Consider the following 72,089-nt stretch of genomic DNA (forward strand, 5'->3'; position numbering starts at 1 on the left):
CTCTTGAAACCATAGTAGATAGGTTAGCTGTTAGCACCAAAAAGTTTCAAAAAAATACTAAAGCACATTTCCAAGAACTAGATCAAAAACTAAGTAAGCTTACGTTTATGGTTAGTCATTTGGAGACCTAAGGGAGATTTTCGTTTCAAACTGAATCGAATCCTCGACATAAAGTAAGTGCTATGACACTGAAAAGTGGAACAGTTTTGAAGTCAGCTCCTGACATGAGTAATGATCATGTCACTGAATGGAAAGAGCAGAAACCCGAACTAGTAGCTCCCACAAATTTGGCACCACAAAAACCATTCATTGTACCATCCTCACTCCTTAGAAAGCTCTTCCAAATTAAAAAGGAGCGGGAAGAGAGAGAAATCATTGAGACATTTCGAAAGGTAGAAACCAAAATTTCTTTACTTGATGCAATTAAACAAGTTCCACGCTATGTAAAATTCTCGAAAGAGTTGTACACTAGCAAAAAGAAACTCCAATGAAGCAAATAGGTGAATGTGGGAGAAAATGTTTCTGTAGTGTTATAATGGAAAATCCCACCTAAGTGCAAGGACTAAGATATGTTTTCTATATCTTACAAAATAGGTAATATTGGCATAAAGAAAACCATGTGTAATTTAGGAGCATCTACTAAAGAAATACCTTTATTTATTTTAAAATTGCTAGACACAGGTCCTTTGAAAGAAACAAGGGTGATTATTCAATTGGCAAACAGATCATGCATATATCCAAAATGGGTGTTGGAAGATGTCATCGTTAAGGTAAATGAACTAATTTTTCCTATAGACTTTTACATCATTGATATGAAGGATGACAACTCAAGAAATGCTTTTGATATTCTACTCGGAAGACCATTCTTAAGACTGCACATACAAAAATTGATGTTCGAAGTGGAACCCTCACTATGAAATTTGACGGTGAGGTGGTAAATTTTAATGTTTATGATATGATGGGCCAACCCAACACAATGTTGAATATTTCTAGTGTTGATATTATTAAACCACTAATGAAATTTCATTTAGAATATCATGAAGAGGATGAGTTACAACCTGTACTTTGTAAGAGTTTAGACCTCAATATGATGGATAAATTGGAGGAGATAATGAAGTTTAGAGAACCGATTCGTGAAACTGTTATTCTATTAAAGACTCCTCAAGTTCTTAGAATTCAAGGAAAATATTTTGAACTGTCGCATTCTAAAACAAACTCTTGACTTCTATTTTGCAGGCTCCGGAACTAGAACTCAAATCGTTATCATTATATTTAAAGATTCTGATAGAGAAAAAGGAAAATCCAAATGGAAAAGCTCAAAAATGTCTCAATCCACCAATAATGGAGGAATCTAGGAAATACTTCATGGACAATGAGAAAATGTTGAGATCTTTCTACGAGCTAACGACGTTAAATAAAAGCACTTTATGGGAGGCAACCTATATTTATCTTTATTTATTTAATTTAATTTGAGAATTAAATAAAATATTGTTTAATCCATTTTCTCGCATTATTTTTCAGGTACATAATAGAAGTGGTCATTTTTCATAAATCGAAATTCATTAGTGGCGTGGGCACAGTCACGATCAGTCTACCCATCTTTCTCAAATAAATAAACCCATGTCCTAACCCAGGAATTCAAATAACCCAAAAAGATCCCAAAAGAAAAAAACCCAAGCAGCCCATGCCCAAAGGAAAAAAAAAGAAGAAGAAAAAATAGCCTAAATGGAAGAACGACTTCATCACATTGAGGCTCACCTAGAAAGAATGGAAGCCAACATCTCAAGTATCCTCACCATCTTGCAAATTAGTCACTCCCACCGTCTTTCGGCCCATTAAATATACACAATGAGTATACTTTTCTCTACTCTTGTCACTCTTTTTGCACATTAGGGGCAATGTAGGCTAAGTAGGGGGATCATGCCATACTTTCTTCTTTGCATGTGTTTTGCTAAGAATAATTTCTTAATTTGTTTTGGAAATAAACCTCTAATTTTTATGTTTAGTTTATTTAAATAAGTGGGTGAATCATGAATAACTATTGCTTACTTAATCAATGAATATTTTGTAGAATTCAAAATGTTATGCCTTAGTCAATATTTCATGAAAATTTGTTGGCTCTTTTAAACTTGCCCAGTGAAAGTACTCATTTAAATAAATAAATAAATTTGTTAATAGTTCGGTTAAGAGTGAAGATTCAGAAATGTGACCAAATTAAGTAACTGTGATGAGGTGATTGGGTTGTCATCTCATCTCACATCAAAAGATTTGGTGATGAACCAAAACTTGTAACAATCCGCAAACCAAGTTGCATTGAAAAAGGAGAAATAAATCGATTAAGGACATGTGAAATTGAGTAACCGAGATGAGGTGCTTGCATTGACATCTTGTTTCGAGTCAAAAGGTTTGATTATGTCTTGAATTCGTTAAAAAATAAATAAATAAAGAAAACGTGCCAAGTTGAGTAACTGAGGTAAGGTGTTTGGGTAGTCATCTGACTTCACGTCAAAAGACCTGACTACGTTTGAAAAAATATACAAATAATAAAAAATATAAATAACAGTATATATTAGGTATGATCATTTCGCATGTGATTAAGCCTAAATTTAGTGAAATAGTTGAATTTGGCATGTTGTTCGAGATTTTATAAAATGTTTATTGATTAAATTTAGCAATTGTTTATTTTTTTATTCACCTAATTGTTTGTAGTATGTTTGGCTAGGAAAGGGATTTTGATTTTGAAAAGGATTGACGAGTTATTTTTAGTGGATATCATGCTTAAGGACAAGCATCAGCTAAGTAAAGGGAATTTGATAGTAAGATAAATTCGTATTTTTAATATATTTATTTTTAGCTAATTATCGAATAAAATGCTATTAAAATTGAGTTTTTCTTATAAGGAATGAAGTTGGTGCGCTGAATTCAAACTCTTACAAAAAGGGGCTAAATTGAAACAAAAAGCAAAGAGGATGGCTTGATTGAAAGATTGAACATTTAAAGATGGCTAGATAAATATTAAAGAGTTGAAGATTTTTTTTAAAAAGTGGTTGGATTATATACATATATGTATATAAAAATAAAGCAAAAAAAGAAAAAAAAAGTGATCTCATTAAATCAATACCCAACCTCACCATAAACGTGTCTAAGGTACTAAATTGTCATGATCTTAGAAACTTTAAATTTTTTGTCTCTCGGGTACCAAGTACTGTCTCCTACTTTCCTTTTCATTAATTTTCACAATTAATATTATTCATCATTTATATTTTTTAAACAAAAGTGTGACCCAAAATTATACAACGTATGATGCGAATTTAACATAAATGAAATTATCCCATTAAATCAATACTTAACCCCACCATAAAGTTGTCTAAGTACTAAATTATCATGTTATAAATTTATCCATATTTTTTTTGTGCTTATGGGGTACCATTTATTGTCTCCTACTTTCCTTTCCCTCGAACCTTATCTCGTTTGTTTTTTATATTTCTTGCATCTTACTTGGATCTTTGTAACTATATCAATTAATTTTCATTATTAATTATTAATTATTGTTTATATTTATAAATAAAATTATGTGACCCAAAATTATACGACTCAAATTATGCAAATTGATATAAATGAAATCAACTCATTAAATCAACTCATTAAACTTGAGAATCAAAATAAATAAATAAATAAAGATGAATGGGAAACCAAGATGAAGAAATAGAGTCGTGATTATTTCTTCTATTAAAAAAAACTTTACCAAATACTTTGCTTTCTTGATTTGACTCAATCGACTCTTATCTACCAATAACAACAACCTATAATAACCGACCATTCAATTACAAAAAGGATAGCCAAACTCAAATATTCAATTGATATAGAAACACACGTGAAGAATAAGAAAACCCCAATGTAAAACCATGAACTTATAAACTCAAGTAAATGAACCATGCATGCATAAGTCATCTATTAAATAATACAAAGGTACTAGAAGATTTGAATCTATTAGTTGTGGAGCTAGAGACGGAGTCCCCTTATGCTTCTAAGAATTGAACCCGAAAATGAGTTCTAAGAAAGACTAAGGTACTAGATATTTCATGGGATATCTCTTAAGATTTGGCCAGATAAATGATTTTGAGCTAAATTTAAAGTGGCCAACTCAGTGAGATTACTTATCTTGGATGGTAGTATCCGAAAGAGTGAGTTGTATTGCAAGACAATTGTAACAGGCCAATTTAAGGCCTAGTTGGAACAGTGGTCTCGGGACCACAAATTCAAAGTTGAGAAAATTAATTTTATTATTATGAGAATATAGTGTGATTATATTAGTGCATGAAAAATTTGGGGAGTTAATTTTAATGTTTGTGAGCCCAATTGCGAAAAAGGACTAAATCGTATAAAAGGAAAAAGTTGCATTTTGGTACCCAAATGTGTTAAATAGCTAGAGAACTAAAATCGGGGGCCTTTAAGGAGCAATTAGACCCCTAGAAGCAAGGTGGCCGGCCATAGGAGACAAGGTAAATTTGTGATAAAATAATGCCTAAAAGCCTAGCTATTATTTTCTTCTTCTCCATCTCTTCTCTCCACCGAAAATATCAACAAATATGGAGGTTTGAAAGCTGAAAATTTGCAGCAACTTATTCCTCTAATAATGTAAGTGATCTTGATGACTTTCTTGATGATTTTTACATTTTTGGCATGCTTGTATCATGGGCTTTCAAAAGAGATGACTATTTTGAAAATTGGTGATAAGTCTAGGGATTTACCATGAGAGAGTTAATGTTGTTTCCTAAAATTTCATGGAAGAAAATGAATGTTAGCAGAGTTCTAAACAACTTTTGTGAAAAGTGTTAGCATGAAAACACCTAAAGGGGCTGTTTTGCATCAGTTACAAAATAGGTGGTAAGTGTGTGTAATAGTGAGAATTTGGGGTTGCTATAAGAGTAAAAAGGTGTCAGTGACGCCTAAAATAAGAGGAAATTCGATAAAAAACAAATTTCGAGCATAAGGGTAAAATGGTCAAATTGCCAAAGTCTAGGGGCAAAATTGTCATTTTACCAAAAATATGAATTTATGATTGCCTAATTGTAATTATTGATTAAATGAGTGCATTTTGTTATTATAGATCAAGATTTTCCAAATTCGAACCTAGACCGGGGGAAAGCCGAGCAAATCGACTAAAGCGACTAGTCGAGTACATTTTGTTATCCGAGGTAAGTTGTAAATAAAACAACTACATTGCTACTATATATGTTCAAATTTTTATTGAATAGATATAGTATGAATTGCTTGATTTTGAGATAGTAGAATCTCAATTGATACCTTAGGAAGTAAACTGGATATTCATGCCGTAACATTTGGGTTGTGAGCTAGTGTAAGACATGTTTGAGACATGCATCGGCCATATTATGAGAGCCAGTGTAAGACCATGTCTGGGAAATTGCATCGACATTGAGATGAGTGCTAGCGTAAGACATGTTTGGGACATGCATCAGCCTCGAGATGTAAGCCAGTGGAAGACATGTTTGGGACATGCATCAGCTACGAGATGTGTCAGTGTAAAACCATGTCTGGGATATGGCATCAGCACGAATATATGAGATCTAGTGTAAGAACATGTCAAGGACATGGCATCGGCATCTTACCCATGTTGGATACTTAATGAATATCCGGTGACATTTCGAATGGTTCAACGATGAATATTATGTTTTGAACTAATGAGGAAAGTGTAACTATGTTGAGAATGATACAGGTACCTAATTGGTACGTATGAGATATGAGCTCAATATAGAGATAATATGTGACTTGTATGTATGGTGATGAGTAAGTTACATCTATGCCTACTTTGGTGTTATGAGCATGTTGGTTATGAATAAACGTTGTGGTATGCTTATTTATTTGCAACTTACTAAGCTTTATGCTTACTCCCTTTCCTTTACATTTCCTTTCAATGCCGCCTAATTAGCTCAAGGATTCCTTTGAAGTATGATATATCGATCACACTATTAGCCGAAACACTCGGTATAGTTGGATTTATATTTTTGAATATGGTATGTATAGGGCTTAGACTTTATTATTTTGTGTTCTTGAGAATCGGTCAAAGATGTTATTTTGGGATAGATCCCACACTTTGCATGAAGCCTTGAATGATGGCTAATTTTCATTTTGAGTTAATAGAAGATGCATCATTATGGTTGAAAAAGTGTCTATTGTGGTCGAGTTGACTATAAAAATTATGCTTGATTTGGTATTGGCTGGTTTTATATGAAGATAGGTATGCAAGGGTGGCAATAAGGCTTGTAAAATAGCTTTATATTGTCCACACAGGCAGGCACACGGGCGTGTGCCTGGGCCGTGTGTGACACGCGGCTATTCCCATGGGCGTGTAGTCTAGCCATGTGTCCCTTGCACATAAAAATTTTAAGTCAGATTGCATGGTAGTATTCACACGGGCAGAGACAAGGCTGTGTGTCTCAGTCGTGTGGAGGACATGGCCTACTACACGGGCATGTGTCATGGTCGTCTGGCATTTTTGGGTTGCTGACGTCAGAAACAGAATGTCAAGGTTTTTGTACATAGGCTACAACACGGGCGTATTGAGGCCGTGTGAGTGACACGGGCAGAGACACGGGAGTGTACCCAGGCCGTATGAAGTCTGCACTTGATTTATGAAAAATTGTGGAAATAAATTGGCCACACAGGTAGGGGACAAGGGCGTGTTACCCTTCCACACGGGCATGTGCAATGTTTTAAAGGCAAATTTCCTAAGATTAGTTTAAGGACCCGAAATGGTTCCGTGTAATGTCCAATGGCTGATTTGGGCTTCGTGGGCTCATAAATAGATGTTTAAGGTAGAAATTGAGAAAGTTTACAGTTGGACAAAGTCTTGGTGACTTATAGTCATTCGAATGTATGAGATTAAGCAGGATAATGCCTCGTACTTTGTTCCAGCGTGGAATACGGGTATGGGGTGTTACAAAAATAGTGGTTACTAGCTTCATTGGGAAAGAGTGGAAGGTATGGCGTTGTTGAAGGCATTGGAAGCAAGGCTAAGGTTAGTAAGGTGGTTGAGGCCAGAGAGACAATCATTGATTGGTCTATCGAGTTATAGTTGAGGTGGACAGTTTAGTAACTTAGTCTTGGAACATGCAACTCCATACTAATAGCATAGAACTACAAGTGTTAATGGATCCCATCCATTTAAAGCTCCAAGTGGGTCAAAGAGACGATCACTGAGTGGGCTACCAAGTTATAATTGAGCTAGAAATAGCTTAGTGACTTAGTTGTCGGAACATGAAACTCCACATTAGTTGTTTGTAACTATCAGGGTTGATGAATCCCATTTGTTTAAAGCTACAAGTAGGTAAGTGAGATGATCACTAAGTGGACTACCGAGTTATAGTTGAAATAGACATAGGTTAGTGACTTAGTTGTTAGAACATGCAACTCCACAATAGTCGCCTGGAACTACAAGTGTTGATGCATCTCATCTGTTTAAATCTTCAAGTGGGTCAAAGAGACGATCACTGAGTGGATGATAACTCTTGAAAAGTGTTATAACTAAGGCCTCTAAATGGAATTAATTGGTTGTAATTAAGTGAATACATTTGCATTTTTAGGATTTTTTTAGAACATTGCATAACAAAGCTTGGATTCCAATATAATGGTCACTATTTGTTACTTTTATCACCTGGGGAGGAAAGGTGTGGTTTTGTGTGAACACAGGTGTAAGAAGAGGAAGAAGATGAAGAGGGAAAATATGGGAAGTGAAACATTGTCGTGGCAAATGGTGAGGTTTATTGCCAACAAAATTGCCATGGTAATTCTAGAAAGATGAGTCATCACTTTATCCACGTCATTCTCAGCCAGTTGTGTGTGTACCAAAAAAACAACCTAAAAAGAGGATCGACCCAATAAAAGAAAGAGAGAGAAGAAGAAAAATGGAGAAGAAATCAGGATGAGAAAGAGATTGGTGATAGCAATCCTTTTTTGCGCAAAGAAGAACTCCATTGGAGAATTCCAGAGAAAGAAAGAGTAGTAGCTATATAGAGCATAATACAAACGTGAAGAAGAGGAAGAGACATGTAACCTGGTTTCACATACAATCGGAAGATAAAAGAAAAACTAAAGTGTGGTGAGAAATCCAACAATTTCTGCCTTTGTTTTCCTGATTTATGTTATTCAAACTTGTTTTAATGTTGATGAATGATTTTAATTTGGTGTTAACTTTTCCACCCATGAACTAAATCTTTTTTGGGTTGAAATTATTGGGGTGAATGTTTTATCATCTTTAATGCCCGTGATTTGAGATTGTCTATATCACTATTTCATTTGATTTATGCTTATTTTAAATACATGCATGCAAGCACTAGACATAGTTGATTATGTGATGTGTTCTTAGATGTATTTTTTATTTTGAAAAGGTTAAATATATTGGATCTTGAATTGTTTGATGCAAGCGAATGCTCGACAGAATATTTGTAGCACTCTAGACATAGATGTTGCAAGTCATACAAAAAAGAACGTTCATTGTAGTTATTAATCCGGAGTTCTGTAGACATACAATAACTCAGATTTTTAGCTTAAGATCTACCTATCGAAAGAGGAAGGTTATAGTGGTGACTCTCTAAGCAATTGATTAGACAATATTTTTCCATGGCATTACTTTGATACAAGTATTTCAAGTGAATAAATCCAACCCTATTCATTAAGCAATAAAATTACTCTTGCTTTTCTCTGTAATTTGGCACTACATTTTGTTTTCCATATCAATTCTTTGTTTTTAGCATTTAATTACATTAATTCATTATAAAATCATCTTATTCACTTTGAGTTTATTTCTTGTTATTTAGTATAACCAATAGGATTATAATAACTTACTCAATTTCTTACCAATTTTTTATCCCTATGGAGACGATACTTACTTATCACTTTATTACTTGAATGATGTGTACACTTGCACAATTGCATTAGTTATTTACACGCAACAAGTTTTTGGCATCGTTGCCGGGAATCGGCACATTGGTGAAAAGTTGATTTGTTATTATTCTAGTTATTTTTGTTAGAACAATTAATTAGTATTTTATTTTATTTTTTAAGTTTTTATTAGTGCATGAGAAGAAGTATTCAAGATGATACAAAATACTATTTTCATCATAAAATTGAAAGGACATTAACGCGAAGAAGAAAAGAGTTAAGAGAAATGGATAGGGTTATAAATGATCCAATAAGAGAAGATCAGGTACTCTAGAATGAAAAGAATGCTGATATTCCTCGAATCATAGATGACAGAGGCAGACCTATTAGAGAACATGTAGTGCCTATTTTGGGTGATCTAAGTTCAGGAATTGCTAGGCCATATATTCAAACTCAACACTTTAAATTAAAACCAGTAGTGTTTCAAATGTTGTAGATGGTAGGGCAGATTAGTGGTTTACCGACTAAAGATCCCAAATTGCACTTGAAACTTTTTCTTAAAGTTTGTGACTCATTCAGGTAGCAGGGAATTCTTGCAGATGCCCTTAGATTAAATTTTTTCTCTTATTCATTTCGAGATCATGCCAGATCATGGTTGAATGCATTACCATCAGGTACGATGGCATCTTGGAATAAACTGTGTTAGAGATTTCTACTTAGGTACAATCCTCCCAACATGAATGCCAAGCTTAGGAATGACATTACATCGTTTAGGCAATCTGAAGATAAGGCATTATACAAAGCATGGGAGCATTTCAAGGAACTAATTAGAAAATGCCCGATGCATGGTTTTCAGCATTTGAAACAAATGGAAATGTTCTACAATTGATTAAATGCTCGTACACGAATGGTGGTGGATACATCTGCTAATGGGACGTTGCTTGAAAAATCCTACAATGAAGCATATGAAATTCTGGAAAGAATAGCAAAAATGATTATCAGTACCCAATTAGCAAAGTTGGTATTGGTAGAAGAGTTGTTGGAGCAATTGCACTTGATCTGATTACATTGTTATTAGCTCAGGTATCATCTTTAAAAAATATGATTAAAACTATAAAAAGACCCTCTACAGTGCAGGAGATGAAGGTTGCAGAACTAGCATCCGTATACTGTGGAGAAGACTATGTTTTTGAGGAATGCCCTTCTAATCCAGCGTCTGCATATTACATGGGAAATTTTAATCGTAGCAACAACAATCTTTACTCCAACACCTACAATCTAGGGTGAAAACAATATCCAAATTTGACCTGGAATAATCAAGGAATGGGAAATGCCAACACTGTTAATAGACAAAATGTGGCTGGTGTACCACCTGGACACAGTCAACCAATGTCGCAGAAATATGTTCAATAAAGTTCGTCATCTTCAATATCAATTATGGAAGATCTATTAAAAGAGTATATAGATAAGAATGATGCAATTATTCAGAGCCAGATAGCTTCCTTAAGAGCTTTGGAGAATCAAGTGGGACAAATTGTCATTGTATTAAGTTCCAGACAATAAGAAGCATTGCCTAGTGACACAAAAAGTTCTTGATCTCAAGGAAAGGAACAATGTAAAGCCATAACACTCCGGAGTGGAACTCAGCTGCCAAGAGTTATAAATGATGACTTTTCTGATGAGGAAAGTTCAGAAGTTCCTGGAAGTAGAACTTTCAAAATAGAAGTGGAATAAAATACAAAAGATAGGAGTAGACAAAACCATACAGAAGCAAATTCATCTTGGGGAGCCAATACGAATGTCATGGCAAGACAACCTCAACAAATATAAGAATGGCCGCCACCACATTTTCCCTAGTGTTTCTAAAAGTCGAAACAACATGCTCAATTCAAGAAATTTTTGGAGGTTTTGAAGCAATTACACATTAACATACCTTTGGTGGAAGCATTAAATTAAATGTCTAATTATGTGAAATTCATGAAAGATATCCTATCCAATAAGAGAAGGTTAGAGGAGTTCAAAACTGTTGCACTTACTGAATGGTGCATAGCAATGCTGAAGAATAGTCTGCCACATAAATTAAAAGATCCAAGGAGTTTCAGTATACCCTGCTCGACTGGAAACAATTATGCAGGCAAAGCATTATGCTATTTAGGTGCAGGTATCAATCTAATACCTATGTCTATTTTAAAGAAACTTGGGATAGGAAAGGGAAGACCTACTATAGTCACACTACAACCAACTGATAGATCATATGTCCATCCAAAAGGTAAAATTGAAGATGTACTGGTAAGAGTTGACAAGTTCATCTTTCTAACAGATTTTATTATTCTGGAATGTGAAGTAGATAAAAAGGTACCTATAATACTTGGATGACCTTTGTTAGCAACTAGTAGAACATTGATTGATGTATAGAAAGGTGAGTTAACAATGAGAATTAATGATCAGCAGTTGATAGTTAATGTGTTTGATATTTTAAAATGTGCAGACCTAGATGAAAAATGTCATGCTGTAAAATTTGTTGACATTGTAATCTAAGAAAAGTTTGTGGGACATATGCACCACAATTCTAATGTAGACTCTATAGAATTAAATGAAACAAAATTGACTGAAGAATCTAGAGAACTAATGGAAATTCAGCAATTTGAAAATGGATGCAGAAGGAGCTTTGAATCATTAGACTTATCAAGTCACTCTTTCAACCCTCCTCGCTCGCCAATAGAAGATCCACCTATGCTAAATTTGAAGCTGGATTTGAAGCCATTATCAATGTATTTGAACTATGCTTATTTGGGAGACAATGATACACTACCTGTAGTTATTTCTACCAAGCTTACAACAGACCAGAAGATGCAATTACTGAAGGTCTTAAAAAAATCCAAGAAAGCTTTAGGATGGTCAATTGTGGATATCAAAGGAATTAGCCCAGCAATCTGTATGCACAAAATAATACTTGAAGATTGTTATGGCAAATCTATTGAACAACAAAGGAGACTGAATCCTGTCATGAAAGAAGTATTTAAGAAGGAGATTATCAAATGGTTGGATGCTAGAATTATATACTTGATTTCTGATAGCTCTTGGGTGAGCCTTGTTTAGTATTTAAGAGTCATAGTAGTCAGAAATGATAACAATGAACTCATTCCCACACGTACCGTTACATGTTGGAAAACTTGTATGGATTATCGAAAGCTCAATAAAGCAATGAATAATGACCATTTCCCTCTGCCTTTTATAGATCAGATGCTGGACAGACTAAAAAGAAAATCTTTCTACTATTTTTTAGATGGCTACTCAGGGTACAACCAAATCACCATATCTCTTACTAATCAAGAAAAGACTATATTCACCTGTCCTTATAGAATATTGGCTTTCAGACGAATGCCATTTAGGTTATGTAATGCCCCGGCAACCTTCCAGCCTTGTATGATGGCAATATTTTTCAACATGGTGGAGAAGTTCCTTGAAGTATTCATGGATGATTTCTCAGTGTTTGGTGACACTTTTGAAAATTTCCTAAAAAATTCGAAGTTAGTACTTTGCTGATGTCAAGAAACAAAGCTAATTCTGAATTGGGGAAAATGCCACTTCATGGTTTGTGCAGGCATTGTTTTGGGCCAAAAGATTTCACAGCGAGGAATTATCATCGACAAAGCAAAAATAAAAGTCATTGAAAAATTTCCACCACCCAATTCAGTGAAAGGAATCAGAAGCTTCCTTAGTCATGTTGGATTTTACCATTGCTTTATCAAGGATTTTTCTAAGATAACAAAGCCTCTTTCTCAATTTTTGGAGCAAAATAGACCATTTCATTTTGATGACTTATGCTCAAAGGTGTTCGAAGAGTTAAAAGTGATTAATTATAGCATCTATAGTCATTGCACCAGAATGGACTCTACCATTTGAATTAATGTGATGCAAGTGACTTTGCTGTTGGAGCAGTGCGAGGGCGAAGAAAAGCCAAAATGTTTCATGCTATATATTATGCCAGTTGCACACTAATAGATTCACAACTCATTTACACCTCCACAGAGAAAGAATGGTTTGCAGTGGTGTCTGTCTTTGAAAAAATCAAAGCTTATTTAGTGGGCACCAAAGTCACAGTTTATATAGACCATTCTACCATCAAATATTTGGTAACAAAAAAAGAGGCCAAACCTAAACTCATTAGATGGATATTATTGCTGCAAGAATTTGATTTGCAAATCAAAGATACGAAAGGCACTGAAAACCAAGTGGTTGATCACTTGTCATGACTAGAAGTAGAGAATAAGTATGATGATGGTCAAATGGTTAAAGACGAATTCCCTGTTAAGTAGATATTGTTGGCTATCGTATTGCCATGGCATGGTGATATTGTTAACTTTCTAGTCACTAAGTTACTACCACTTACGCTCAATCATCAAGGACAAAGGAAATTCCTTCACGATGTCAAGCAATATTACTAGGACGAGTCATTTCTGTTCAAGTAGCGTGCAGATCAAGTAATTCGGAGATGTTTTCTAGATGATGAATTTCAAAGTATCCTGCATCACTTTCATTTTTTCACCTTACGGTGGACATTTTGGAAGCATGCGAACTACTACTGCAAAAATTCTCCAATCTAGTTTTTATTGGCCAACCATGTTTAAATATGCTAACGAGTTCTATCAAAACTGTGATCGTTGTCAAAGAACTGGTAACTTATCAAGAAGACATGAAATACTGCTGTAAAATATTTTAGAGGTGGAATTATTTGATGTTTGGGGAATTGATTTCATGGGTCCATTCCCACCATCCTAGGGAAAAATCTAGATTCTTGTCACAGTGGATTATGTCTCCAAATGGGTTGAAGTTGTAGCTCTACTTTCAAATGATGCCAAATTAGTTCTAAGATTCCTGCACACATATATTTTTACCAAATTTGGTACCCCTCATGTTTAATTAGTGATGAAGGCTCACATTTTGATTGCAGATTAGTCACTAATGCTCTGAACATATATGGGGTTAAACCTAAAATTATAGCAGCATACCACCCCCAAACAAATGGACAAGCTGAATTTTCCAACAGAGAAATCAAGTAGATTCTGGAGAAATGTTTTCAATCCCAACTGCAAGGATTGGTAAGTAAGGTTGGATGAAGCTTTTTCGACTTATCGCACAATTTTCAAGACACCGTTGGGAATGTCACCTTTCTAGCTTATCTATGGCAAACCATGTCATTGGCCAGTTGAGCTAGAACACAAAGTATTTTGGGCAATCAAAAAACTAAACATGGACTGGGGTGCTTCTACCACTCATTGCCTAATGGAGCTTAATGAGATAGATGAATTTCGATCTCAAGCTTATGAGAATGCGAGACTATACAAAGAGAAGACAAAGCACTGGCATGACAAGAAAATTTTGCCACGGCAATTTGTACCTAGACAACAAGTCTTGCTCTTCAATTCTAGACTTAAACAATTTCCTAGCAAAATAAAGTCGAGATGCTCTGCACCATTCAAAGTCAAGAATATATATATCTAATAAGCCATAAAAGTAACATATTTTAATCCCATTCTTGATGTGCTTTTTGGATGAGTTATTATTTAATTTACTGAATTTGATGCTCATAATCCTTTAATTTCATCTTTCTATACTTAGGAGAGCATATGAGAGCAAAAGGAGCAGAAAATGGGCCAAAATCAGACAAAACGAGCTACCTTCAGGATCCACACGGCCTGGCCATTCCTACACGGGCTAAGCACACGCCCGTAAAATTATGATGGTCAAAGTGAAAATAATTACAACTATTAAATTATTTAAATAATTTTATTATATATTATATTTTTAAATTTTGTATTTTCTATTATTCTTAGTGGCATTTAGTTAATTTCTAACACTAACTTTTTAAAAATATAAACAAAAAGGATTATGTACCAAATTAGATAATTTCAACCATAAATAAAAAATTAATATATGTGGAATACCTCTATTTTAAAAACTGAAAGTTTTTGTTAGAAATGTAACCTCCCTAACTCAGCCAAGACATTACGATCGGATTCTAGAGGCTATGTAAGCCATCGGGATGGCCTAGTAAAATTACCGAAGTTTTTAGAACAGCCTTTTTAAAACATTTATTTACCTTTGAAGAAAAACTTAGCACCATATCTCTTTTTCACAAAAACTTACAAGTTTTAAAAACCGATTGATTTTAACGCTTTCCTTGTAATAGTGACTATTTTTTAAAACTTAGTTGATTTCCAATTAATTTCCTTTTCAAAATTTCATTTACAGAATATTGCACCGGAAAAGTGATATTCAACATAGTTTTAATGAAAACTAGATTTCATGCATCTCTAATTCAATTCCAAAGTTTCATGAGTCTAAAAAACTTAAATTCCATACATGCCAAAATTAATCCAAAACTTAAATCTCATGCTACAGTTCAAATAAAATAATACAGTTCCCAAATAACAAAAGTTATAATATTATGCCTAAAATACTTTTAACGAAAATAATTTGAGCTGAGACCTTCGCATGCCAGGCCTATCTCCCAACCTTGTGGGTTACCTGTAAAGAAGGATACTAAGGGGGTGAAGTTAAAAAGCTCAACTTGACTCTAAACACAAGAAAATCAGTGCAGAACAATAGACATGCCATATAATAATAGTTATTAGAACAATCACAATCATATAGAAAAATAGAGTTTGACAATTTACTTGGGCATGCTTTTGAATGTCAATGGAGGTCAATTATATCAGAAAACGTTCCTACCCATTCTTCGCTGCACACCACAATAAGAGTTTCCCAGAACTCATCCATCCTTACACATAGAATTATGGAGAAACCACCAGTAATTGCAGATTAACTGCTAGTGAAATTTGTGGGTAAACCACCAATAAATTTTATATAAAAAGATTGCAGTTTAACTGCCAATAATTTACGGATAACCACTAATGTTTATCTACAGTACAGAGTTTTATGCATCAGTTTCAGTGTGTATTAGGAGGTATTTTATGCTTCAAATAATTATCAGAAGTTTCAATAGCTTTAGAAGTTTTCAGTCTCTAACTAATTCAATGTAGTTTTAATCGTTTCAGAGTTTTCTAACTAAGGTATATCTAAGTTAGAAGTACTTACAGATTGGCGTCGGAGACTCTGTATGCGACAAACTTACTTTTTAGATTTCAAAAAAAAAAACTTTACTCAAAAATACATTTTTTACAAATTTTGAACCCAAAATTCGCAGCCCGAGTTTTGCAACTTGACTTTGATACTATTAAATGTAGCACCCCAAAGCCGGTCTAGATGTTATAGCCGAATCTGGGAATGTTACGAAGAAGAATTATAAATATGACCTTATCATATTGAAAACATCTTATATTTTTGTTACTAAAAGAGTCCACTTATTTAAAAAAAAAGTGTTGTTATACTTATCAATTAAAACCGTCAATTGTTTACATTTTCAAGTAAATCAAATAATTTGCAACAGAAGTGCTTAAATCATTTTATTTTGAAAAATTGAGTTCATTTCCTCTAAAACTGTTGATTGCAGAAAAATAGTTATTTTTGAAAATCATTTTATCAAACGTCATCGCAAGATATCCCAAATTAAAATCCAAATCAAAATTAAAAACCCAAATGTCCAAAACGTCCTAAAATTACAAAACTTTCATAACCAAAACCTTAATTAAGCAAATTATGTAAATAATGTTTTACGCAATCATGGCATATCCAAGCTCCCATCGCACTGACCCGTCTAAGTCTGAGGATTACCTGAAAGTAGCATACAAATAAAAGATGAGTTTTAAAACTCTGTGTGTAACTCAACAGAAACATAAATTCAGATTTAATCGCATGACAGAACAAATACAGACATAAATCTTTTACAAAATCAGATTTATTACAGAATCATACAGATACAGATACAGATATGCATAGTCCAACCCCCATCCTCTACACACCAACTTCGACCATCCCAACACACCACGTGGTAAAACACCCACCTAGCCCTACACACCACATTGTGTCCATACAACACTTTTCAGAATCACTGCAGCAATGCTGCCAGTATATTGGCGAGATATCACCTCACGCAGAATACTTCCTCCATGTAACACATATCCTGCCCCATAACCAAATACAGATAGTAATAATAGATATCAGAATTAATATATCATGCATGCTCATATAACAGATATTATACATGCTTAGACATTACCGAATAGATCATACATATCATATTACGTAATATTCATATAGACGTTATTTACATTAAATTAAATCTAACAAAGTGAAAAATTTAATGCTTTAGGGCTTATACGACATGTACAATAGGGACAACATGTACGATCCTAGGGAAAATTTTCAAATCTTGGGCCTACACGCCAAAAACGGCCATGTCCGTGTGGCCCACACGGCCCGCACACACCCGTGTGGCACACGTGACCCAAAATGGCCTTGCGCGTGTGTCACACATGACCTTGCACACAGCCTATCACAAGGCTGTGTGTCGCACACGGCCTACCACACGGCCAACCACACGACCGTGTGACGTCGACAAGCCCCAATTTCAACTTTCACTGATCACCTTTTTTGATTTTCTCATTACACACCTGCTCAATTTTGATACGAACGCAACCACATGATTCCCATTGCCTAAAAACAGTATCCCAACGATTAATTTAGTAACAATTTACAACACAAACACAAATTGATCGTAAACTTAGCCTCTCAAACCAAACAATACACACGTACACTTACCGCCTACGAACCTCAACCACACGGCACTTAAGCCACTAGAGGAGCACCGATCGCCTCTTGATCTTCCCCCAAGAACATACCAAAATTAATATGAAACCCAAAATACAACTTTATAACCCCATCGTCTAAAAATATTTGCAATCTATAACCTTATAAAAATGAACAAAAAGAAAGCTTACCCACCACAACTTGCAGTCAACATATCAAGAATTACAGCTCCAAGTAATTTATCGAACGCGAAAAGAAAGAAAATCTGTGACAGCCCAAAATTGACCCTAGCCGGGAAGTGGTTTCGGGACCGCTAAACCGAGTCACCGAAAGGTTTGAATGTGATGTTTATTGTCTAGAATATGTAATCATGAATGTGTAAAAATTTCAAGCTTCGATTTAGTCGATTGCATGTGAATTTAGTCAATAGGACTTATATGAGAAAATTTTAAAATGTGATAGGTCAATGCATGAGGACCTATTAGTGCATGTGGAAGAAAAAGGGGACTTGCATGTCAAATTCCCCCTCCCTAATATGTAGTGGCCGGCCATGCTATAGGTGGAAACATGTCTCCAACATGTTATGCTAGTGATGCATGTTAAGAATAATAAAATAATAAGCATGGTGATTAAATAATGAAAGAAGGGTGATGGAGAAAAAAAAAAGTACATGGTCTCACCCCCCTTGTTGCCGTGAATTGAAGAAAGAAAACAAAAAAAAAAGAGTTCATTCTTGAACATCCTTGGCCGAATAGAGGAAAGAAAGGAAGGGGAAAAAGGCTTGAGAAAAATCGGCTATGGTGGTGGTTAGACTAAGGTATGTTTGATGTTGTCTTTGAGATGCATGCATGTTTTAAATAGCCCATGTTTAAACTTTGAATCTTGTTGATAACATGAGCAATCGGTCATGAGAAAGTGTTCAAGGAAAAGGTTGTTGATGAAAGAAATTAATGTGTTAAGGGATTATATGAAACTTATTCATGTTTATATATGTTATATGCAACGAAAATGGTTGATGATTTTGGAGGTGATTAGCTTGAATCGGCCACGGTATATCCATAAACACGATCTATGCTTGTTATGTTACTCATGGTTAAAACAATTCGGCTAGGACATTCGGCCATGGATGGTTGTATTTCTTTGATGTTGTTTTTGATGCCTTAGGGCATTGAGAGTTGATTATAGATGAGGTGAGCTTCTTGATTTAAAAATTTGATGGATGTTAAGCTAATTGGGCAACCAAAGGTTCAATATTTTTGTTATGAGGTCATATGTGCATTCGGCCATGGTCTTTGCTTGAATATGAGAATTGTAATGTGATTTTCCTAAATTGTCTATGAATTTGGTTGTTGATTTCATGGTAATGGTATATTGAATCCATGAGAAATTAGTAAGGTTGCATTCGGCAACTTACTTGAAATTAAAAATCGATGTCTAAGCTTAGGTGATTTCGATGATGATATATGTGTGTATACATAAGTATATTTAGTTGATTCGGCTTTGGTAGTTGCATGAGATTATTAGCCGAATATACTAACATACATATACATGTGAGATTGGATTGTAAATATTTAGCAAGGTGGTTAAACTAGTTAAATTATTGATATAGCTCAAGGAGCTAAAGGAGGTGAATCGAGCAAAGGCAAAGAAAAGGTTATCGAGTAGCCGAGTTGGAACCGTCTTACCCAACACGAGGTAAGTCATTAAGCATGTAGTTGGTATTATTTCAATGGTCATAATGTTGTGTATTGATGCTGAATGGAATGAATAAATGTACATATATATATGCATGTACGTATGTGATGATGAAATTGTTGAATGAAATAAATGAGGTGAGATGTAATGAGTTGTTGATCTCGGCACTAAATGTGCGGGATAACCATTTATGACCATGAGATTGGTGCTAAGTGCGCGGGATTAAATTGTACAGCACTAAGTGTGCGATTCTACTTTGTTGCACTAAGTGTGCGAAATGAATATGATGCACTAAGTGTGCGAAATGAATATGATGCACTAAGTGTGCGAATTGACCATGCGGCACTAAGTGTGCGGGTTTGACTATGTAGCACTAAGTGTGCGATTTGATTACGTGGCACTAAATGTGCGAGTTGATTATATAGCACTGAGTGTGCGGGCTCAATATACATTCGTGAATCATTATGGACACTATGTGTGCGACACTATTGAGCTGATCGCGGACAGCGGATCGGGTAAGTGTCTTGAGGACATGGCTAATATGTGCTATGCGTATACTTGGTGTTGAGCTCGGTAAGTTGAACCTATGTGACAACTATACTTGAAGTCACGTACATAAAAATTTATCGTAGGATGGGTGAAAGGCCGTTTTGTGGTTTGATTGTAACGAAAATAAATTGATTTATGAAAATGCTTCAATGTCCTATTGATGAGTATATGAATTGTGAAGGCATGAATTGATATGAAATTGAATCGGTAGGTTGGTGGAACTATGGTATGGTTCGGTATGGATGGAGTAAATTGTCTCATTCCATTTTATTCCTCTTGTGATAATGTTATTGATGTATAGTAGAGCATTGCTTATGACTTACTGAGTTATAAACTCACCCGGTGTTTCCTTGTCACCCATTATAGGTTGCTTGGACTCATCAATTTTTGCGGGTCGGGCCGTCAACGAAGTCATCACACCAGATAGCTAGTTTTGGTACTTTCTTCTTAGTGTGCTTAGAAGATCATTTTGGCATGTATAAGCTAGTATGTTGTGTTTGAATTATGGCATGTAAACTTTAAGCCATGCGAAAATGGCACGAATGTTCGATTGAGTTGGATCGAGGGTAGGCATGAAATGGACCTAGTTACTTTCGTAACAGATGCTGGCAGCAGCAGTGTCATGAGATTGAAAAATCACTAAAAATAGTAGGAGTGGAATTAATTGATGAATAAATTATGTAATCGAAGCTCGATGAGTCTGTTTTCATGAGGAAGTAACGAAAAGATCATATGGGCAGTATATTAAGAGATAATCAGATTTTAGTGGGACAGGGCCAGAACGGTTTCTGGATTCCCTGCTCCAACTTTGGAAATTCATTATAAATTAACCAGAGATAATTAGGGGTCGTACCATATATGTGCAGATTCCTCTCTGAGTCTAGTTTCCATAGAAACAAACGGCAACAGTATTGAAGCCCCGTGCAGGGAGATATCCCAGTCGTAATGGGCAAAGGTCAGTGTAGTCGACCCTGCAACTTGGGGAACTTTGACTAATAAACTGTACTAATTGGCCAACCAAAAATTCTAGAAAAAATACATAGATGGCACATGAGTCTAGTTTCTGGGAAAAATTACGAAACTGATTTTCGAGTTACGAAACTCAAGATATGAATTTTAAAACGACTAGTACACAGATTGGGCAGTGTCTGGAAAATAAATTTTGTAAGAGGGTAAAGCCAGTCAACACCTCGTGTTCGACCCGATGACGGTTTCGGGTTCGGGGTGTTACATTTTATTGGTATCAGAGCTATGGTTTAGTCGGTTCTAGGACTTCCATAGCACGTATGAGTCTAGCTATACATGCCATAATGTTAATGTTTAAAAGGGTGATGACTTCTGACGGTTGAAATGTTTTTGTCTTGATTAGTAAATGGATCCCGGTGAAGAAAGAACCCTAGCGGATGACGTTGAGAGCGTAGCGGCTGCTCCTGCACAAGGGACGCCGCCTGTTGAACCCCAGTCATCTGCGAATAATCAAGGTGAGGGGGCTAAACAAGCCTTCTTTACCATGATGAATGAGTGGGTCGCGCAATATGCCCGAGCCAACCCGGCTGTCCAACAATTCCCAAATTTGAATAACCCACCCCAAGAGCCTGTAAGGCCGTCAGTCGCTGATCCTGTGAGGCTGAGTAAGCTACCTGTAGACTTGATTAGGAAGCGTGGGGCCGAGGAGTTCAAGGCCATAGTAACTGATGATGCCGAAAGGGCCGAGTTCTGGCTTGATAACACCATTCGGGTGTTCGATGAATTGTCATGCACACCCGATGAATGTCTAAAATGTGCTGTATCTTTGTTGCGAGACTCAGCCTACTATTGGTGGAGGACATTGATTTCCATAGTCCCGAACGAGCGAGTAACTTGGGACTTCTTTCAAACGGAATTTCGGAAGAAATTTATTAGCCAACGGTTCATTGACCAGAAGCGTAAGGAGTTCTTGGAACTCAAGCAAGGCCGTATGACTGTATCTGAATACGAACATGAATTCGTAAGACTTAGTAGGTATGCCCGGGAGTGCGTAGCTGATGAGGTTGCTATGTGCAAAAGATTTGAGGAAGGATTGAACGAAGATTTAAAGCTACTAATGGGTATTCTGGAAATAAAGGAATTCGTAACACTAGTCGAACGAGCCTGCAAGGCGGAGGAACTTGGAAAGGAGAAGAGGAAGGCTGAATTTGAAGCTAGAGATTATCGTAAAAGATCGACGGGTAAAGCTCCGTTCTCAGCTGTGAAGAAGTTCAGGGAGGACATTAGTAAGTCGAGGGCGACTACGGGAATTTCCATCAGGGCAAGACCATCGATGGGCTCCCGAGCTACTTCGGTAGCTAGTGTGGGCAATAATCGGCACGAGAAACCTGAATGTCCCCAATGTGGAAGACGACACCTAGGTGAATGTTGGGGCAAGTCTACTAACAGGGCCTGTTACGGATGCGGTTCGAAGGACCACTTCATTAGAGATTGCACGGAGCTGGATGAGAAGAATAAGATTCAAGGTGCAAGACCTAGTGGAGTGACATCTAGAGGTAGACCACCGAGAATTTTGGAGGCAGGGGTGGTAGTCAGAGGGGGGCTTCTGATACGGCCGATCGCGCCGAGAACCGTGCTCCTGCTAGAGCATATGCCATTCGCGCACGAGAGGAGGCATCCTCCCCCGACGTCATCACTGGTACCTTCACTCTCTTGATACTAATGTGATTGCATTGATTGACCCTGGTTCTACTCATTCATATGTATGCGAAACCTTAGCAACCAGTAAGACTCTACCTGTTGAGTCTACTGAGCTCGTAATTCGAGTATCAAACCCTTTGGGTCAATGCGTACTTGTTGATAAAGTGTGTAAGAGATGCCCTCTATTAATCCGAGAATCCTGTTTTCCGGCTGATTTGATGCTTTTGCCGTTCGACGAGTTTGATGTTATTCTTGGTTTGGATTGGTTAACCGCGCATGATGCGGTTGTGAATTGCAAAAGCAAGACTATCGATTTGAGGTGCGCAAATAACGAAATAATCCGAGTTGAGTCTGCGGACTTAAGGGGGTTGCCAGCTGTAATATCAGCAATGTTGGCCCAGAAATATGTAAGGAAAGGGTGCGAAGCATACCTCGCGTATGTACTTGATGACAAGGAGTTAGAAAAGAAACCCGAATCGGTGCCGGTGGTTTGTGAATACCCGGATGTTTTTCCTGAAGAGTTACCGGGTTTGCCACCTGTTCGGGAAGTAGAGTTTGGAATTGAGCTTGTACCTGGAACTACGCCAATTTCGATCGCTCCGTATCGTATGGCACTAACTGAGTTAAAAGAGTTGAAAGCTCAGTTGCAAGAATTGACGGATAGAGGTTTCGCTCGACCGAGTTTCTCGCCTTGGGGTGCACCAGTATTGTTCGTGAAAAAGAAGGACGGAACCATGAGGTTGTGCATTGACTATCGTCAACTGAATAAAGTGACGATAAAGAATAAGTATCCGTTACCGCGTATAGATGATCTGTTCGATCAATTAAAGGGAGCATCGGTGTTTTCAAAGATAGATTTGAGATCGGGTTATTATCAGTTACGGATTCGAGATTCGGACGTACCCAAAACTGCTTTCAGAACGAGGTACGGTCACTATGAGTTCTTAGTGATGCCGTTTGGGCTCACTAATGCCCCTGCGGTGTTTATGGATTTGATGAATCGGATCTTTAGGCCGTACTTGGATCGGTTCGTAGTTGTGTTTATTGATGACATCTTGGTCTATTCAAGAGATGAGGCCGAACATGCTGAGCATCTGAGGCTAGTGATGCAAATTTTGCGGGATAGCAGTTATATGCTAAGTTCAGTAAGTGTGAGTTCTGGCTAAGAGAGGTTAGCTTCTTGGGTCATGTGGTATCCGCATCGGGTATTCGGGTTGACCCGAGCAAAATTTCAGCCATACTTAACTGGAAGCCTCCGAGAAACGTTACCGAAGTCCGGAGCTTTCTAGGGCTCGCCGGTTATTACCGACGATTTGTCAAAGGTTTCTCGATGATAGCCACACCAATGACGAAGCTACTTCAGAAGGATGTTAAGTTCGAATGGACGGAGAAATGTCAGAAAAGCTTCGATCAACTGAAAACTCATCTGACTAAAGCTCCAATTTTGGTGCAACCCGAATCGGGTAAAGAGTTTGTCGTTTATAGTGACGCATCCCTACTCGGGTTGGGTTGTGTATTGATGCAAGAAGGTCGAGTTGTGGCCTATGCGTCGAGACAATTGAAGCCACACGAGAGAAATTATCCGACCCATGATCTCGAACTAGCCGCCATTGTGTTTGCATTGAAAATATGGCGACATTATTTGTTTGGTGAGAAGTGCCATGTGTTTTCGGATCACAAAAGTCTCAAATATTTGATGACTCAACGGGACTTGAATCTGCGACAAAGACGTTGGCTTGAATTGTTGAAGGATTATGAGCTTGTCATTGATTACCACCCGGGAAAGGCTAATGTGGTTGCGGACGCCTTAAGCCGGAAATCACTGTTTGCTTTGCGAGCGATGAATGTACACTTGTCTGTTCTACCTGACAATGTGTTAGTAGCTGAATTAAAAGCCAAACCATTATTGACTCATCAAATTCATGAAGCTCAGAAAGTCGATGATGAATTAGTTGCAAAACGAGCTGAGTGTGTTCCAAACAAGGAATCGGAGTTTCAGATTGATGATGATGGTTGTTTGAGGTTTAGAAGTCGTTTGTGCGTTCCAAGGAATTCGGAACTCATTCCGATGATCCTGAACGAAGCCCATTGTAGCCGAATGTCAATTCACCCGGGGAGCACGAAAATGTACAACGACTTGAAACGTCGATTTTGGTGGCATGGTATGAAGCGAGACATCTCCGACTTTGTTTCGAGATGTTTAATATGTCAGCAAGTGAAAGCGGAACATCAAGTGCCTTCAGGGTTACTTCAGCCGATCATGATACCCGAGTGGAAATGGGACCGAGTCACAATGGACTTTGTGTCCGGACTGCCATTGTCCGCAAGTAAGAAGGATGCGATTTGGGTTGTTGTTGATAGGCTGACTAAGTCGGCTCACTTTATCCCCGTGCGTACGGATTTCTCATTGGATAAACTAGCCGAGTTGTATGTTTCTCAGATTGTGAGATTACATGGAGTACCTATTTCTATCGTGTCGGATAGAGATCCGAGATTCACCTCGCGATTTTGGAAGAAATTGCAAGAAGCTTTGGGTACCCAGCTGCATTTTAGCACCGCTTTTCATCCCCAAACCGATGGTCAATCCGAGCGGATAATTCAGATACTCGAGGATATGCTGAGATGCTGCATCCTTGAGTTTAGTGGTTCATGGGAACGGTATGTACCTTTGATTGAATTCGCTTACAACAATAGTTTTCAATCAAGTATTAAGATGGCACCTTACGAGGCTTTGTACGGTCGTAAATGCCGTACACCATTGTTTTGGACCGAGCTTGGTGAAAGTAAAATTTTCGGAGTTGATTTGATTAAAGATGCTGAACAGAAAGTAAAAGTAATCCGTGAAAGTTTGAAGGCAGCCACAGATCGTCAGAAATCGTATGCGGATCTGAAACGGAAGGACATTGAATATCAGGTGGGAGATAAAGTGTTCCTTAAAGTTTCGCCTTGGAAAAAGGTACTTAGGTTTGGCCGTAAGGGCAAGTTGAGCCCGAGATTCATTGGGCCGTACGAAATCTCCGAACGAGTGGGGCCAGTTGCGTATAGATTGATTTTGCCCCCTGAGCTTGAAAAGATTCACGATGTCTTTCATGTTTCGATGCTTCGACGCTATCGATCTGATCCGTCGCATATAATTAGCCCATCAGAGGTTGAAATTCAAGCCGATATGAGTTATGAAGAAGAACCGATACGTATCCTAGCTCGTGAGGTGAAAGAGTTGCGAAACAAAAGGGTTCCGTTGGTTAAGGTGTTGTGGCTCAAACACGGGATCGAGGAAGCAACCTGGGAACCCGAGAGCTCGATGAAGGAACGATATCCAAACCTATTTACTGGTAAGATTTTCGAGGACGAAAATTTCTTAAGTGAGGGAGAGTTGTGACAGCCCAAAATTGACCCTAGCCGGGAAGTGGTTTCGGGACCGCTAAACCGAGTCACCGAAAGGTTTGAATGTGATGTTTATTGTCTAGAATATGTAATCATGAATGTGTAAAAATTTCAAGCTTCGATTTAGTCGATTGCATGTGAATTTAGTCAATAGGACTTATATGAGAAAATTTTAAAATGTGATAGGTCAATGCATGAGGACCTATTAGTGCATGTGGAAGAAAAAGGGGACTTGCATGTCAAATTCCCCCTCCCTAATATGTAGTGGCCGGCCATGCTATAGGTGGAAACATGTCTCCAACATGTTATGCTAGTGATGCATGTTAAGAATAATAAAATAATAAGCATGGTGATTAAATAATGAAAGAAGGGTGATGGAGAAAAAAAAAAGTACATGGTCTCACCCCCCCTTGTTGCCGTGAATTGAAGAAAGAAAACAAAAAAAAAAAGAGTTCATTCTTGAACATCCTTGGCCGAATAGAGGAAAGAAAGGAAGGGGAAAAAGGCTTGAGAAAAATCGGCTATGGTGGTGGTTAGACTAAGGTATGTTTGATGTTGTCTTTGAGATGCATGCATGTTTTAAATAGCCCATGTTTAAACTTTGAATCTTGTTGATAACATGAGCAATCGGTCATGAGAAAGTGTTCAAGGAAAAGGTTGTTGATGAAAGAAATTAATGTGTTAAGGGATTATATGAAACTTATTCATGTTTATATATGTTATATGCAACGAAAATGGTTGATGATTTTGGAGGTGATTAGCTTGAATCGGCCACGGTATATCCATAAACACGATCTATGCTTGTTATGTTACTCATGGTTAAAACAATTCGGCTAGGACATTCGGCCATGGATGGTTGTATTTCTTTGATGTTGTTTTTGATGCCTTAGGGCATTGAGAGTTGATTATAGATGAGGTGAGCTTCTTGATTTAAAAATTTGATGGATGTTAAGCTAATTGGGCAACCAAAGGTTCAATATTTTTGTTATGAGGTCATATGTGCATTCGGCCATGGTCTTTGCTTGAATATGAGAATTGTAATGTGATTTTCCTAAATTGTCTATGAATTTGGTTGTTGATTTCATGGTAATGGTATATTGAATCCATGAGAAATTAGTAAGGTTGCATTCGGCAACTTACTTGAAATTAAAAATCGATGTCTAAGCTTAGGTGATTTCGATGATGATATATGTGTGTATACATAAGTATATTTAGTTGATTCGGCTTTGGTAGTTGCATGAGATTATTAGCCGAATATACTAACATACATATACATGTGAGATTGGATTGTAAATATTTAGCAAGGTGGTTAAACTAGTTAAATTATTGATATAGCTCAAGGAGCTAAAGGAGGTGAATCGAGCAAAGGCAAAGAAAAGGTTATCGAGTAGCCGAGTTGGAACCGTCTTACCCAACACGAGGTAAGTCATTAAGCATGTAGTTGGTATTATTTCAATGGTCATAATGTTGTGTATTGATGCTGAATGGAATGAATAAATGTACATATATATATGCATGTACGTATGTGATGATGAAATTGTTGAATGAAATAAATGAGGTGAGATGTAATGAGTTGTTGATCTCGGCACTAAATGTGCGGGATAACCATTTATGACCATGAGATTGGTGCTAAGTGCGCGGGATTAAATTGTACAGCACTAAGTGTGCGATTCTACTTTGTTGCACTAAGTGTGCGAAATGAATATGATGCACTAAGTGTGCGAAATGAATATGATGCACTAAGTGTGCGAATTGACCATGCGGCACTAAGTGTGCGGGTTTGACTATGTAGCACTAAGTGTGCGATTTGATTACGTGGCACTAAATGTGCGAGTTGATTATATAGCACTGAGTGTGCGGGCTCAATATACATTCGTGAATCATTATGGACACTATGTGTGCGACACTATTGAGCTGATCGCGGACAGCGGATCGGGTAAGTGTCTTGAGGACATGGCTAATATGTGCTATGCGTATACTTGGTGTTGAGCTCGGTAAGTTGAACCTATGTGACAACTATACTTGAAGTCACGTACATAAAAATTTATCGTAGGATGGGTGAAAGGCCGTTTTGTGGTTTGATTGTAACGAAAATAAATTGATTTATGAAAATGCTTCAATGTCCTATTGATGAGTATATGAATTGTGAAGGCATGAATTGATATGAAATTGAATCGGTAGGTTGGTGGAACTATGGTATGGTTCGGTATGGATGGAGTAAATTGTCTCATTCCATTTTATTCCTCTTGTGATAATGTTATTGATGTATAGTAGAGCATTGCTTATGACTTACTGAGTTATAAACTCACCCGGTGTTTCCTTGTCACCCATTATAGGTTGCTTGGACTCATCAATTTTTGCGGGGTCGGGCCGTCAACGAAGTCATCACACCAGATAGCTAGTTTTGGTACTTTCTTCTTAGTGTGCTTAGAAGATCATTTTGGCATGTATAAGCTAGTATGTTGTGTTTGAATTATGGCATGTAAACTTTAAGCCATGCGAAAATGGCACGAATGTTCGATTGAGTTGGATCGAGGGTAGGCATGAAATGGACCTAGTTACTTTCGTAACAGATGCTGGCAGCAGCAGTGTCATGAGATTGAAAAATCACTAAAAATAGTAGGAGTGGAATTAATTGATGAATAAATTATGTAATCGAAGCTCGATGAGTCTGTTTTCATGAGGAAGTAACGAAAAGATCATATGGGCAGTATATTAAGAGATAATCAGATTTTAGTGGGACAGGGCCAGAACGGTTTCTGGATTCCCTGCTCCAACTTTGGAAATTCATTATAAATTAACCAGAGATAATTAGGGGTCGTACCATATATGTGCAGATTCCTCTCTGAGTCTAGTTTCCATAGAAACAAACGGCAACAGTATTGAAGCCCCGTGCAGGGAGATATCCCAGTCGTAATGGGCAAAGGTCAGTGTAGTCGACCCCTGCAACTTGGGGAACTTTGACTAATAAACTGTACTAATTGGCCCAACCAAAAATTCTAGAAAAAAATACATAGATGGGCACATGAGTCTAGTTTCTGGGAAAAATTACGAAACTGATTTTCGAGTTACGAAACTCAAGATATGAATTTTAAAACGACTAGTACACAGATTGGGCAGTGTCTGGAAAATAAATTTTGTAAGAGGGTAAAGCCAGTCAACACCTCGTGTTCGACCCCGATGACGGTTTCGGGTTCGGGGTGTTACATTTTATTGGTATCAGAGCTATGGTTTAGTCGGTTCTAGGACTTCCATAGCACGTATGAGTCTAGCTATACATGCCATAATGTTAATGTTTAAAAGGGTGATGACTTCTGACGGTTGAAATGTTTTTGTCTTGATTAGTAAATGGATCCCGGTGAAGAAAGAACCCTAGCGGATGACGTTGAGAGCGTAGCGGCTGCTCCTGCACAAGGGACGCCGCCTGTTGAACCCCAGTCATCTGCGAATAATCAAGGTGAGGGGGCTAAACAAGCCTTCTTTACCATGATGAATGAGTGGGTCGCGCAATATGCCCGAGCCAACCCGGCTGTCCAACAATTCCCAAATTTGAATAACCCACCCCAAGAGCCTGTAAGGCCGTCAGTCGCTGATCCTGTGAGGCTGAGTAAGCTACCTGTAGACTTGATTAGGAAGCGTGGGGCCGAGGAGTTCAAGGCCATAGTAACTGATGATGCCGAAAGGGCCGAGTTCTGGCTTGATAACACCATTCGGGTGTTCGATGAATTGTCATGCACACCCGATGAATGTCTAAAATGTGCTGTATCTTTGTTGCGAGACTCAGCCTACTATTGGTGGAGGACATTGATTTCCATAGTCCCGAACGAGCGAGTAACTTGGGACTTCTTTCAAACGGAATTTCGGAAGAAATTTATTAGCCAACGGTTCATTGACCAGAAGCGTAAGGAGTTCTTGGAACTCAAGCAAGGCCGTATGACTGTATCTGAATACGAACATGAATTCGTAAGACTTAGTAGGTATGCCCGGGAGTGCGTAGCTGATGAGGTTGCTATGTGCAAAAGATTTGAGGAAGGATTGAACGAAGATTTAAAGCTACTAATGGGTATTCTGGAAATAAAGGAATTCGTAACACTAGTCGAACGAGCCTGCAAGGCGGAGGAACTTGGAAAGGAGAAGAGGAAGGCTGAATTTGAAGCTAGAGATTATCGTAAAAGATCGACGGGTAAAGCTCCGTTCTCAGCTGTGAAGAAGTTCAGGGAGGACATTAGTAAGTCGAGGGCGACTACGGGAATTTCCATCAGGGCAAGACCATCGATGGGCTCCCGAGCTACTTCGGTAGCTAGTGTGGGCAATAATCGGCACGAGAAACCTGAATGTCCCCAATGTGGAAGACGACACCTAGGTGAATGTTGGGGCAAGTCTACTAACAGGGCCTGTTACGGATGCGGTTCGAAGGACCACTTCATTAGAGATTGCACGGAGCTGGATGAGAAGAATAAGATTCAAGGTGCAAGACCTAGTGGAGTGACATCTAGAGGTAGACCACCGAGAATTTTTGGAGGCAGGGGTGGTAGTCAGAGGGGGGCTTCTGATACGGCCGATCGCGCCGAGAACCGTGCTCCTGCTAGAGCATATGCCATTCGCGCACGAGAGGAGGCATCCTCCCCGACGTCATCACTGGTACCTTCACTCTCTTTGATACTAATGTGATTGCATTGATTGACCCTGGTTCTACTCATTCATATGTATGCGAAACCTTAGCAACCAGTAAGACTCTACCTGTTGAGTCTACTGAGCTCGTAATTCGAGTATCAAACCCTTTGGGTCAATGCGTACTTGTTGATAAAGTGTGTAAGAGATGCCCTCTATTAATCCGAGAATCCTGTTTTCCGGCTGATTTGATGCTTTTGCCGTTCGACGAGTTTGATGTTATTCTTGGTTTGGATTGGTTAACCGCGCATGATGCGGTTGTGAATTGCAAAAGCAAGACTATCGATTTGAGGTGCGCAAATAACGAAATAATCCGAGTTGAGTCTGCGGACTTAAGGGGGTTGCCAGCTGTAATATCAGCAATGTTGGCCCAGAAATATGTAAGGAAAGGGTGCGAAGCATACCTCGCGTATGTACTTGATGACAAGGAGTTAGAAAAGAAACCCGAATCGGTGCCGGTGGTTTGTGAATACCCGGATGTTTTTCCTGAAGAGTTACCGGGTTTGCCACCTGTTCGGGAAGTAGAGTTTGGAATTGAGCTTGTACCTGGAACTACGCCAATTTCGATCGCTCCGTATCGTATGGCACTAACTGAGTTAAAAGAGTTGAAAGCTCAGTTGCAAGAATTGACGGATAGAGGTTTCGCTCGACCGAGTTTCTCGCCTTGGGGTGCACCAGTATTGTTCGTGAAAAAGAAGGACGGAACCATGAGGTTGTGCATTGACTATCGTCAACTGAATAAAGTGACGATAAAGAATAAGTATCCGTTACCGCGTATAGATGATCTGTTCGATCAATTAAAGGGAGCATCGGTGTTTTCAAAGATAGATTTGAGATCGGGTTATTATCAGTTACGGATTCGAGATTCGGACGTACCCAAAACTGCTTTCAGAACGAGGTACGGTCACTATGAGTTCTTAGTGATGCCGTTTGGGCTCACTAATGCCCCTGCGGTGTTTATGGATTTGATGAATCGGATCTTTAGGCCGTACTTGGATCGGTTCGTAGTTGTGTTTATTGATGACATCTTGGTCTATTCAAGAGATGAGGCCGAACATGCTGAGCATCTGAGGCTAGTGATGCAAATTTTGCGGGATAGCAGTTATATGCTAAGTTCAGTAAGTGTGAGTTCTGGCTAAGAGAGGTTAGCTTCTTGGGTCATGTGGTATCCGCATCGGGTATTCGGGTTGACCCGAGCAAAATTTCAGCCATACTTAACTGGAAGCCTCCGAGAAACGTTACCGAAGTCCGGAGCTTTCTAGGGCTCGCCGGTTATTACCGACGATTTGTCAAAGGTTTCTCGATGATAGCCACACCAATGACGAAGCTACTTCAGAAGGATGTTAAGTTCGAATGGACGGAGAAATGTCAGAAAAGCTTCGATCAACTGAAAACTCATCTGACTAAAGCTCCAATTTTGGTGCAACCCGAATCGGGTAAAGAGTTTGTCGTTTATAGTGACGCATCCCTACTCGGGTTGGGTTGTGTATTGATGCAAGAAGGTCGAGTTGTGGCCTATGCGTCGAGACAATTGAAGCCACACGAGAGAAATTATCCGACCCATGATCTCGAACTAGCCGCCATTGTGTTTGCATTGAAAATATGGCGACATTATTTGTTTGGTGAGAAGTGCCATGTGTTTTCGGATCACAAAAGTCTCAAATATTTGATGACTCAACGGGACTTGAATCTGCGACAAAGACGTTGGCTTGAATTGTTGAAGGATTATGAGCTTGTCATTGATTACCACCCGGGAAAGGCTAATGTGGTTGCGGACGCCTTAAGCCGGAAATCACTGTTTGCTTTGCGAGCGATGAATGTACACTTGTCTGTTCTACCTGACAATGTGTTAGTAGCTGAATTAAAAGCCAAACCATTATTGACTCATCAAATTCATGAAGCTCAGAAAGTCGATGATGAATTAGTTGCAAAACGAGCTGAGTGTGTTCCAAACAAGGAATCGGAGTTTCAGATTGATGATGATGGTTGTTTGAGGTTTAGAAGTCGTTTGTGCGTTCCAAGGAATTCGGAACTCATTCCGATGATCCTGAACGAAGCCCATTGTAGCCGAATGTCAATTCACCCGGGGAGCACGAAAATGTACAACGACTTGAAACGTCGATTTTGGTGGCATGGTATGAAGCGAGACATCTCCGACTTTGTTTCGAGATGTTTAATATGTCAGCAAGTGAAAGCGGAACATCAAGTGCCTTCAGGGTTACTTCAGCCGATCATGATACCCGAGTGGAAATGGGACCGAGTCACAATGGACTTTGTGTCCGGACTGCCATTGTCCGCAAGTAAGAAGGATGCGATTTGGGTTGTTGTTGATAGGCTGACTAAGTCGGCTCACTTTATCCCCGTGCGTACGGATTTCTCATTGGATAAACTAGCCGAGTTGTATGTTTCTCAGATTGTGAGATTACATGGAGTACCTATTTCTATCGTGTCGGATAGAGATCCGAGATTCACCTCGCGATTTTGGAAGAAATTGCAAGAAGCTTTGGGTACCCAGCTGCATTTTAGCACCGCTTTTCATCCCCAAACCGATGGTCAATCCGAGCGGATAATTCAGATACTCGAGGATATGCTGAGATGCTGCATCCTTGAGTTTAGTGGTTCATGGGAACGGTATGTACCTTTGATTGAATTCGCTTACAACAATAGTTTTCAATCAAGTATTAAGATGGCACCTTACGAGGCTTTGTACGGTCGTAAATGCCGTACACCATTGTTTTGGACCGAGCTTGGTGAAAGTAAAATTTTCGGAGTTGATTTGATTAAAGATGCTGAACAGAAAGTAAAAGTAATCCGTGAAAGTTTGAAGGCAGCCACAGATCGTCAGAAATCGTATGCGGATCTGAAACGGAAGGACATTGAATATCAGGTGGGAGATAAAGTGTTCCTTAAAGTTTCGCCTTGGAAAAAGGTACTTAGGTTTGGCCGTAAGGGCAAGTTGAGCCCGAGATTCATTGGGCCGTACGAAATCTCCGAACGAGTGGGGCCAGTTGCGTATAGATTGATTTTGCCCCCTGAGCTTGAAAAGATTCACGATGTCTTTCATGTTTCGATGCTTCGACGCTATCGATCTGATCCGTCGCATATAATTAGCCCATCAGAGGTTGAAATTCAAGCCGATATGAGTTATGAAGAAGAACCGATACGTATCCTAGCTCGTGAGGTGAAAGAGTTGCGAAACAAAAGGGTTCCGTTGGTTAAGGTGTTGTGGCTCAAACACGGGATCGAGGAAGCAACCTGGGAACCCGAGAGCTCGATGAAGGAACGATATCCAAACCTATTTACTGGTAAGATTTTCGAGGACGAAAATTTCTTAAGTGAGGGAGAGTTGTGACAGCCCAAAATTGACCCTAGCCGGGAAGTGGTTTCGGGACCGCTAAACCGAGTCACCGAAAGGTTTGAATGTGATGTTTATTGTCTAGAATATGTAATCATGAATGTGTAAAAATTTCAAGCTTCGATTTAGTCGATTGCATGTGAATTTAGTCAATAGGACTTATATGAGAAAATTTTAAAATGTGATAGGTCAATGCATGAGGACCTATTAGTGCATGTGGAAGAAAAAGGGGACTTGCATGTCAAATTCCCCCTCCCTAATATGTAGTGGCCGGCCATGCTATAGGTGGAAACATGTCTCCAACATGTTATGCTAGTGATGCATGTTAAGAATAATAAAATAATAAGCATGGTGATTAAATAATGAAAGAAGGGTGATGGAGAAAAAAAAAAGTACATGGTCTCACCCCCCCTTGTTGCCGTGAATTGAAGAAAGAAAACAAAAAAAAAAGAGTTCATTCTTGAACATCCTTGGCCGAATAGAGGAAAGAAAGGAAGGGGAAAAAGGCTTGAGAAAAATCGGCTATGGTGGTGGTTAGACTAAGGTATGTTTGATGTTGTCTTTGAGATGCATGCATGTTTTAAATAGCCCATGTTTAAACTTTGAATCTTGTTGATAACATGAGCAATCGGTCATGAGAAAGTGTTCAAGGAAAAGGTTGTTGATGAAAGAAATTAATGTGTTAAGGGATTATATGAAACTTATTCATGTTTATATATGTTATATGCAACGAAAATGGTTGATGATTTTGGAGGTGATTAGCTTGAATCGGCCACGGTATATCCATAAACACGATCTATGCTTGTTATGTTACTCATGGTTAAAACAATTCGGCTAGGACATTCGGCCATGGATGGTTGTATTTCTTTGATGTTGTTTTTGATGCCTTAGGGCATTGAGAGTTGATTATAGATGAGGTGAGCTTCTTGATTTAAAAATTTGATGGATGTTAAGCTAATTGGGCAACCAAAGGTTCAATATTTTTGTTATGAGGTCATATGTGCATTCGGCCATGGTCTTTGCTTGAATATGAGAATTGTAATGTGATTTTCCTAAATTGTCTATGAATTTGGTTGTTGATTTCATGGTAATGGTATATTGAATCCATGAGAAATTAGTAAGGTTGCATTCGGCAACTTACTTGAAATTAAAAATCGATGTCTAAGCTTAGGTGATTTCGATGATGATATATGTGTGTATACATAAGTATATTTAGTTGATTCGGCTTTGGTAGTTGCATGAGATTATTAGCCGAATATACTAACATACATATACATGTGAGATTGGATTGTAAATATTTAGCAAGGTGGTTAAACTAGTTAAATTATTGATATAGCTCAAGGAGCTAAAGGAGGTGAATCGAGCAAAGGCAAAGAAAAGGTTATCGAGTAGCCGAGTTGGAACCGTCTTACCCAACACGAGGTAAGTCATTAAGCATGTAGTTGGTATTATTTCAATGGTCATAATGTTGTGTATTGATGCTGAATGGAATGAATAAATGTACATATATATATGCATGTACGTATGTGATGATGAAATTGTTGAATGAAATAAATGAGGTGAGATGTAATGAGTTGTTGATCTCGGCACTAAATGTGCGGGATAACCATTTATGACCATGAGATTGGTGCTAAGTGCGCGGGATTAAATTGTACAGCACTAAGTGTGCGATTCTACTTTGTTGCACTAAGTGTGCGAAATGAATATGATGCACTAAGTGTGCGAATTGACCATGCGGCACTAAGTGTGCGGGTTTGACTATGTAGCACTAAGTGTGCGATTTGATTACGTGGCACTAAATGTGCGAGTTGATTATATAGCACTGAGTGTGCGGGCTCAATATACATTCGTGAATCATTATGGACACTATGTGTGCGACACTATTGAGCTGATCGCGGACAGCGGATCGGGTAAGTGTCTTGAGGACATGGCTAATATGTGCTATGCGTATACTTGGTGTTGAGCTCGGTAAGTTGAACCTATGTGACAACTATACTTGAAGTCACGTACATAAAAATTTATCGTAGGATGGGTGAAAGGCCGTTTTGTGGTTTGATTGTAACGAAAATAAATTGATTTATGAAAATGCTTCAATGTCCTATTGATGAGTATATGAATTGTGAAGGCATGAATTGATATGAAATTGAATCGGTAGGTTGGTGGAACTATGGTATGGTTCGGTATGGATGGAGTAAATTGTCTCATTCCATTTTATTCCTCTTGTGATAATGTTATTGATGTATAGTAGAGCATTGCTTATGACTTACTGAGTTATAAACTCACCCGGTGTTTCCTTGTCACCCATTATAGGTTGCTTGGACTCATCAATTTTTGCGGGGTCGGGCCGTCAACGAAGTCATCACACCAGATAGCTAGTTTTGGTACTTTCTTCTTAGTGTGCTTAGAAGATCATTTTGGCATGTATAAGCTAGTATGTTGTGTTTGAATTATGGCATGTAAACTTTAAGCCATGCGAAAATGGCACGAATGTTCGATTGAGTTGGATCGAGGGTAGGCATGAAATGGACCTAGTTACTTTCGTAACAGATGCTGGCAGCAGCAGTGTCATGAGATTGAAAAATCACTAAAAATAGTAGGAGTGGAATTAATTGATGAATAAATTATGTAATCGAAGCTCGATGAGTCTGTTTTCATGAGGAAGTAACGAAAAGATCATATGGGCAGTATATTAAGAGATAATCAGATTTTAGTGGGACAGGGCCAGAACGGTTTCTGGATTCCCTGCTCCAACTTTGGAAATTCATTATAAATTAACCAGAGATAATTAGGGGTCGTACCATATATGTGCAGATTCCTCTCTGAGTCTAGTTTCCATAGAAACAAACGGCAACAGTATTGAAGCCCCGTGCAGGGAGATATCCCAGTCGTAATGGGCAAAGGTCAGTGTAGTCGACCCCTGCAACTTGGGGAACTTTGACTAATAAACTGTACTAATTGGCCCAACCAAAAATTCTAGAAAAAAATACATAGATGGGCACATGAGTCTAGTTTCTGGGAAAAATTACGAAACTGATTTTCGAGTTACGAAACTCAAGATATGAATTTTAAAACGACTAGTACACAGATTGGGCAGTGTCTGGAAAATAAATTTTGTAAGAGGGTAAAGCCAGTCAACACCTCGTGTTCGACCCCGATGACGGTTTCGGGTTCGGGGTGTTACAAAATCAAGTAACCACGCATAAGAACTCAACAAGGAAGGTAAATAGAATTAAAGAAAAAGAACGTGGAAATTGGATGGATGAAAATGTTTAGCAGGTTTGAAAGAAAGAAAATAAAAGAATTAATTAAGATAACATCAAATAAAATAAAAGTTGAGTGGAACATGGAAAGAGAGGAAACGTGCCTAACCACCCCACTCTTTTGAATTTGAAACCAAAATTAAACAAATAAATTAGGATAAAATAATAAAAGATAATAACCACCCTATTTTGAAAACTTATCAAACTTCTTATTTAACTCAAACACATCCAAATTATACCATCCAGTAATTCCACCAACAAAAGCTAAAATATTAACGTTTCGCTCACGCCGAGGCTCAATTATAAGATCTCAATACAAGCCAACACCTTACCACTTGCACCAAGAGGCTCATTTTGATATGTGTTGACCGAAAATATTATTTAAGCGTAACCAACAAGGACAAGGCTAAGACTCAAAAATGATTGAATTTTCCCAAACCAAATTCGAACCGAAGATCTCAAACACAAAATTAAAGCACTTGACCACTGATGCAGATACTCAATTATTATGGAATTCATAAAAACAAATTTTAATAAACCAGGACGTTACAAGTAGGCATGCTGAACATGTAATTAGTAATACAAAAGTAGTAATAATAGTAACAGTTTATCAAAAATACAGTGACAGTAGACATGAGTAGTTTCCCAAATCATACACACAATTGAGTTTACGAAAGCTAAAGAAACAGGTTGGGGCTGATATAGGGAATAAATTGAACATAGCACCAAATTGTGGGAAAAATTGCAAAACAGAGATCACATAGTCGTGTGGCCAAGCCCTGTGAAACGTGAGTTCTTACGGAAGAAGAGTACACGGGTATGTGACCAGGCCATGTAACAACCTAAGGTCGTGTGAGCAATGACAAAATCCCCTATGATAAGGACACGACTATGTGGCAGGCCGTGTAACAAACTGTGGTCGTGTGGATCATGAACTACCCTATGATTTACAAGTGCACATGGTCGTGTGGTCCACACCCCTATGTAGGAGACCATGTGGCCTTAAAACTGCACACACCTTTCACCATGGGTTTGATTGACGCTCCTCACAAACAAGATTGATCCGATTCACCTACATCTAATCCTTCCACAGAAAATACACACATTATGATTAGTATCAACGATTTTGGCAAGATCTGAAAAGAATCCGATTTAAAGAATATTGAAGCAGAATACGACCCAACTCAGTTACGGAACCGAATACGAAGTCTAAAAGATCTTACTAACCCGTCTATGGAAATAGGAAACGAAAGCAACTAACAATCGTTCTACACACCAACGATATTCAGATGAATGGAGTTTGATTTGGCAATAAGAAATAAAATTGATTATTTAAAGATGGTGGTGGATGTAGTGGTGAGGTGATGGTGCATAAAAAGAAAACTAGGAAAATATGAAATGGGAATGGGAATGGGGAAGTGGACGACACAAACAATTAGGAAAGAGAGAGGGTTGATTAGCAAATAGTAAAATATGTTATATAGTAGGGTTTGTAAACCTTAGGGGCGGCACAAGTACATTTCTCAAAGTTTTTCGAAATTACCAAAAAAAATGAAAAGGAATGAAGGGCCCGAACTTAGGTCTCTAGGATGGATCCTCTAACTCTTAACCATTAAGCCTATAACTTATTTTAGACTTAATTTAGATTCTTAACCATATTTATATCGAGGTGTGGCAAGGAAGTTTAAGGATCATGTTGATAGAATTTGTAATTGTGAAAGGTTAAATTTATCAAATTATTTGGAATTAGGATCAAATTAATAGAACAAGTAAGTATTGAGGACTAAATTAATTATTATACCAGTTAGAAAAAGGCTTTCCGTTATCGATTTAACGATGGGTGACAAAAATAGGTACGAATCAAACGTTAATGCCTAAATTATGAATATCGAAAGTGACCACGCCTTGATTTGTAAGGTTATCTTTGAGCGTTTATAAATCGAGGGTTTGAAACGAATACCAAAATTATGGTCATAAATAAATAATTAAAGTATTGAAATAATATAATCATGTATTATTATATAAATTAATCTAAAACAAAACTTGATTACGAGATTTAATTTGAAAATAGTGTGTTTTAATTGAGTTAAGACCAAATTGGAAAAAGGGTAAAATGAATTAAAATATTAATAATGAGACTTGACTATGAGTATTATTATTGTATATAAACTAAAATAGGAATGTGTTGAAAACTATAAAATTAAATAAGTTAATAAGAAAAAATATTTTAGTACATGTGTAAGCTAATAAAGGATATGTAAGTTGAGTTCGAAATAATTATATATAATTAAGTAACTAAAAAAATAATAAGACATAGATTGAATGGTAAAATGTTAGCTTCCCTTACTAGAGAGCTTAGGTTCAAACCCTGCAACACCCCTCACCAGTATTCACTGTCAGAATAGGGTTACAAGTATTACCTATCAATACACGTCATTTATCATACATAACTCTTACATTTATGCATTCATATTCAAATACCATTGATCACAATCACATTTTCCCTTATAAAGGCCTACAAGGCCCTAAACATGCTTTAGAAGTGGTTTGGGACTAAACCAATAGCATACGAAAATTTTGGAAAACTTAGAAAAATTCCAAACAAATAAGGGTCACACGCTCATGTGAACAGGCCATGTGCCACACACGGCTCCAGACACGCCCGTGTCTCAGGCCATGTGAAAACAGGGCATGCATACTAACTTGGGTCACACAACTGATCACACGCCCATGTGTCTAGCCCGTGTGCCCTTCGAAGTGGCCACACACGCCCGTGTGCCAGGCTGTGTACTAGGCCATGCCAGTCCTGTAAGGTATACTGACTTATGTAACATAGCTAAGTCACACGCCCGTGTGCTAGGCCGTGTGCCATTTAAGGGGGTATATTGACTTGTCTCACACAGCCAATCACAACCATGTAACACCCCTAACCCGTATCCGTCATCAAAATAGGGTTATGAGGTACTCAATCACAACACAAAAGCATACATTCAACATACATTACATATTTCCATATAAACATTAATCATACATAACCACATCATCCCTTAAGAGGGCCTACGAGGCCTTAAAACATGCTTAGAAAAGCTTCAGAATTAAACCGATTTAGGAAACTTAGAAAATTTTCTTTACTTTTAGGGTCACACGCCCGTGTGAACAGGCCGTGTGCATCACAAGGCTACCAGACATGCCTGTGTCACAAGCCATGTGAAAACAGGGCATACATACTAACTTGTACCACACGGCCGAGGACACGCCCTTGTGCCAGGTCGTGTGAAATCTAAGGGGGTCACTGACTTAGGTCACATAGCTGACTACACGCCCATGTGCCAGCCTATGTGCCACACACGACTAGTAAACACGCCCGTGTGTCTAGGCTGTGTCAAAACTGTAAGGTATACTGACTTTAATTCAAAGGGTACCCAGGAGACACACAACCGTGTAGCAAGACCGTGTGTCGCACACGGCTGAGACACACACCCGTGTCTATGCTCGTGTAGACAAAAAGAGGTCATTTGCAAAGCCAATTTGCCACCCTTTTTCTCATGTTCACCTAGCCATCAAAATAATATCAATTCATCACATATATGGGCAGCCAAAATATACCAAATCACATACAATTCATGTCATTTCATAATCAACCATTTCACTACTTAAATTCTCAACCACAATCATGCCAAAACAATCAAACTTGCATAACTTCTAAATACATTTCATCATCATCATCTTATCACCTATTTCAAACCACAAGACTTACCATTTTAACATTCTATAATCAAGCCATCACATAAGCATTATATCTATCATATAATTTACTTATCAAACACGTCATTTAGGCTAACTTAAATGACCAAATACATACCAACAATTACAACCAAAAGTAAGCCAAATATCATGGCTTAAATCATAATTCAAAGCATATCATCAACGCACTAGCTTATACATGTCATATACCATATTTACAAGCATTCAAAAATACCAACAAGATGATCGATAGTGTGATGATGTATTCCTGACGATCCCTAAGTCCAAGCTAACTTCGATACTCTATAAAACAAAGAAAAACAACACACAGTAAGCTTCATAGCTTAGTAAGTTCGTACCAACAATACTCAACAGTTCATAAAATACAAACCATCAATTAACAAACACTTAGTAGTTCTCATATCATTATTCAATTCTAATTCATAACCATTTATCGTGTATATACAAATTCATCAGCTTCATACACATAGTTTCAGCTACCCCATAGGTATAGTACGTACCTGTACTTTCCTGTATTTATTTATCTCATTCTCACCTCTTTGTTCAATACATTAAATCGTTAGGAAATCTTTCAATGCTTTAATAACTCGCACACTTAGTGCATAAATGTTTAGTAGAAGCTATAATGATATCGCACACTTAGTGCCATCACATTAAACCGAAGCTATCTTGGTATCACACACTTAGTGCCACACAAAGCCAAAACTATTCTAATTCGCACACTAAGTGTTGTATATAGCCGAAGCTATCTCGGAGTGCACACTAAGTGCCAAATATAGTCGATTTGTCGTCGTAGAAATTCGTAGTCACATATATACAATTTATGCATTATTAAAGCATTAAAAACATAATTATAACAATGTTTATCACGTACGAACTTACCTTATACTCGAAATTGACGAATCGGATCGATTACTCGATAACATTCGATTTTTCCCGATCTAAATCTGAATTCTTTCTTTCTTAATCTATATGTAATTTAAATTAACCCATTTAATCACCAACTCAATCAATTTAATCCACAAACACATAATTTTAGCCAATTTTCACTTTGGCCCTAAACTTTCACATTTTAACAATTTAGTCCCTATTTCATAAAAAGACAAATTACTCAAAATTCAATAAGACCCATGCTTGGCCGAATTCTCTATTGATCCTTAGTAGTCCAAAAATTTCATTTATTTCACAATCCAATGCCCTCAATTTACAGTTTTCTCAATTAAATCCCTAATATGCATTTTTTACTCAAAATCACTTTACAAAACATGTATATCAAGCACCAAGCTCTCATAATTCATCATAAAACATCATAAAACTCATAGATGCATCAATGGAAACTTCCAAAATCAACAACACTTTCAAAAATTGAGGCATTGGCTAGCTATAACACGAAGCAACGATTACAAAAACGTAGAAATCATCAAAAACCGAGCTCAAAACATACCTCAATCAAAGTTTGCAATTTCCAAATGTAACAAACCCTAAATGGTTTTCTTCTTCCTCTATTTTCAGTTCAACTAAAGATGAATGCCCAAATTTTTTGATTTGTTTTGTTATAAATTACCTTATTAAATAAATACCAAAAATAACCTTAATGAAATCATCATAAATTTACCTAAAACATGCCCATTTATGTCTATTGTCACATTAAATGGTCTAATATCAACATAAGGACCTCTCATTTAATGCCTCATAGCAAATAGACACTTTTAACAAGTGGAATGCAACTTTTGCATTTTACGCGATTTAGTCTTTTTTCTCAAATTGAGCTATTAAACGATAAAATTAGCTCACGAAATTTTCACACATACATACTCACATGCTATAAACATCAAAAATAATATTAAAATAATTTTACGACCTCAAATTTGTGGCCCCAAAACCACTGTTCCAATTTAGTTAAAACTAGGCTATTACAAGCCGTGTAGAGCATACTGACTTTAATTCAATTTCAACACCAGGGGATACACAGCCGTGTAGCATAATCGTGTGTCATACACGGCTGAGACACACGCCCGTGTCCCTACCCGTGTGGATAGAAATAGGCCATTTGCAAGGCCAATTTGCCACCCTTACTCATGTTCACCTAATCAACCAAAATGGTACCCTTTCATCAAACAGTAGGCGGCCAAAATCATCATCAATATACACAATTCATACCATATCCATTTCAACCAAAATCTATACTCAAGCCAATGCCAATTACCTATTCAAATACTTATATCATCAAGCATTAATCCACAAGCACATAACTTCTCAAGTTATCAACTTCAATCACACCATATAGATCATTTACCAAACTCAAAATATAACCATTTGAGAAATTATGAAACCATAACCAAATTTATACTAAAACATACCAAAATAAGCCATCACTCATGACTATATATACAAAACAAACATATACATTTACAAGCCAACTATCATGGCTATATTCACAACCAAAGTATCACAACTAGCCTATACATACCATATACCTTATATACACAACTCAAAAGTACCAACTTAGGTGTTTGATAGTGCAATGATGTTCCCGACGACTCTCAGATCAGAGCTAGCTTTGAAAAACTATAAAACATAGACAAATAACACAAAGTAAGCTTCATAGCTTAGTAAGTTCATAAGTGAATAACTCAATTCATCAAATAAATGTAATTCAACCATTTACACATTGCCAAATCAAAGTCACATTAACCACAAACCTTTCTCATGTCTCAAAACATGATCAAATACCATCTCATTGAACTTTCTCAATGTAATACTCGAATAAGTTTCGTACATAGCTATATCACCTCGTACTAACCTCTTTCTCAACCACATCATTTGTTTACCTGTTGAACCATTTGAATACTCAAGGATCAAAATCGATAAGTACCTATACCATGGTCTGTAGCCAAATCAAGGTAACTTATCTCGGAGTACCTATACCATGGCCCATAGCCAAATTAAGGTAACTCCTCTCTGAAATAACTATACCATGGCCCGTAGCCAAATCAAGGTATCACTCGCACTTGAAGTGCCAATATCATGGCCCAAAGCCAATTCAATAACCTAATGACATGTCACTAGCATCCTAAACTATTCCTAAGGTTCAACCGGGAAGTTTCACTTGTAGATTTCATCGTCGAACACATCTGCAGTGTCGTATTCACAATTCAAACATTATCCGTAATCTCATAATCACATTTTATGCAATATTAAAGCTTTTAACATTCATTTATAATGAAATTACTACATACGAACTTACCTCGTAATCGAAACTAACTGATCAGATCGACTATTCGATAACTTTGCTTTTCCCCCGATCTAAATCTAAATTCTTTCTTTCTTGATCTATATGAATTAAAAATTAACTCATTTATTCATTGATTCATTCAATTCAATCCGCAAGCACATATTTAGGCATTTTTACACTTTATCCCCTAAAGTTCCACATTTTTACAATTTAGTCCTTAACATATAAAAACACAAATTACACAATTTCTTTCTAAATTCATGAGTGCCAAATTTCTATAGGGTCCTCAGCAGCCCTAAAATTTCATTTATTTCACATTTAAACCCCTCAATTTACACTTTTCACAATTAAATCCCTAAAATGCATTTTTACCTAAAATCACTTTACAAAACATTTAAATCTATAAACAAATAGTCATTTTCCATTATCAAACATTCAAAAGCTCAAATATTTAACAATGGAATTCCAAAAAATCATGAAAAATTTTGAAAATTAAGGCACGAGCTAGTTAGAATACAAAGCAACGATTACAAAAACAAAGAAATCATCAAAAATCGAGCTAAAATCATACCTCAATCAAGCTATGAATGTGCCGAATGGAAATCCTAATCCCTTGGTTCTCTTCTTCTCTAATTTTTTATCAAAAAGATGATAATCAAGCCAAATTTTTATTTTGTTTTATTTATTATAACTTAATAAACTAATTTACCTTTTTAACCTTAGTAATAAACGTTAAAAACATATAATGGTTGTCCATAATAGTCCACTATCATATAAAATGGTCTGATTACCATTTAAGGCCATCATATTTAAAAGCCAAAGCTATTTGACACCTTTAACTAATAGAATGCAAATTTTGCATTTTACACGATTTAGTTCTTTTTCTCAAATTGAGCTATTAAACGATAAAATTAGCTTACAAAATTTTCAAAAATACATGATATCATGTTGTAAACACATAAAATAATATTAAAATATTTTTCTAACATTGGATTTGTGGTTCTGAAACCACTGTTCTGATTTAGCTAAAACCAGGCTATTACAAACCCCACTCGTCCCATTTCTTTTCCTTTAAATTTTCAACAACCTAAGATAAAAAATTCACTAAAATAAATACTATTGGGGTAAAAATTGAATAAGAAATAGGTTTAGACCTAATGGTAGTATGCTAAAACCCTTCCTATAGGTCTTAAGTTCAAGTCTCTCCTTTCTTTTTTATTTCATAATTTCACTAAAAAGGCCCCAAAAACATATCAATATGATTAACCATAAAAAATAAATAAGAAATGTGCAATAGCACAATGGTTAAGGCATTAGCCCCTTAAGTGACCAAGGTTCGAGCCTTCTTCTCTAATTTAATGAGAAAATTGTAGGTGACACCAAACCCTATGAATTGGCTCAATTCTTTCCTAATTAGAATTTATATATTACTCTTTCTTAAAATTTCAATAGAATTAGAATTCTACTATTTTTTTAATCTTCTTTTCCTAATTAGAATTTCAATTTGCCTCTTTCCAAATCCTAATAGAATTTTTGCTCTATCCTTTTATTTGTTCTCTTTTTATTTTCTTTCTCTTTTCTTTACACCATATTTTCATCCTAATTGTTGATAATTATTTTTGCTTTCGATATCAAATCAATCCCCAATAAATCAATTCACTACCGATAGTTGAATTTATCGTTGATAGCCTCCGTAATTCCATTAAGTTCGGTAACTGTATCTCATTCTAAAATTTAAACCTCAAACTTCATAAAATTTCTATTCGATATTAATCTTTCAAATCAATTAGACAACCTTTCAACGGTTCTTGACAAATCTTTCATTAAAATTGGCAAATCTTGATAAATCTTGAAATCAAACATTAGCCCGTATGAAATTATTGTTTAAAGGACCTGTTTTAGGTGTATCAAACTCAATTTGAGTGTAAGGAACGTCGTTCAATATCCCAACGACAGGTGTGTGTTCTTTTTCAAATAAATCAGAGCAAACTGTATTAGGAATAAGGCCACATGGTCTACCACACAAGCCTATGGATCACACGGGTGGACTACACAACCCTCTACACGGCCATGTACCCTGGAATCCCTAGTGTAGTTCGTGAACCACACAGCCAATAACCCTTCCACACGGTCGTGTCACACATGTAGGTTAATTTTACAATTGCCACACGACCACAATCTGTTACACGACCTGGCCATACGCCCATGTAATCCTTCCACACAGCCTATAACACCTCACACAGCCTATTACACAACTGTGTAACCTCTGTCTTATAGTTTTACCCAAAATTTTAGGTTTTGATCAATTTTGTCCCTAAATGATTCTTAAACTATTTTAGTGTTTTATTTTATTCAATTAAGTCCCTGATAATATGAATAATTTTAGAATCCATTACCTGATTAGCTAAATAAATGTTAAATATAACTGCTTGAATTGTGAATGATATATATATATGTTCATTGTATCTATATTTGTGATTGTACATACAGCCTACCTTATGTTACCATTAAACAGAACACATGATAAGCATGCCATTACTATTGAATTGATCTGTTATAAGCATAATATTTGTCACTGAATCAAACTATTATAAGCATAATGATTGCTATCGTAATATTCTGTTAAAAGCATATTAAATGATACTGTATTGATCTGTTTTGAGCATGCCATATTGTATTTCATGGGATGGGATGATATGAACGGATGAAGTTGAATAGTTTATCTGCACCATTAAGTGGTTTATCCACACCATTTGAGCAGCTTTTATCTACGCCATTTGAGTGGTTTAACCACACCGTACTAGCAGCTTTAATCTGCAAACATGTTATGTATCCATAACCTACTAACAGCTTGTCTACAAAAAATTTTTATCGAAAAATTTGGTGGTTCATCCACCCTGTTTTTATTACTAGCAGTTTATCCACATCGAGTGGTTCGCCCACAACGATGAGTGGTTTATCCACAACGTGGTGTAAAGGTAGAGGAGTTCTGGGGAACTCCTACTGTGGTGTGTAGCAATGGGATAGGATCATTTTCTAATAATTGAAATTGCATTGCATTCATAAGCATATGCATAGTGGTGAACATTGAGATATTGCGACGATGAGATGAACTGAAAAATCAATATTCTGAAATTACTATTGTGAATTTTGTGATACTATTGATAGTTAGTTTGAAAAATCAAATATCTGATTTGCTATTTTATTGCAATTATACTATGCGTTATTATTTAATATGACCTATTGACTATTTGCATTGATCTTCTTGTGATTAAACTCACACTGAGCTTCATAGCTCAATCCCTTTTATTCTTCACCTTTATAGATAACCAATGCGGACACGACATATAGAGGGCTGAGCTCATATCGATTTTGCTTATCAAAATATTTTAGATTTATTGCTAGATATTTGTATTATTCAGAGATTATATCGTTTCATTTTATTTGAATTGTGGTATGGGACTTCGATTTTGGGTTTATAGAGTATGCATACTATTTAATTAGAATTTAGGATAATGAAACATGGACATAGAATTAAATATGCATAAAATAATTCTTATTTTTCTTAATTAATACTAAGTTGAATATCACTTTTCCGCTGCTAAATTAAAAATAAATTGTGGAAGAATAAATAAATTTAAAATCAACTAAATTTTCAAAAATAGGCACTGTTACAAGGAAAAAAATTTACTTAATCGGTTTTTTGTTAACTCATAAGTTTTTCTGAAAATAAGTTAAGTTTTCTTCTAAAATAAATTATTGTTTTAAAATGATTTTTTATAAACTCTAATAGTTTACTGGGCCATTTCAATGGCCGATGTAATCTCCCAAATTTAGGTTTAACATCTAGGTCGAGTTTGGGAAGTTACAAAAACAGGAGCGTGGGCATAATTAGATGACCATTTGTATAGTTTACCCTATCTTTTTATATATGATGTTAATCTCACAAATTTAATTTTTATTAATTATAAAAAAATTAATTTTGATATTCTTAATTATTATCATATTTAAAATAGAATCATATTTATTGAATTTAAAATTTTATATTTTTAATATTTTTATTATATTCATTGTTATAGATTTATAATTATATTAATTAATAATATATTATATTATTTTTTTAAATAGAACTTTTAAAAGATATCATTAAATTATTTAATTTCATATTAATATACAATAATATTAATTAATATTATTATTATTATTATCACATTTTTCTCTCCACCTCATGGGTCATTTTCTTGATTTTTGTTTGGTAGATGTTGGAATATGAAAGCATTTAACTCTTGATAAATGCAAGGAAAACGAGTTTTGTGTGTACAACGTCCAAATTCAAGTTTCTTGAATGCCATCCTAGTCTTCTTCTTTCTTTTATATGGATACATATTATTCATATCAATTGATACAATATTTTATATTTAAAATTAATTTTTAATATTTTATTTTAATTATTTTTATAATTCTACTAAAAAGTAAAATAGAATCATTTAATTAAGTTATCAAACTTAATTAATAAATTTAAAATAAAAAAAATGTAAAATTTATATTTCCATATAAATATGTATATATAGCTAACAATATCTCGATTGTGTTGTCAAGGTTAAAGCCTCACCATGCCCAAATATTATGTGTGAGTTCTTTTTAAAATTATTTTAAATTAAATCTTATCGTGTGTGGATTCTCTTTAGTTTTTTTTTTTAGTTTGGATACAAATATTTAAATTTGTAGTATGTTTTACTTTATATTTAGTTGATTATTGTCGTAATTAATTAAACATATTATTTATAGTTTGTACTTATAAACTCCTCTAATAGAATATGTGTGATTGAGATATATCGATAACCAAAAAACAGTGTATTGAAACACACTAATACTAATATTCAGCAATATTTAAACAAAAATAATATATCCACTATAAATGTTAAATACCCCCAAACATGCCATTTACGTCAGGTTTTTTTATTAAAATAATATAAAAATAAATTTAATTTTCAAAATAATGTAAGTTATAAATTATTTACCAAAATAATATAAAAGCTAAAATTATTTACCGACATTCCTACTAATTATTATTAAACAATTGTTGAAATAATTAAGTAAAAAACGTACCGCGTTAGTTTACATCCTGCAAAAGTTCCAATTCACGTTAGTGGGGAGGGATGCAATTATTATTCTTTTTTGGATATTTTCTATTTAGGTCCCTCAATTTTAAAATTTGATTTAATTCCAACTTTAATTCGCAGTTTTATCTTTTCTTTTTTATTTAGTCCTTGCTTTTAATATTTTTTTTTAATTTAGTTGTTAACAGAAATAGAATTATTGTACAACTATCTCAAGAAAAAAAAAACATTATTGTACAATTAATCTATATTAAAAGAGACATGTAAATAAACATAACTAAAATTATTAAAAGACAAACCGAATCTTCAGCTATAGATAAAAAGACCATATAACGTGTAAATTAAATTCAAAAATATTTAAAATAAAGACTAAATAAAAATATTAAAACTGCAATTTAAAGTTGAAATTAAATCAAAGTTCAAAATTGAGACAAAAAGTATGCCAAAAAGCAAAAAAGTTGCTTCCCTCTCCACCCATGTGAATTGGAACATTTCCAAGGTCTTTGCGACACCCAACTTTTTCTTTTCTTTTATTATTTTAGTAATTATTTAGTAATGATTTGTTCATATTTTCGGTAATGATGCCTATGATTTGTATTATACCAAAAAAAAATGGTCTTTTATGGTTAATTATACGAATTTAAAATAAGATTTGTCCTATTTTAATTATTTAAAAATTTTAATTTAATTATTTTAAATAAAATAATTATTTGAAGTAATTACTTTTGTTAAAAATTCTGTTTATTATTAACAGAATGCTGACTCAACAATCTGTTTTTCTTTATTTTCAATAACATAATATTGAAGAATCAAACATGTAAAAAAAAAAACAATTTTGAAACTAAAACCACTTCTATCTCTCACCGTTTGCCTCTTCTTCTTATGCTCTTCTCACTTATTGCAAATAATCCTTTTTTTTTAAAAAAAAAACTGCTAATAATAATTGAATTCAACCAAATCACAAAGCATGTTAGGTTCATGTGGATATGAAAACAAAGTAGAGAAAATAAATCATCCTGTCCATCCTAAACAAAGTTGCATGAATAAGATTGATATTACTTGTAATGGCTCATTTTTGCTTGTGCTCATCAAAAAGTGAACCAAGAAATAAAATATAAATAATAAATAAGTCTAGAAAATTTACAAGTCCAAAAGAAAAATTATTACAAGCCCAAAGTAAAAACCTAAGCCCAATTAATAGACCCACGGCCTAAACAATTTCAGCAGAAGTAAAAAAAAAAAAAAAAAAAAACCTAGAGCCCTGCACTGCTCCTCCTCGATTGCACCGCCCGTGCCTCTTCCCGAGGCCTGACACCCTTGCTGCCGCCATTTCACCAAAAAAGCAAAAAGACCACCTTTCCTGCCTCTATTGACCTTACCAACGCTTGCAAAAGAGGAAAAAAAAAAAGAAGACAAGCGGCAAAAAAATAGCATAGAAACAGTAGCAGAAATGGAAGCAAAGAGTAGCAAAATAGTGAAATAAACATTGTAATATTGGCTATAAAAGCCATTACCCGATTGTATTTTTCGGAGAAAAAAAACACTCTAGAATAATCAAAAAAAATAGAAATCAAAACTTCGAAGGTGACTTCTTTTTTTAATCTATTATTTATTTTTATTTTTTTAAGAAAAAGAAGAAATATACAGAGAAAATCAAATACAAAAATATATAGTAGCCGCATAAAGATTCAAAAAAAAAAAGGTGATTATTTTATGGTTTTAATCTTTTAAATCTGTTATTTCTTTTATATATCTATAAAAATAAAATAAAATAAAACTTACTTGGGACGCTTCATCTTCGTCCGTCATCGGAGATTCTCTCCGGCGCCGAAAGCCTAGAACCCTTTAGAGTTCGGTTTGGGGTCCGTTAAAACGGACGGTGCGACGGTTATAAGAGAATTGAAGGTTTTTTTGTGTTTGTTGTGTTGTTTTTTAGACTTTTTTTAGAAGAGGAGGCTTTTCCATCGAAAGGGGGTCAAAATGGGCTTTTGGACTTTTTAACCACCGTCGACGACAGCGCCGTCACCAATGACCAGTGGCCGCCACAGTGGCCCGACGACAGGAGCTCAGAGGGGTGAGAGAGCAAAGAGAGAGCTCTCAATTTTTATTTTTTTTAAGAACTAGCGCAGAATGAATTTTTTTAAAAAAATAGCTTTTATAGGCTCTATAAAACAACGTCGTTTAAGGGCTAATTCCAACCCAAAACGGCGTCATTTTCGCTTTTGTCCCACGTCTGATCCAATCCACCTAGAAAATCCGCGTGTTTTTAACTAATGTTTTATTTTCGCGATGGGTCCTTCCACTTTTTTGAAGATTCACATATTAGTCTTTTTTCTTTTAATTTTACCACGAAATTTTAATTTTATTTCATTTTAGTCCTCTGAGAAACGATGCGCATAGGAAAGTTGGGATATTCTCTCATTCGGTCCCTATCTCATTTTTGCGCACTACAATGTAGTCCTTTATTTTGTTTTATTTGGATTTGTCCTTAAAATTTTGCTTAAACTTCAATTTAAGCATATCATGATTCATTATTATCATTATATTTTTATACTTTATTAAGCATATCATGTCATTATTACTACTAATTTATATCGCATTGTTATTATTCGCTAAGCATGATTTTTTCTTACTTTCATTGCTCTAAGTGTCATTTTCTTGAAATTATCCATCCATCAAAACAATCTGTGTTGTCAAATCTTTAGCACAATAACAATGGAGAGACAATGAGAGAAGGGGAAACAGTTACTTGTCACTATCATTAACCGAAGGAGATCAATCAATTTACTGGGGAAACAATACATATCAAGATGTTCATACATAATATATATATAGTTTAAGTTTGCTACGGAAAAAAACAAAATGATAAGGTAAAGAAATCTAACTTGAATGATCATGCAGCTTTCTCGCACACCACGAAGCTGTTGGGATTGATTGTAATGCTTTTTGTACAATTATCAGTTTTGTAGATTCCAACAAGTCGATCAGCCAACTCAAACATGTTATTCCTCAAGCTGGCATTTGGCATAGCATTGGGAATGAGTATATTGAGATTCGAATTTAATAAGCAACTTGAGGAAATAAATGTACCTTATGATTATAAACTGTGCATCCTTTGTCCGATCTTTAACGTAATGTCCAACAATGGAAACATTCTTGAAATCTGGAGTATATACCATAAAGAATACTTAAAAATGAACTTAAGAGAAAAAAAAGAAAAGGGAAATACTTTATAATCTTGTCAAAAATGTACCTAGGGCTGCATCAATTTCGTCCATTACGTAAAGTGGGGTTGGTTTGTAATGATGAAGAGCAAAAACCAGAGCTAACGAGCTGAGTGTCTGGAATCAGTCATGAAAGAAAAGTAAGAAAAAACGAAGCATTGGCATAGCATGGAGAGTCAAGATTGAGATGCAAACCTTTTCACCACCCGATAAGTTTGCAATGTTCTTCCAGCTTTTCTTAGGAGGTCGAACACTGAAAACAACACCTTCCGAGAATGGATCCAAAGAGTCCACTAGTTCAAGTTCTGCATCTCCCCCGAGGGTGATCATCTGTTTGGTTCAGTTGGTAAGAAGGCAATAACAAATGAGGAGGGAATGAATTGTACTAATAATGGCCTTAGTTTTCGCATGGTGTGAAGGACAAACCTGATACATCTCCTTTAACTTCAAAGATATTGCATTGAATCCTGCCATGAACTCATCCAACCTGAATATCATAATTATAAAAGATTCAGTTGAATGAGATTTGATGGTGAAAGGGTAACTTAGAATTCACCAGAGAGGATACCCGTACCTTTTCTTTCTCAACTCATCATATTGCTTCTTTATATCATCACGTTGTTGGGTAACTGTGTTAAGATCCTCAACTCGTTCATTGTACACTGATACCTTATTTCGATATCTATAATATCAAGTACTTTAGTGGACATTCATAGAGGAAAATGGTTCACACTTTGGAAACATTTAAGATTAACAAAAAAAAAAGATAACGCATACTCTGATATTGAATCAAGGTTGGGATTCATCTCTTTCAGCTGTGTCTCCAGTAAAGTCACCATTTCAAGGGCCCTCTTTAGGTCACAGGCCTCAGTCAAGGTCTCATCAGCCAAAGTTGCTTGAAGCTTTTCTGTGTCTACAAGATCTTTCTGTATCCTGCAACCAACAAGACAAAATGTAATTTACAACTTAAAACCGACAACTTTTAAAACCATAAGAACACATACTGTTCCATATGCTTTTGTAGACTGATTTCCAAGTCATTTAGCTTTTTCTTGTATCCCTTCCCCTTCATTTCTAGTTCCTTATACATCTTTTTCATGTCGTGCAACTTAAAGTCAGCATCCACCTGAGAAATACAAATTGATATGGTTAAAAACAACAAGCATGAGTAGCACTGAGCGAAAGTCAGATGAAAGTGACAACTTATTTAATCAATGTCATTCATTTATGTGTGTTTGGTTTTGGTTTCACTTAGAGTTGTCAGTTTTAATAGGTTAAGTCGGTCAGTTGCCAGTCAACCAACCGATTGCTCAACCCTAAGGATAAGCCTAACCAATAAAAAAGAAGCATTAGATGGCATAATACCTCTGATGCACGCAACTGATCAACATTCTTTTTCACTTTTTCGTACTCCAATTTTGACTTCTCCAGCACTTCTCCATGTTCATCGATTACCTGTTAAAAGGAGAAACAAGTCATCCATTTGTACAAGGTCACGGTGTTTACATCTTTATCATAAGGAATAAGAAATGGTAGAGGAAGAAACTTAAAAACCTTCTGCATTTTCTTATAATTATCTTGAACTATAAAGGCCTTCTGCTCTATTTCTTTAAACATGCCATGCATCTTATCCTTCCCCTCAATGATTCGTTCTTTCTCCTTCTTTGATTCCTCAATCCCCTTTGTTAATTTCTTCACCATTTTCTCACCAGTCTCTATTTGAACCTTGTGACGGTTGATCTCTGTGCTGTTCTTGTCAATATCCTAAAAGATTTGAAGCATGAATTATCATTTAACAAAGTATATTCCAGAAAAGGATTTGTGAATTCTGAGTCATGCAGAACTTACAGATTGTATCTTTTCAACTTTGGACTTCTGTGTTTTCAACTTTTCACCACCAGCATTTTCTATTTTATTCTGCAGATCTGAAGCCTAAAAGCAGAGGAAAAGCTTCAGTAAATAATGTGGCATCAATTGATAGAGCACTTTACATCCTAAATTTTTGTAATTATTGCAAAAATGTAGAGATCGATCCATGATAGATCAAAACAAAACCACAAAGGATACAGAAGGATGCTTGCACTTTGGCATCCCAATTGACCTCAAAGTTTCTAGTTTCAAATATATTAGCCAACGTTCACCCACCTTTTCCTTCAACTTTTTAGACCCTTGGATGAGTCTATCAATCTCTTTTTCTTCTGTAGAAATTATCTTCTTAAGTTCCTCCAGTCTATCAATTTCATCCTTCTTTGGCCGTGATGCAGCCTCCAAGGAATCAAGTTGCTTTTCAAGATATTTATATTCCGAATTCAAGCTGTCAACCTGTTTTTGAACAAGAAGAAATATTGCATGAAGCTCCAATTAACAAATGATAAGCTTTGGAAAATTGACTGCGGAGAATACCTCTTTTTGGCTTTTAGCTATCTCCATCTCCAACTCTGCAACTACCTTCTCTGAGGCTTGGTAACGCCTTGCTGCGTCAGCAATGCTTTGCCTAATGTTATTTAATGAATCAACCATATTAGCAAGCTCCTTCTCAGCAGCAACAACAGTTTCTCTAGACACACTGGCAGCTCGAATAGATGTCCCCATCTTACCACCACGTGGCTTGCTTCCCCCTCCGCTCATGGTACCAGATTTTTCAAATAGAGCACCATCAAGTGTTACCACACGTCGAAATTCTTTGTTTCCACCATATGCTATACGTGTTGCCTGAACTCAAAAGAGAATGCTTCAGTTCCTACTAATGTAGAAATGGAATTTGACTGAAATAGTACGTAGAGTTTCCTTATATAACAACCACATTTCTGTTGCCATTATCTAAAATCTCATATGCCCCTCTAAATTCTCATCTAAACTCTGAAATTTTTGCAGATATTTGACTGTTATCATGTAACACATGAAATAAATTATTTGGTAGTCTGCTTAATAATGGAGAAATGGGTATCCACCTGATCAAGATCCTTTGCTACAATGGTGTTACCCAAGGCAGCATAGAAAGCAAGTTTTATTCTTTCATCCTGAACTTTAATCAAGTCATAGAGACGTGGAACTCCCTCAGGGGTTCTTACTTTCTCCTTTGACCTCTCTAGAAGGTCAAGCTGTTTCTCCTGCATTAGTCAAGATAAATGAAAGTCAAGATCAAATTAAGAGCCAATAACTTAAACACGACAAATCCCAGTTATGCAAGTTCAAGGTGATCACATTATGGCAACTGCACAGCTATTATCCACTGTATAACACATGAAATACTACAAAATTTTACGGCATGAAGTAGGTAAACCCCCATCCAATGCATCTATTGTCAGATTTCTTGCCAAAGTTATTAAACTATAGAAAATACGCTCAATTGGCATGTATAGACTATACAAAATTTTAGCCTGCATTTAGATTCTAAGATCACTATCAAAAATCAGACAGGGCAGAAAGCTATGTTCACTTAGGAAAGAACATATTAAGTACATTCTCTCAGAGGACAGCTCATACCAGAATCATGAACGTTGCAATACCAAGTTGCTCCCTACGGAGTAGTTCAACACATGCTTGTGCTGCAGCAGTGGTTTCCACCACAATATAATCAAGTCCAGGACATGCAGTTGAGATGGCAACATCATACTTTGCTGCAAGACAACCAATAACTTTTAAATATCATAGGAAAATATGAGATGATGAGTAATGATATTAATGTATTAAACACCATAGCACACAACTAAATGACTAGAAAAGAAGGGTCTGCAACAAAAAAAAAATTTATAGTTCTATGGATTCAAATCAAAATAAAATATACAAGGAGCAATAAGAAGGAAAGAATGAAGGGAGAGCAGGAGGGAAGTGGAGAGATAGAAACAGAATGGAATAACACTACATGTGCATGCAAATCCAGACATTTTAACAAATAAAGACGCAAAGAGTTCCAGCAGACAGCAACTATTGATCCCTGAATCCGGGAAAGATGGCAAGAGCTAATAGAAGATAATTTGACAGAATGGAGAAGCTCACCATCAATAGCACCTAAATCACCCATCCTGCCATATATTCCCTCAATTTGTTTGGATTCTTTAGCCTGCAAAATCGCTTTTAGAACTGATCCCTGGCTCTTCTCAGAATCAAGCACTGACTTCAGTTCTGCAAACTTCTCTCTTGCCGCTTGTTCAAGAGGAATCAATGCTTCTTGTTCTTTGATGCATGTCTGCAAAACATAGGTTGTTCACGACATATACCATCATGGAAAAAGAATTTGGAGAAGAAAATTAGCCTAAAAGAAAGCCCTAAATCAACCAAATTATCTTGGAATTGGGAACCTGTTCCAATTTGCGTGCTTCCAATGCTCCAAGCTTGTTCTTTTCCAGATCAGTTTGCTTATCTTTAATGGCAGCAGTTATAGTTTCAGTTTTTCCCGATATGTTGTCCATCTCTTTTTGAGCATCCTTAAAAGCTGTATTAGCAGCTTCATGCTGAAAGAATCAACATTCAAGTTAAGCCATCTTTTGTATCTTTCTCCAACAAAGTCACACTAAACTCCCTAAGAATAATAATGCAGGAAAAAATGCAAAATTAGAATGCAAAGTCATGAGCAACCAAGGTGTCTCAAACTATCCTCCACGGTTGGCATCTGCATCTTTGCAACAAATGAGATAACACAGCAGTCTTTAGCAGTCGGGTAGAATCAAAGAAACTTTGAATAAAAGAATTTCATTATAACTGCTTATGAATATTCATTTTACTTCTACTGGTAATACAGTTCGATTGCATTAACTACAGGAAAAGGACTCTAACTTGCTGCTTTGGGTTTCAAATGATGCATGCTTGGCCTCTCTAATAAAAACCTCCAGAAACAGCTATTTAATGATGCAAAGTTATTAAACTTAATTTTATGGAGGAAAAACACTTTCATGGTATAAAAGAAGTACAATACATTTTACTTCCATTCCAATAACTAAGAGAAGAAAGAAAGAAAAAATCGCACTACTTAAGATTGAGGGAGAAGGATAACTAGAATCTCAGAAGTTTATCAAGCTAGTTAGCAAGTGAATAGCAATATATAGCCACACCTTTTGAGTTAGAAGGTTACGTTCAGTGTGAGCAACTTCAAGCTTTCCCTTATGCACAATCAACTCCTCTTCCCAAGGTTCTAATTCAGCACGAACCTTTGAAAGCTCAGAGCGATATTTCTCAGTTTCAACTGTTCATTATAAAAAATAACAGTTAACCAGACTGCAAATGACCATGAGCACAAAAGAACACAGCAAAACATTATGTCTTATATCTAAATAAGATTACGTCATTTTTAAGAAGGCAGGAATGTCGACTTTATTCCCACAGCCTAATAAAATTTCTAAATAAGAGTCCAAGGAGATTATGTTACCTTTAGAATTCTCTTTCATTTCTTCTAGGAGTTTCTCCTCATCCAGCAAAAGCTTTTGGAGCTTCGGAATGTTCTCCTCAAGTTTTGGGATAAGATTTTTTGAGTTCTCACACTCCTTTGACACATCCTCAATTTTTGAAGAATCCTGGAATATGAAGACAAAATAAGTTGTACTCGTGAAGCCATCAACTTAATTTAAGTAAATCAGATCTTTCAAGTACCTTTTCAAGTTTATCCTCTAGTTTCTTTAGCTTCTGTTTCATATGCTTCAAATCTTCCCTGTATTTGACATCCTGCCTTTCAAACTCCTTGAATTCTTCCTTACAGGTTCTCAAATCATTATCAAGTTCCTAATTATTTACAAAAAGAAAAAAAACTATTCAGCTCATCATTTCAATAAGCCAATTCAGAAGGATAAAGCTAACGTGATAACCACATAAACTGCCTAACGCATTTGTACTCAAAACCATTATCTAACAAGGAACATAATACTCATCAAGTTAAAATATTTCCATAAGCATATCACTGTGAAGCATACACCAATCAAATGCGAACCTCTTTTCTTATCAGGTGCTTGTTGTGCACAGACTCAATCTCCTTCAACCTCTTACTGCTCTCCTGAATCTCTTCCCTGAATTAGGACATCGTAACTGTAAATCCTAATTACATATTGAAGCATAAATATGAATACTGAATGCATATCTTAAACAGAACAACCTTTTATTCTTCAAATTTTCTTCTAAGTTGGAAACGTTTTCCCGTAATTCTACCATTTTCAAATTGGTATCTTCATGGGCCAATTTTGCAGCTTTCTCTTGCCATTTCAAGAGAGAAAGCTCTTTCAACATGTACGCTTCTGCCTCATTCTTAACATCCTATTGCACAGAAAATATAACAGTTCAAGTACATATATTATAGATGATACCAATTTAAAAAAAGGGGAAAATAGCATCATTAACAAACCTCCAAGCTATCTCTTTCTTTCTCTGCTAATTTAACCATTTGCACAACACCTGATCGTTTTTCATTGAGACTTTCTAACCTGGAAGCAAAAAGGAAAACAACATGAAATAGTGTTAAGACATATACAAGTCTAGAAGACAGTAACTAGTAATCTATTCACTATGGTGGACTGTCTTGATAGCTACTAGCAAACAAGGTGATAAAAAACAAGTTAAAAGGTCTCGAGTACTAGTGTCAAAAATAGCAAAACATTCTGTGTACACAGGAAAAATACTCACTCCTTAGATGATTCGTCAATCTTTTCAACATATTTGTTTGTTCCTATTATGTCCTCCAAATATTCAAGGAAACCTTCATCATGAGGCCCTTGTGCTTTTGGCTTCATGAGCGAAATTTGCTCAACCTCACCCTGATAATAACTATTAAAACATGAATAAAAGTAGAACAAGAACTTGAAATTTCTAAATATTAAACCTTTTGAATATACTGAACCTGAAGAATAAGAAACCGATTGTTGTCAAGATCAACTCCTTTCCCTTTCAGTTTCTTTGTAACTTCTGTAAAGTTACTAGCACGGTTATTGATGTAATATTTGGATGAGTTATCCCGAAATGCAACCCGGGAAATAACAAATTCACTTCCTGGAACAGCTTCATATGTCCCGTCATCCTGCAGTCAGTAGAGAGTTAGTTCCAAAGTAGCACCACCTTAAGATTCTTAAATTCCATGATATTGGGACATAAAAAAGTGAAATTGAATGGTTTAAAACTCAAGGGTTTTGCAGATTAAGCGCATAGAAAAAAATTGCAGCATTTAGCTTCCCAAAACCTCTGTTTATAACCACTCGGTCACTAGGTGAAAAGCCTACACCCAAAATCAAGAAAAACAAAATGAAAAAGACTCACCAGATCAATAATCTCCTGAAAATGAACAGAAACACCAGCACTATCAAGATTTTGATGATTAGTTGAATTGTGAATAAGCTCAGAAACTTTATTAAGCCGCATCTGCACAATTAGATCAGCAAAATCAAGCACGAAAGGATATAGAAAAAGGGAAATCTTCAAAAAGTACTGCCAGGTATATGATTAGAAGTACCATTGTAGCTACATAGGAACAAAAAAGAAGATAAATACCCAAATAATAGAATTTTGCTAATAAAAACTACCTGCTTTGCTCTCTTCCCAAATACAAAAAGCATGGCATCTATCACATTGCTTTTACCACTTCCATTTGGCCCAACCACAGCAGAAAAGCTCTAAATTTCATCGAAACAAGAAAAGAAATCAGGGGGAACAGAGAGAAAGAGTTTAAACTTTATAGTTAGTGGAAGAAATATTAAATTCCTAAGATGAAAAGTAAAATTTGAGGACAAAATGATATCTTTTTAGCCTACTCAATAGTACAGTGAACAAACTTAAAGAAACTAAGACTTGAAATACGAAAGATAATTATTTGAAAAAGTCATAATTTGAGTTAAATTTTTGAACTTGTCATATAGACTAGCAACTTGCCACTCAATTTTCCACCTCTTTCTCGCAACCAAAAGAAGGGAACACTAACAACAGAAAAAATAAATTATCTCAAATTCAATTCGTGCAATTATCATATCATTTTACATTTTTTTTCTTGGCAACCAAGCAGGAGTTAGACTACTAACAAACAAACTAAAAGCTTACTTTCTACATCTAACTATTAAAAAAAAAAGGTAATCGAAAATATAAATTTTTGAAATGTTCATCAATCTGCAATTTTCTTTCTCGATTTCCAGTGCTTTCTCAGTAACCAAAAGGAAACCGTTAAAATTACAACAAAAAGGAGAAAAAAAAAAAAGCTATTCGAGTTGAAGTCATGTAATTTTTAATCTCCTTCTCAGTTCTTCATTTTCTCAAAAGAAAAAAAAACGAAATAATGAACTAATAACGAAAGGAAAAGCTAATCCAAGTTGAGTCCGTGGAATTATTACATAAATTTTGCAATTTTCCTTCTCAATTTCCAAACTTTCCTAGAAACCAAAAAAAAAACCATCAAAATTAAACGATAAAAGAAAATATAACCTTGTGAAAGGGCCCGACGCGCTGTTCACCGGCATAAGACTTGAAGTTCCTCATCACCATCTCGTTAATTACTAACCTCGGTCCTCGAGATCCCACTTGGGCCTGCTCTGGTTCGCGAGTCGCGAACTCATCCTTCGTTTCCACCCCCATACGGAAATGAGCGGCTGCTGAGTCAACTCGCTGCTGTTGAATCGGTTTGAGACTTCGAGACGATTTGATGGAATAAACAAGTAAAAGGAAGATGAAAAAGTTTAATAAGTATTTGAGCGAAATTTCAAAAGGGATATTTTAGCGGGAATTTGAAATGAAAAAAACATAAATGGGCCTTCGTTCGGCCCTTTTGACCATTAATAAGCTTCTGAAACTTGCACATTGCAAAAATAAAACACACATCGTTTATGTTTTTTTAAGGCATAATGACAATTTTAGTTCTTACTGTTTACTCATTTTCTCACTTTAGTCCTAATTCTTTTTATGGATCGCTTTGGTTCTCAACCTTCAAATTTTAGTCAAATTACTTCTTGTTGAATAGAAAAGCTCACTGAAAATTAAGATTTTAATAGCCCTAGCATGGTAACGCGGGTGGCAATCCACGTGTACTTCATTGTTGATGTGGTTTATTTTAAAAAATGAACCTTTTATAATTTGTTGAATTTTTAAAAAATATTTTTTTATGAAGTATACATGGACTATCATGTGAGTCGTCATATAGTGCCATTAAAATTGGTGACTAAAATAACAAAATAAGTAAACATTAAGAACTAAATTAGTGAACAAAGTCCAACACTAGTCGAAGTATCATGGCTAGTTTTCTTAGCCAATTGGATTCCCAAACAATATATTGGCAAAAAAAAAGGTAAATACTTTTGGTCATGTATGTCATCAATTTGTTAAGTTATAATCATTGGCCCATTAAATAGCATTAGCGATATAACGGTAAATTGAAGTATTACATTAATATCATCATTTTCATATGAAAATTTCAAGTTACATTATACAACTAATCCCTATACTTTTTTTTAACAATTTAATTCTTTTTCTTTTAACTTTGTCTTTTGTTTTCTTTTCCTCTTTCTTTATCCTCTTTTCTCCTTTTTTTTTCTTTTCTTTTCATGAAAGTTTGCATGATAAAACAATATTATGATTGAGATAGAAATCACATTCATTTGAAATGAGGTCATATGGTATTCATCTATGACTTAGTTATATATTAAGAAGGCATAATTATTTATTTGGCTCTTTAATTTTATAAAAAAAATTAATTTAGTCTTTTATTTAATTTTTCGTCTCTTTTAACCCTTAAATCTATGTTATTTGTCAAATCACTCTAAAATAGATAGAAAAATTAATATTTGTCAATTTTTTTTGACGTGGTATACACGTAGATTGCCATGTAGATGCCTTGTTAGTAATAAATTAAATTTTTAAATTTTAAGAAATTCAAAAAAATTATTAAAATTATTTTTAAAAGTATAAAAATTATAAAAAAAATTTAAAAATTAATTAATTGCCAAAATGCCATAAACATGATATACATGGGCTGTCATGTGGATTCGTCATCAGTTAACAAAAATTAACTTTTTCATCTATTTTGAGATGATTTAGCAAATAATACAAATTCAAAGTTTAAAATTGATACATGAAATAAGTTATTATGCCTGCAAGAATTGTTAACATTATGTTTTTTTTTTCAACCCAACAAAAGGTGCTTATATTATTATGAAAGAAGCACCAAGCAAGTACCCTCAAAATGCTAGCATGTCACAATTACCAAAAAAAAAGGGGTAAAGTGCATGCTTTTAAAGAAAAATGACAACAATTTGTACTTTTTTTTTTTTAATAAAATCTGGGACTTTGTATTAAAAATGGGCCCCGGCATGAAATTCATTACAATAGCAAAAGAAGAAAAAATAACTTAAAACCTACAAACAGGACTTGTTATTCCTACTAAAACATATACCTAAACCTAGCCCAAACCCAAATTTTCCTAAGCCCACCAGGCCCTATTTTGATACCCCGTATGCCAAGCATCGTTATCTGAGATAGCCTCCATCGCTTTCAAAATCTTAATTACTTTTTATCATTTTTCAGGCTCTCCTTTTGATTACCAGCACTGTCTCTATAAGCTTTCTGCCAGACTTTTAATATGCCCTGTTCCCCCATTTCTCCTGTTTCCGCTCTTATCTGCGAAAATTTCCTTCAAATGCTTCTTGGTGCTTCATTTTCTCAACTGTTCCCCATGTCCGTCAGTTCTCTCGTCTCCTTCCGACACTGTCAAACTCCTCACATCTTCCTCCAGTGCTAACATGGCCTACCTCGGTAGTCGATGTCCCAGGTTAGTATTCCTACTCTCAACCGCTCCTCTTACAAGTTCATTAGCAACCCCATTACCAAATCTAGATATTTTTTGAAAGCGGCACTCTTCAAATCCTTTGCTTAATATTTGTATATCCTGTATGTACGAACGTAGTACTGATCGATCCTCTTTTAATGCCTTCACTCGTCGAATAACACTGAGTGCATCTCCTTCGATGACTACCCGTCGGAGTCCCATTTCTAACCCCGCCTGAACTGGCTGTAGACAGGCTATTGCCTCTGCCGCGAAAGGTATAAGTAGTCTCTCATTAAATATCATTTTGGCACCCAAGTTTTCTCCTTTTGAGTTCCTATAGATTATACATGTTCCTGACTGCTTCCTTTGTTTGTTGTAAGTCCCATCAAAGTTTATTTTGGTTATTTGTAGTTAGTAGAAGTAATTATATAAAATTAATGTTGGTTTATAATCTAAAAAAGTTGGTACAACACATTCCCAGCATAGCAACTACTCATTAAATTCAACCAAAATATAATCTATATTACTATATAAGGCATTGAAACTTTCCTTCTTTTGACCCTTATCTAAGTTTTTTTTTTCTTTTCATTATAAATATAAAATGATTAAAATTTAATTTTGGTCTTTTTTATTTAGATTACTTAAAATATTTAAATTTCAATTTTGATCCCTATATTCCATTGGAATTTAAAATTTAATCTTCATACTTTATTTTTTACATAATTTCAATATTATTTATATAAAAAGTAGGTCTTAAACAATTCTATCACCACATGTGTCCTGATAAGTGTCAAAAGTAATATATTTTAACCTCATCCTTAGTGCATTTTTGAGTAATTATGTGGTATTAATTGTGAATTATATACTCATAATTTTTTATATTCATGTTTTGATGTTTAATAGGGTACTTGAGAGTAATATGAGTGAAAAGCAGTGGAAATTAGAACATTGGAGCATTCCAAAAGCTGTCCACATGCAGCAGATTTTCATATAGGCAATCCACATGGCCGTGAATCCACATGACTGTGTGTTCGGGGTGCGTCGATCTTGAGAACTGTGTGCACTAACAACTAAAAGTTACAATTTTTAAGGTTTTTAGCGTTTTAAGAGGATGTAAATAGGGAAATAAAAGGAAATAAAGGCAGCCACCAAGGGAAAGCAAGAAAATTACCTTGAGAACACCATTGAAGCCAATCTTCAAGCAATTTTCCACAAAGATTTAAGAGTCCAAGTTGATTTTCAAGAGAGTTATCATGGATTTCTTTTATTCTAGTGGTTATATAGTATTATTGGTTTACTCTTGCTATTATTAATTAATTCTCTTAATACCAAGAGAGATGAACCCCGAGATAGATTCTATTGTTTGATTTCTATTTTTATGCAATAAAATCTTAGTTTCTTTGTTTTCAACTATGGATGTTTTATTATTCTTGGGTTAACAATTCTAGAATGTTAATTCATGTTTGATGGACATAAGTCTGAGGTTGAATAGACTCTTTTTGTGATTAAATCTTACATAATTGAATGGAGTTACGTGTAATTCTAGAAATAGGACGACATAAATCTACCAAATTAGAGCCAAATTTAATAGGGGGTCCATAGAGCAACTTAATGCAACAGTAGGGGTTTTAATTAGAAATAAACTTCAATTAATCAACCTAGAGTTAGTTTCTCTTACGTTCAAAAGAGATATTAGCATAAATTAAAGATTTCTACGGTTAAAAAATCTAAGAAAAAAATATATACACATACTAGGGTTTATTCTAAAAAGAAAGAAAATCAAATCAAATTAAATTAAATCCTTATAAATTTGCTATGTAATATCTTATAAATTTACTATTGTTGAGTATTTTGCTATGTGTCCTCATGATGGGGGGAATAGGGTTGTAACACCTCGAATTTTGGGATTAGAATTTTTGAGTTTTGTGGGTAGGGTCAGTGAGTAGGTTACGCTATTGTGTTTAGTTGCGCATTTAATTGTTAGAATGGGCCTGCTGGTCTGGTTGTTGGGAGTGTGTATGTGTACCTTTAGGTCGCGGGTTCGAGTCCTTAGAAATGTTTTGAGGGACCATTTTTGTTTTGTTTTAAGGATTTAGATAATTATTTCCTTATTTAGTGCCACTATTTTATTTTTATTTTTTTCTTCATGTTTATTTTTATTTTATTTTTGGTTTTTCTTTCTTCTACACATTCTCCATTGTTCTTTTTCCTCTTTGTTTTTTTTTCTTTTTTGCTTCCTTACGTCTTTTGAAAAGGAAGAAAAGAGAACAGTTTTGTTTTTGGTTTTGAAAAGCTTCAGGTTCGTATCGCGGTCGTCAACGTGTGTCGATTGGTTTCCAACATCTTGATTGCGAATCAGGTGTGTGTTTTGAAACTTTGTTCTCCTATTCTTGATTCATTAATTCAATTTTGTGGTAATTGATAATTTCGAGTATGTGTTTTGAACTATGTAATTTAGTACTAAATTGTTATGGAATTCGACAATTTGTTTTCATGCTTCGGTAATTGAGAAATTTACCATTTCAATTATCTGTAATTTAGTGTGTTGTGGTTGGGTTCAAAGATACTATAATTAAGGGTCGTTTTGGAGACTGGGAAACGAGACTTTCAGTCAATTTTGGATTGGTTTCGTAACCACGCGGGTGGCCACATGGGCATGTGCCTGTTCATACCATCGTGTGGAATTGGGAATTAGGGTTTTTGGGCAGGGTTAGGTGCCACACGGCCTAGCCACACGGCCATGTGGCTGATTTGGGGAAATTAGTCGATTTTCACACGGTCATGTCCCTTGAGTACACGGGCGGGTGTGATTGGGAATTTAGGGTTTTTGATGATTTTTGGTGCCACACGGCCTAGCCACACGAGCATGTGTCCTACACGAGCGTGTGGGGTCTCCACACGACCATGTCACCTTTGCTCTTAATTCTTAGCACTTTTGGACAGTGAGTTACACGGGCTGTTCACACGGGCATGTGCCCCCTCCACACTGGCTTGTGGGGCCTCCACACGGGCATGTAAGGCCTTCACACGGGTGTGTGTGGCCTTCACATGGGCGTGAAGATCCCCACACGACCTGGGCAATTCCACACGGCCGGGGCACACGACTATGTGGTCCTGCCTTGCCAAATTTTTGTATTATGTTGATTTATAACCTGTTTGTGGTTCTGTGTGTTCCGACCCTTAGCTAAGTCTTAGTAAGGGTAGTCGGGACTCATTTTTTGCTCAGACTTATTTGTTTCGTGCAATCGTTGCAATAGTTAAGTGGTTTGTTAATGTGATATTGCCTAATAAATGAGTATCTGTTTCAGTGGTTAAGTCATGTGGGTGTGGGTACGACTGTTTGGAAATTGTGTACATCAATTCTGTAACTGATTGACTGTTTACGAGCTTCTGTGACTGTGTAATTGACAGTGTTTGGTATACATTCTTGCATTTGCATTATGATTTCGGGTTTGGGATATAGAGAGAAGGAAGTTTGATCTGATTTGGTAGTTTAACTGCAATACGTCTGTATAGCGGTTTATCGCACAATACGATACTTCTAGCAGCTCAGCTGCATACTATATTTACGTGGCTTTGTTCCACATTCATGGTGTGTAGGGTTGGATGGGCCTTTCGAGGTCCTATATGGTGTGCAGGGCTGGTTGAGTTTCTTATAGCTCATTTTTTGTGTGAATGGGGGGGCGAAAAGGTGTTTGGCTGGATGGGTGGGTTTCATGTTGTTGCATTTGTTCCGCACTTTTTTTTCTGATTACGAGATTAACGGTATATAGATCTATGTGCTCAGTACTAATCATAATGTGTTGTATTCGAATGAATGATGATGATGATTACAGTTTCCTCTGAATCATTGATTAATTCAGCTCCCCACCTGCAATTATGTAAAGATTTGTCAAAGTTAATTCAGACGAGGCTCTTTCATTCCTTTTTTGATGAGCTTCATTTCCATTGTTTTTGTAGATGATTGGTTCCATGTAATTAGTGGGATTGTTGTGCTTGAAGTTTGAAACACTTATATGGAGATTGAACTTGCTTTCAAATTGAAGCATCATTAGATGGAATGACAGTGATTTACTGATATGCTAGTTGTGATGATTATTTGGATATTGGATTGCCAATGTGATATTTTGTTTTCATTATAGCGCTTAATTTTCGTTTTTCTATCATTTTGATCTCACACTGGGCTCGTGTAGCTTACCCCCCTCAGTTTCCCTTTTTTCAGGTATTTTCGTATGCTATTGTTAGACTCGGCACGCCGAAGGTCTCGGACAGCCACGTTTTATTATTGACTTTAAAAGTATTTTACATAAATTCTGCATTTATAAATAAACGGTTTGAATTGTAAGTTTAATTTTGAATATTATGGTACGAAATATTGTGTTATACGCACGTAAGCGTATTTTGAGATTAAAAATTTTGTAATATCGGGATTTTACAACAAAAAGTTTTACATAACTTAAATATCATTTGTTTTCTAGCTAGTTAGTTAAACTAAAATTTCTCCCACGATCACTTCGGTGATCAATGTGACCTCCGGAATCCGGCCTAAACTTCTAGACCGGGTTTTGGGTGTTACAAGGGTATTTATAAGATACAGTTACTCTTTATTGAAACGACGTCCTAGATAGGCTCCATACATGCTGACACGTATATTGTCCTAGACTTAACACGTGTTCGTCGGTCAACTTGTTTGACTTCGCATCCTCTGCTTGTGAGCGCCCAAGGACATGTGAACTTAGCTTGTGAGCTCTTAATGTATTCACTTTGTAGGACCTAGGCTCTGGTTGCGGGTCGACATTTCAAGTTATATTTAGGTTTCGGGTCGATAATAGAAAGTATCATAACAAACTATAAAAATATTAAATTCTTGTTAGATTTGAATTAAATCTAGATAAGTTTCAAATTTAAAGAAAATATAACAAAGATCAAGTTTGAAGTTCAAGAAAGATAGGAATGATCAATTGCGGTTTAAATGGCTTTCTTGAATCCCAAGTAAAATGATTGGGATAGGAATGATCAATTGCGGTTTAAATGGCTTTCTTGAATCCCAAGTAAAATGATTGGTGACTTGAAATTTTGAAAAGAAATGAAAACAAAAATAGAATAAAACAAAAATGAACTCTATAATTCAAAGAATAAAGATAAATAAAATAAAATGGAATGATGAAGCGATTTGTAGATGGGATATGGAGGGTTGTCCAAATGATTTCTATGGAATTGGTTTCCAGCAAGAACAACTCCTATTAATCTTTAAAAAAAATCGAGATAAAAAAAGTTTTTAAGAATACGTAAAAATTAACTTTGTAAAACAAAAACTCTCAAAACACAATTTTATTAAATAAAATTAAACTTGTTACACCCTAAGGCTGACTATACCTATTTAAAGGCATGTCTAAATAATTTAACTAGAAAAAACTTCTAAATAGCCTACAAAATCTAAGTAGGATTCAATCAAGTCTAATGATTCCATTAGACTTCTTCTTTGACGTATTCATTGAATTATGTTATTCTTTTCATGCATCTTCATTAAATAATTTTGAAATCAAAGACGTGATTGCCAAACTTATCAAAGTATGATCTTGTTTCTTGTTCTTAATGTTGAAATGTCTTTCTTAAACCAAAAGTGAACAAATTTATTTTGTTTTTCAATAAAAATAAAAATGTCATGTTTTTTTATGATATAAACTCAACATGTTACGCAGCGAACATGAGATTCATAATATTGGTGGCATTAGAATCTTGGATTGTGACAACTTGTTCATTGAAGAATGTTGATAATGATAATGAGCCTCAATTTTGATGGATTTGTGCCTTTAGTTGAGTTTTTTATTTTTATTTTTTTTGAGAGTTGTAAAGAGTACAAAATTATGAGATTAACCAATAAATTAACAGTGGTTGGTTGATTTTGATGTGATTCGTCAGTCTTCGAATGAGGTACTTAAATCGCTTAAATTATTAAGTGGTTCAATTTTATCTTTCGATCTCAATTTTACCAATTTAGACAAATTAATCTGATTTATCTCTCTATCTCACTGGTTAATCTGAAACTAATGAATTGGTGCACAACAAGTTTACCTCTTGGTCTCACTTGTCTAAATATTCCCCTAGGGGCATCAATTTCTAAGTTTTTAGGTCTATTCGATTTAGTCCAATTTATTACGATTTCGTCCCTTGTCCAAAAAAATTAACTTACCCACATCTCCATCAACCAACACCCTTTAAAGTTTAGCTACTCATGCTGAAAATAAAGCTAATGAACATGAAAATGAAAAATAAAGAAGCCATTAAAGTAAAGCTTAAGAAAAATATAAAAGTTTGGATTTTTATGCAAGAAAACTAAAAGAACATGAAACTAAAGGCAATTAACAAGAAAATCTAAAGTAATAAATATAAAAGGAACAAACTTTAATTGATTTAAAATAAAAGAAACTGAAATACATTAAACTAAAACTAGAAATGTCTTACAACCAAGGTACATGGACTGAAAGTGCAAATAAACCTAAGTTACAGTGATAACTAGCTTAATTAACATTAAGAACAAGAAGGAATTGTAGAAAAATAAACTCTAAAACTAAGAAAGGAGAAGAGAAAATAAAAACCCTAGAAAAATTGCAAAAAAGCTAAGAGAAAACGTAGAGAAACTAAAACTAAAAACTAAACTAATGTGTGTCTCTTCTCTCCTCAGCCAAAATTGGTTGTTTTAGGCTGATGGTTGATGAAATTCCGTTGCCAAAATTTTCCCTATAAGGACCTTGTGTGATTGCTGTGTTGGGTGGACAAAGACTACCCCTTTTGTCCAACTTTGTTCCCTCATGATATTGGTATTGTGATACCCAAGTAAAGGATATCGCGATACCCCGGTTAGTTTCGAACTTGGGGGTCTTTTTTTAGAGTGGATATTGCGATACCACTGAAGGGTGGTCTTCAATCTTCAAGTCTATTGGAGGTATCATGATTCCAAGGTTTGAATATCGCGATACTCTTTCTTTTGGTGTCGTTTTCACTCGCTTTCAACCTCCAACACATCCCTATGCCACTCAACGACACGTTAAGGCCCCCAATGGCATTATTGGTCAAATTGGGTCACAAAAATGAGTAAAAACATGACATTTATACTTACTAACTTAAAATCTAAAAATTACGAAAAATACGTTACTTTGCTTGAGAATAAGCTCCTTAAGTATACCGGAAAAGCCTAATTTATCATATCAAATTATGGCAGATCAATGCCCTCTGATATCACCATGGATACCTTTGATAGCTAGAGTACAATCAGTCTCAACAATAACATTTTCCCAATTAGCCTCACATGCTAATTGGAGACCGTCATAAATAGCCCAAAACTCAGCTTGTTGTACACTACCATATATTTCAATTTTTTTATATATTTATTTTTTAATATTTTATTATACTTTATAGAACACTTATCATCATCCTACCCCTATTTGTAAAGTCTAAAAACTCCACTAGCAATATTCCAAATATTTTCCCAATAATTATATGTAATGAATTTTTTAGTTATTATTTCTTTCATTTGCTGTTTAAATATGTTAGTTATTTTTTTTTTACTTTTATAAAAAATTTCATACTTTTTTTTGAATATTTATAATTTTAGAACATTAATTTTTTTATAATTTTTAAAAAAAATTCCAATATCTTTTAAAGTTTTATATATATTTTTACAATTTTTATTTTTTATAAAATCTTTGTTTTTTCATTTTTATACTTTTACAATTTTTATATTTTTAATAATTTCTTATAGTTTTTTTAAAAATAAATTTTCTTTTATAAATTTAACCTGAAATATCATGTTGTTGATGACGCTTCACACTCGTTAGCAAAGTCATTAATTGAGGTGTCATGTCACATTAGATAAAATGTTGGTCGCAATTTGACTAATGGTTTCCTTAACTTTGGCCTTATTTGAAAATATTATGAGTAAGAATTTGTGTTGCTTGAATCAAATCAAATCAGTACATATACTAGTCTAAACATAGGGGTTGAATCCACCTTTAAGCGAACTGTTCAAAATTGATTAAAAAAAAGAAAGTGGGGCAAAAAAACTTGACAATTGATCTAATTTTGTAATTTTATTATTTTATATGATTTTAAATTATTTATTTAATTTTTATTAGATTGACGGTCAAACTGATTGAATTAGAAATTAGTGGTTTGGCCAATTTAGTAATCGTTTTAGTTATTAAGAGAATGAAGGGAAAAAAAAGTTAAGGGCCAAAATGAAAACAATAAACATTAAGAGTGAGTTTCGTATTTGTTGAGGAGGTTAGCTCTCTTTCAAAGATGTTTTTGAAGTGTCAACCGTTGAGTAGCCAGTCGAGTCTTGAAATAGTAGAGGTATTGTGCTCGGGGTGTTTATGCTCAATTTAAACTTGGGTTGTGTCTCCTGACTCCAAGAAGAACCCAACGAGTTTATAAAGTTTGGAGAGTGCCTCACCACCAAGAAAATGTTTAGCATTTGACCTTGGTGGGGTTCAAACTCACACCCTTAAAGTCAAGTGGTAGTGTTCTTACCCGTAATGCCATTTAAAGGTATGGCTTCGAACCCCATCAAGGTCAAATGCTAAACATTTCCTTGATGGTTAGGCACTTCTAAAACTTCGTGAATCCATTAGGATCTTTTCGGAGTTTGGGAGATAAAACTCAAGGTTAAAACTAAATATAGGCACCTTAAACACAATATCTCCACTATTTGAAAATGTGATAACTACTTAACTTATGTGACTTGGAAAGAGAGTTGACCCGTCTAACAGTATTTTTTTTTTCTATTTAAAGAATGTTTAGAGAGTGAAATTCGGATATAGTGTTGAACGGGA

General features: G+C 35.7%; 1 protein-coding gene, 1 long non-coding RNA gene and 1 other non-coding gene across 3 annotated transcripts; 1 reads left to right on the forward strand and 2 right to left on the reverse strand.

The window, feature by feature from the left end:
* Nucleotides 1–9,646: 9,646 nt before the first annotated feature.
* LOC121207486 (small nucleolar RNA R71) lies at nucleotides 9,647–9,753 on the reverse strand. Its single transcript, XR_005902575.1, has one exon. It is a non-coding gene; the product is annotated as a small nucleolar RNA R71 (small nucleolar RNA).
* Nucleotides 9,754–52,046: 42,293 nt separating this feature from the next.
* On the reverse strand, nucleotides 52,047–61,156 carry LOC107888594 (structural maintenance of chromosomes protein 4). The gene is made up of 28 exons (XM_016812759.2): nucleotides 60,924–61,156; nucleotides 60,035–60,124; nucleotides 59,772–59,873; nucleotides 59,359–59,535; nucleotides 59,145–59,275; nucleotides 58,867–58,945; nucleotides 58,621–58,778; nucleotides 58,459–58,534; nucleotides 58,125–58,253; nucleotides 57,904–58,048; nucleotides 57,590–57,720; nucleotides 56,840–56,992; nucleotides 56,538–56,727; nucleotides 56,025–56,158; nucleotides 55,490–55,648; nucleotides 54,942–55,250; nucleotides 54,684–54,860; nucleotides 54,387–54,470; nucleotides 54,093–54,302; nucleotides 53,904–53,993; nucleotides 53,543–53,664; nucleotides 53,316–53,471; nucleotides 53,113–53,220; nucleotides 52,965–53,025; nucleotides 52,734–52,868; nucleotides 52,568–52,655; nucleotides 52,405–52,477; nucleotides 52,047–52,328 (listed from the first exon to the last, which is right to left on the reverse strand). The coding sequence occupies exons 1-28, from the start codon at nucleotides 61,071–61,073 to the stop codon at nucleotides 52,208–52,210; spliced, it is 3,738 nt and encodes a 1,245-aa protein (XP_016668248.1). The 5' UTR covers nucleotides 61,074–61,156; the 3' UTR covers nucleotides 52,047–52,207.
* Nucleotides 61,157–62,775: 1,619 nt separating this feature from the next.
* Nucleotides 62,776–64,665, forward strand: LOC107888595 (uncharacterized). The gene is made up of 2 exons (XR_001681413.2): nucleotides 62,776–63,530; nucleotides 64,159–64,665. It is a non-coding gene; the product is annotated as an uncharacterized lncRNA (long non-coding RNA).
* Nucleotides 64,666–72,089: the final 7,424 nt, after the last annotated feature.

This window comes from Gossypium hirsutum, chromosome A09, assembly GCF_007990345.1.
Source record: "Gossypium hirsutum isolate 1008001.06 chromosome A09, Gossypium_hirsutum_v2.1, whole genome shotgun sequence".
NCBI classification, from domain to species: Eukaryota; Viridiplantae; Streptophyta; class Magnoliopsida; order Malvales; family Malvaceae; genus Gossypium; species Gossypium hirsutum.

What these genes read in the sequence shown, in the direction of transcription:
- LOC107888594 (XM_016812759.2), bottom strand. Translation starts at nt 61,073, where the DNA reads ATGGGGGTGGAAACGAAGGATGAGTTCGCGACTCGCGAACCAGAGCAG. An exon ending in AAGTTGAAAAGATACAATCT is followed by an intron (nt 54,303 to 54,386) that starts GTAAGTTCTGCA and finishes CAAATCTTTTAG; the next exon opens with GATATTGACAAGAACAGCAC. An exon ending in AGTTAAAGGAGATGTATCAG is followed by an intron (nt 52,869 to 52,964) that starts GTTTGTCCTTCA and finishes TGAACCAAACAG; the next exon opens with ATGATCACCCTCGGGGGAGA.